This window comes from Gossypium hirsutum, chromosome D02, assembly GCF_007990345.1.
Source record: "Gossypium hirsutum isolate 1008001.06 chromosome D02, Gossypium_hirsutum_v2.1, whole genome shotgun sequence".
In the NCBI taxonomy this organism is placed as follows: Eukaryota; Viridiplantae; Streptophyta; class Magnoliopsida; order Malvales; family Malvaceae; genus Gossypium; species Gossypium hirsutum.
In genome coordinates, this window is record NC_053438.1 from 17,307,120 (window position 1) to 17,378,030 (window position 70,911).

General features: G+C 34.1%; 7 protein-coding genes across 13 annotated transcripts in view; 2 read left to right on the top strand and 5 right to left on the bottom strand.

The window, feature by feature from the left end:
• Nucleotides 1-7,963: 7,963 nt before the first annotated feature.
• Nucleotides 7,964-10,598, top strand: LOC107910312 (subtilisin-like protease SBT1.7). The gene has a single exon (XM_041088517.1). It carries the CDS (start codon nucleotides 8,150-8,152, stop codon nucleotides 10,448-10,450), a length of 2,301 nt encoding a protein of 766 aa, XP_040944451.1. The 5' UTR covers nucleotides 7,964-8,149; the 3' UTR covers nucleotides 10,451-10,598.
• Nucleotides 10,599-10,897: 299 nt separating this feature from the next.
• LOC107910309 (uncharacterized) lies at nucleotides 10,898-13,782 on the top strand. Of its 2 annotated transcripts, XM_016838123.2 has the most exons (5): nucleotides 10,898-11,260; nucleotides 11,397-11,511; nucleotides 11,599-12,231; nucleotides 12,325-12,496; nucleotides 12,960-13,782. In XM_016838123.2, exons 1-5 carry the CDS (start codon nucleotides 11,184-11,186, stop codon nucleotides 12,983-12,985), a joined length of 1,023 nt encoding a protein of 340 aa, XP_016693612.1. In that variant the 5' UTR covers nucleotides 10,898-11,183; the 3' UTR covers nucleotides 12,986-13,782. The 2 variants fall into 2 exon arrangements, with proteins under 2 accessions (XP_016693612.1, XP_040944452.1); XM_041088518.1 differs by lacking the exon at nucleotides 10,898-11,260 and having other exon boundaries at nucleotides 11,397-11,507.
• On the bottom strand, nucleotides 13,723-14,714 carry LOC107910311 (cytochrome b5). The gene is made up of 2 exons (XM_016838125.2): nucleotides 14,323-14,714; nucleotides 13,723-14,233 (listed from the first exon to the last, which is right to left on the bottom strand). Exons 1-2 carry the CDS (start codon nucleotides 14,404-14,406, stop codon nucleotides 13,895-13,897), a joined length of 423 nt encoding a protein of 140 aa, XP_016693614.1. The 5' UTR covers nucleotides 14,407-14,714; the 3' UTR covers nucleotides 13,723-13,894.
• Nucleotides 14,715-15,359: 645 nt separating this feature from the next.
• LOC107910310 (3-oxo-Delta(4,5)-steroid 5-beta-reductase) lies at nucleotides 15,360-16,841 on the bottom strand. The gene is made up of 2 exons (XM_016838124.2): nucleotides 16,695-16,841; nucleotides 15,360-16,597 (listed from the first exon to the last, which is right to left on the bottom strand). Exons 1-2 carry the CDS (start codon nucleotides 16,731-16,733, stop codon nucleotides 15,452-15,454), a joined length of 1,185 nt encoding a protein of 394 aa, XP_016693613.2. The 5' UTR covers nucleotides 16,734-16,841; the 3' UTR covers nucleotides 15,360-15,451.
• A 10,134-nt stretch (nucleotides 16,842-26,975) lies between these two features.
• Nucleotides 26,976-30,103, bottom strand: LOC107910308 (pumilio homolog 12). Of its 2 annotated transcripts, none has more exons than XM_041088520.1 (6): nucleotides 28,970-30,103; nucleotides 28,734-28,896; nucleotides 28,406-28,569; nucleotides 28,019-28,277; nucleotides 27,560-27,713; nucleotides 26,976-27,173 (listed from the first exon to the last, which is right to left on the bottom strand). In XM_041088520.1, exons 1-5 carry the CDS (start codon nucleotides 29,797-29,799, stop codon nucleotides 27,594-27,596), a joined length of 1,536 nt encoding a protein of 511 aa, XP_040944454.1. In that variant the 5' UTR covers nucleotides 29,800-30,103; the 3' UTR covers nucleotides 26,976-27,173; nucleotides 27,560-27,593. The 2 variants fall into 2 exon arrangements, with proteins under 2 accessions (XP_040944454.1, XP_016693611.1); XM_016838122.2 differs by lacking the exon at nucleotides 26,976-27,173 and adding an exon at nucleotides 27,210-27,425 and having other exon boundaries at nucleotides 28,970-30,102.
• Nucleotides 30,104-65,420: 35,317 nt separating this feature from the next.
• Nucleotides 65,421-67,681, bottom strand: LOC107910306 (cytochrome P450 81Q32). The gene is made up of 2 exons (XM_016838116.2): nucleotides 66,218-67,681; nucleotides 65,421-66,126 (listed from the first exon to the last, which is right to left on the bottom strand). The coding sequence occupies exons 1-2, from the start codon at nucleotides 67,121-67,123 to the stop codon at nucleotides 65,506-65,508; spliced, it is 1,527 nt and encodes a 508-aa protein (XP_016693605.2). The 5' UTR covers nucleotides 67,124-67,681; the 3' UTR covers nucleotides 65,421-65,505.
• A 1,349-nt stretch (nucleotides 67,682-69,030) lies between these two features.
• LOC107910307 (E3 ubiquitin-protein ligase APD2) overlaps nucleotides 69,031-70,911 on the bottom strand; it is a 2,201-nt gene continuing 320 nt past the window's right edge. For 2 of the 5 annotated variants that reach the window (XM_041088521.1, XM_041088522.1), the window contains 6 exons: nucleotides 70,910-70,911; nucleotides 70,593-70,819; nucleotides 70,410-70,506; nucleotides 69,977-70,275; nucleotides 69,813-69,882; nucleotides 69,031-69,709 (listed from right to left, as the gene is read on the bottom strand). The exon at nucleotides 70,910-70,911 is cut by the window's right edge. In XM_041088521.1, the coding sequence (XP_040944455.1) occupies nucleotides 69,243-69,709; nucleotides 69,813-69,882; nucleotides 69,977-70,275; nucleotides 70,410-70,506; nucleotides 70,593-70,819; nucleotides 70,910-70,911 (1,162 nt within the window). In that variant the 3' untranslated portion in view covers nucleotides 69,031-69,242. Of the gene's footprint in view, nucleotides 69,710-69,812; nucleotides 69,883-69,976; nucleotides 70,276-70,409; nucleotides 70,507-70,592; nucleotides 70,820-70,905 lie in introns of all 5 variants that reach the window. The other 3 variants (XM_041088523.1, XM_041088524.1, XM_041088525.1) reach the window with 3 other exon arrangements.

Here is a 70,911-nt window from a genome sequence, read left to right on the forward strand (position 1 = left end):
TTGGGCTCTTTTCTCTATTCGATCCAATCGATTATGCAATTTATCAAATTTTGATTTCACCATTCTACGCACTTCTTGCATCAAATATTGGAATTCTGACTCGAAAAATTCTTCTTGAGACATTTTTTTTTGCTAAAAAGAATAAGTGTTTAAAATAGAAAGTAAATACCTCACCACAAAACTTCGCAAGACACTCGGAAAGAAAATTTTCACTCCACTCACGTTTACGCTCGCTTTTGGCTTTTCTCCTCTCGAATGAACTCACACCAATCACTCTTGCCTTTTTCCACTCGATTTTTTTTACCTCTCGAAGTTCTTCGCAAACTAAATAGACGAATCAATACCGTTTGTCGTCGGCTTACAAAATTGAGTTGGCTTGGTGGGCAATGATGTCGGAAATGGTAGGCTATCAAACAAAACTTAAAATGAATTTCAATCACTTTTTTTTTAATTCCGAATTTTTTTTTGAATTTCTCTTTTTTTAATACCGAATACAAAGAAGAAAGAAAGAAAAAATAATAAATTGGATAATTTTTTTTTTGAAAACGTGAAAATTCACTCAAAGGAGTATAAAGGAGTGTAGATTATGATTCAAAAAAAATTGTTGAAGGGTTTCCAGACTCTTTTTTTTTTTACGGATCTTTCACGTTCTTTTCGTCCGCGCCTAGACCGTAGGCAAATTTTTTTTTTTTACGGATCTTTCACGTTCTTTTCGTCCGCGCCTAGACCGTAGGCAATTTTTTTTTTACAAAACCATAATATCAAATATGATGATTCTTACTCCGATTCGACTAGCTCTGATACCAGATGGTACGCCCGGCCTCGGTGATGAGAGTCGAGTCGTTGATGTACCCGATCGTGAATTGGAGTAATATCAAGGTTTGTCGAAGATAGGTTAAGAAAGAAGGGATAAAGGCTCAAATTTAGTTCAAAAGGGGTTATGAAGTGTATTGAGGATGATAGGTGAATGAAAACCAAGTATTCAAGTTGAACCAACACAATATAAGTGTGTTAAACCGGGACTTATACGAATACTTAGGAAAGGTTAAATGTTGTATAGATGGAAAACGAATAAAATGGAACCTTGACCCACTATCAAAGATGATAGGAACCTCGGTATAACTTGAACGCCACACTTTGGATGCAAAGTGATAAGTTCGGATAAGAAGAATGGGTTGACGCCACAAGGGTTACTTGATAAGTCAAACGAGTCTTTGGAGAACAATGAGAGTTGTAAACAATCTCACAAAATGTAAAAACATTAATTCAAGGTTCTTCTCCCCTTTTTACAATGAAATTTAACACATATTTATAGGCAAAACAAAAGGGTAGCCGAATGGGTAAAATTGGAAGCCAAATTCGGCCATGGTGCTTCCTCAATTTGTTCCTTAAATTATGCATGATGTTGGCCAAATGCTTCCTTAAATTCTTCCATAAATTATGCATGATGTTGGTCAAATGCTTCCTCAAATTCTTCCATGAATTATGCATGATGTTGGTCAAGTGCTTCCTTAATTTGTTCCATAAATTATGCATGATGTTGGTCGAATGCTTCCTTAATTTCATGCCGTTCACCTCCACATTAATTCGGCTTTTATGCTTGTTGCAGTCCACCTCTTCTTTGCCGTCCATGTACATTGTCCTAGCAAATTCAACAAATTTACTTAGCTTAAATCGCACACATTAAATAATTGTAATAAGGCAAACACATTTATGCTAGGTAATAATTAAAACAATTTAAACATGCAATAAACAAACATAATTAAAATGTCCAGATTTCTTAATTAAACACTTAGTAATTATTTGAGCTAAAATAACTAACTCAACTAATTAATTTATTCCGGCAAATTAAATTAAAAGAGCTAAAGAGCTAATAACGAGCTCAACGAGTTAAACTGAGCTTGAATGAGCTGACTTGAGCACGAATGAGCTAACTTGAGCTCGAATGAGTTGAACCACACGAAAAGAAATTCAAATGAGCTAAAAATTAGCTTCATCTTGCACTTGGGGCCCTCGTGTTTAGGCCAATCTCGACGGCGTTGGGTTGTGACATTACATGATGCGATCAGGATCACATCACCTAGAGCTCAGGCTTCAATGTGGGAACAATTTTCAAGTTCAGACTCTAATATGGGAATAATTGTCAATGTTCAGAGATTAACTTGAATAAAAAAAAGTTCAAACCCAATGTGAGAAAAAATTTTCAAATTCAAGCCCTCATGTAGGAACAATTGCCAAATTTATAACCAAACTTGGACAAAAAAAAATTCAAACCCAATGTGAAAAAAATTGTCAAGTTCAGATTCTAAATAGTGATTTAATCCATAAACAAATAATAACTGTATTATATAAATTCGAGTTAATTAAATGTTGAATAGGGATATATTTTTAGGAAGATTCCACATCCAAATAACAAAGTAACCAATTTGGAAATAGAAGGTTGGATGATATGAAGGCAAACCAATGAAAATGGTAAGGAAATAAAGTTAAGAGAAGAGAGAGAAAATGGGGTTGGGTTTAGTAAGGCTTTGGTTGTGATTCGGTCACCATCTCGTTAATCTTTGTTAAATCACGAGGTCCACCATGATTGGCTTCCATCCATATTTTTCGCTCTGTGCTTGTGATGGTTGCCTTAACAGCTCAAAGCCCAGGCAAAGTGGCAAGCAACCTAACACATATCGCTAGTCAATATGTTTTAGACATTGCCTTTTAAGTAACACATTCACTAATATAGTGAGGAGTTGATGGGGAAAAGTCTTCCCAGTGTTATTTTAACCTTAATTCACTTTATTTTTGTTCAAGTTTAATTCAAGATATGAGATTAAAATTTTGTTTAAACCAAATCATATTTGTAAAGTTAAACTTAAACTCATTTTAAGCCTGATCATATTATTTTTTAATTTTTTTTAAAATATTTATATTATTATTAATTTAATATTTAATAATTCTATATATTTTCTCATTTATTAAAATTTTATATATAGACATCTTAGCATTTTGTAATATTTACATTATAATATTATATATTATTATAGATTTAATTTTTATGTGCTATAATACAATCTTAGGAAGTGGGGCAAGCATAGACCTTTTATGTTCGAGCCTGAGTTTGGTCATTACTTAAAATGGGTCTAATTTTTTTTTGTCTACTCTATTTTTTGGATATAATATTTTTGCCCAAATCTTTCTATATTTTGGATGAGTCTTAAAGCTGGTGAGTAGTCTGACCCATGACTAGGTTTAGTTAGGAGTTGGTAGTGGCTTCATTTTCAAAATTTTCAAATTTTCACTTTAACTTTCTACAATTAGTATAGGGTCAATGTCATAATTGGCCTCTAAGCTTTTATCTAATGTGTAATGTGGTATCTATACAAATAAAATGCTCAATTTGTTGTCATGTGCAATTTGATACATGAACTTTTATTTGATGCAATTATACACATGAAACTTGTATTTTTGTTCTTATGTATACATGAAAATCTGATTTTAATTCAATTATACAATTTAAAGAAATGAATACATATATTTATTTTCATATTGGATTAATATAATTATTTTGTATGTAATATTCAATGTAAAATGGTGATAATTCAACAATGTTGTTAGTGATTTGAAAATTGAATTGAATCAAAATCGATGTATAAAATCACACAAAATCAAAGTCCATATATAGCATTACACATTGAATCAAAATTCATATATAATTTTGATATTTATCCCTTTTTAATTTTTTTATATAATATAATATGATATGATATAAGCGATTGTGGAATTTTGTTGATAGGAACTGGATCAATGAAATGGTAGTCTTGGGCCTTGGCTCAATGAACGTGAATGTTGACGATCTTGGCGAAAGCTACTTTGCAGAGTAAATCCTATAAAATGACATAAAAAAAATATGTTACTTCAAACAAGTTTAATTAACAAATAATTAATTTCAAGTTTTTAAAATCAGTCCGTTCGATTGAATAAAATTTTTAAAAATTGTAAAAATTAAAATAAATAAAATTGATTTAAACTTTGATTCAATCAATTTTTTAATTTAATCCAACTAAATCTCTTATTTTAAATGAAATTTTTTAGTCCAACTAATCTTAACCGAAGGTTGAGTTGGATTGAATTAAGGTGATTTGGATAGACGGTGTATTTATTTACGGTTAGTGTAGAAATATCGATGACGGTAAAATTAAATTTTATAATAATATTGTAACCTGAGATAAAAAAAAAAGCTAAACATATTGTATCACACACATTACAACAGTTAAAAAAGGTTTAGTATTTGATTTGAAACAAGAATCATAATTAAAAAGGGGATCTCACATCACAAATTTTTACGGTTACGAGACATCTACCTTTCAAAATCATAACTAAACTAACCCATTCAATCACTGCAGTTCCTGATTGGTGCACCCCCCCCTAATTAATTTAAAAAGAAAAAACACACAGAAAATGAAAGAGACCCATCTTTTTATAAACCTCATCAATGTACCACCCACAAGATTAAAGAGCCTGGAGGAGAACATGGACATATATATAGTAGCTTATTACATAGAACCAGAGATAAAAGCATGGACATGACAGACGGTTGATATCTACAGATAACTGAGACATACATAACAGAAAAAAACACCAAAGGGAAGAAGAGGGGCAATCTCACAAACAAATCCCTCCATTCTCTCCCTTTTTTTATTTTTTTTTCTTTTATTATCAATGGATCGATGATATCCATAACAAACAAAGGTCTTAGATAGGATGATAAACTGAAAACCGTGAGTGGCAACAAGACACACTCTCTGACAGTTATTCAGAAGCTTCGACAAAGAAAAGGAGCTCGCTTTGCCCATTCAAAGCAATTCCACATTGGTCTCTTTCTGCATCTTCCTTTACTTGTTGTTGGGGATCGAATGGTTTCTGCTTCGTTTCTGCTCAGCATTTCCCACATCACTCGCACATCCTCGTATTCGCAAGTGCTTATATCTTTTCGAAGCTTCATATGAGCTGTTTCAACACATGATAATATTGGCTAAGAACAGAGTATGAATTTTAGCCTTTAATTTACATATGTCAATCATCCATTTCCCTCTAAATTATTTCTTTGATTCCCATTTATTTTCCAGAGATTCAAGAAAAAAAGCAAAAATTTCCTTTCGTCATTCCCCCCCTGTTAAGCATTCAAGATTAAGAATTCAACAAACCCATCAGATAGAAATAGCTGTTCCACAGTTTATAAATCATATACGAGCCAAAGAAGAACCATACCTCAAAAAAGGCTAGCAATTAAAGGTAAGGGAGCCCAAATCCATGTAATTCCCACATGCAAATTCTTGTTCTTTACAATTCAAGTTTATAAACTCATTTCTTTAAAACTTTAACACCAAAATCTTAATCCAAGTTGTCTGATAACGAAAACATTTAAATTGAAAAAGGAAAATAAAACTGCTCAGACAAGTTAAATGCAAAAGCAAAAAAAAAAAAAAAACAACTTTCTTTTGATCTGAACGGAAATTGAACATCAGCAAATCGGCGGCGAATGAACTGAGACTAACCACTTTTACGAACGCCGAAGCGGGTGGCGACACCGGTCCAAACTCTGCGAATTGGAATAGTCATTCTATCAAACACCTGCATTTTTATACCAACCGAAATTTCCTCTTTCTCGTCCAGCTGAGAGGAGAGAGAGAGAGAGAGAGATACAATTCCTCCCAGAAATTTTAAAGAATAAGAGATTTGATTTGAACTCCCCTGCAACACCCCCAAAAAATAAAGATGTAAAATACCAAAGGAAATTGTATATAAAAGAAAAAGGAACAAAATTCAAAAGTGTAATATTAACCTTCTCTTTCGTTCTCTGTCTTTATTCCTTTCTCACTTTTTTTTCCTCTCTCCTCTGGAAATGCCTGAGCTCTCCGTCCTGTATTTTAATGGCTTCTTTTAGGGGAATGGAAAAAAAAAGAAGACAAAAGTACGGGATGACGTCATCGTGTCTTCGTGTCACTTCCTACCCGTTGGGGTTGGGACCTGTTTTGGATCCAATGCCTCTAACGGAAATTCTGCTAATCGATACTGTTGTGCTTTCCTTTCTCTCACACGTGGGGATTTCCTATTGGTTTCTTCTTTTAATGTATCGTACAGTCACGTGGGTGTATCATGTTATTGGACCCTCCAAGGTTTTACCCGGAGAGTTTTGGCGAACGGTTTTAGAGTGGCGCGTGGAGTATTGCGCTGAACTCGGGACCTGAATGAATAGTCGCGTGGGGTTAAACGCATGAGTAAGCGATGGAGGGAAAGTAGATGGAAGGGCAGGCGAACGTCAGGGATTGTATGTGATGGAAGAGGAGCTACGTGTCGTTTGAACAATGGTTTGTTGGGGAATAGAGACGCGTGGTGCTATTTTGCTGGAAGTCTACGTTAATCGAAGTAAAATATCTAGCATTTCTTTGACCTAAATAGTAACACAAGCATTTGTTTAGTCGGAAAAAAACATTCAAAAGGTTTTTTTTTTAAATAGTTGCTAGGGTTTTGACTTTAAATATTTATGATAAAATATCTTTTCAGTGTATACTGTTATTTATGGTAGGGTTAATGAATTATTTGAAATATGAATTTGGTAATTATTTTGATTTTTTAGAGTTAGTTTTTGAATTTGATAATTATATTTTTATTTTTGTCTAAGTTAATTTTTAATATTTTTTAAAAAAGTTGGTTCAATTGACATAAACATTGTTTCCAATACAGGAGGATGTGAGTTCAAGTGTGCTGAAGTACATTATCCTTCAATTTATGAGTTGAAAAATACTATAAGCAGTTCAATACATTGTGTTAAAAACAACAGAAATGATCAAAATTTATAATACGATTGTTCAAAAAAAAGTTGGACCTAATTTCAAGTTTCAAGTTGGGAACAATTACAAAATTTAAGAATTAACTTGAACAAAAAATTTAAATCTTATATGATAACAATTGCTAAGTTTAAACCCCAAATAATACATTAACCGTTTAGGAAAAAGAAAACCATAAACATAAATTATTCTTTATGATTCCAAAAGCTGGGTATAATTTATACTAAATTCTTCTTAAATCAAATACCTAAGCAAAGGCCTTTTTACTTGAATGTAGTGAAATATGTAATTATTTATTAAAATAGGTATTTGTTAATTTTGATTTATTTATAATGTTTTTGAGTTAAGTTAAAATATCTAAGAATTAAGGTGTGATTTATTGTCATGCATTCTACTTAATAGTAGTTAATACTATCTTCATATTGGACTCAACTTTTTCAAATTAAATCTTTACTTTATTGGTGATAGAAATAGTCTTCAGGTTGATTGCCGGTCACAACTTCTTCAACAATATTTTTTTAATTTTAGTCTATTTTAGTGTCTTTTAGAACGACTTAACTTACAGAAGAAAATAAAGGTAGTTTAAGTACCGCTTGTACTAAAAAAAATTTAAATATATAAAAAAGAATTATTATAAAGTGGGAGAAACAAACCTTTAGAACAAAAAGGAGTTGTGATGAAAATTTTCCAATAATACCATCTCTCTTTGTGATTACTTTTGTGTGATAGTGATGACATTACATGTTTGTTATCTTGCACCAAATTTGTTCTAAATTCTCTTTTTCAGCTAATCACTATGCCACGCCACCCGCATACTCCTGCAATATTGCTTGGATTAAATAATGAAACTCGCTTTCATATTAAAAAGATCATAAATCTTAACTGACAGCACGATGAAGAAATGTATGAATTCGTAAAATAGGAGTTAGCCATTGAGTACACCAACCTCCTTCCCTGCAATTCTGAGCCTTTACAAGGAATTTATGAGGTGGTTTGCTCATTACTCAAATGCTAGACGGAACTAAATCAACTTTAGTGACAACCTTTCTTAATAAGAAACTATAAACCCCCTGTTTTCAGGCCTTTAGAATTAAGCAAATTCCCATTTTGGCAGCCATTAACAGAGAAGACTATATTTAATGTAAGGCAATATTGAAGTATCCATAACCATACAAGTAGTGGGCATCATTTTCCATTTACTTTCTGTTCATCAAGCATGTGTGTGTATATATATATGTAAAAGTAAACATCAATCACTGAAACAAGAAATGACCTAATCATCATCATATAGTAACCTCCCTTGGTGAAATATGCAATCAGTTAATTACTCGACTAAAGAGATGAAGCCATTGAAGATCAAAGTAGCAGCAATCGTTGTAGTTCTGAGTTTGTGTTACGCATGCGTCATAGCAGAGCAAGCCAAAAGGACTTACATAGTTCACATGGACAAGTCCAACATGCCAGAATGTTTCACCCATCACTCCCTATGGTATGATTCATCTTTAAAATCTGTCTCAAAATCAGCATCTATGCTTTACAGATACGAAAACGTAATCCATGGCTACTCCGCGAGGCTCACACCTGAAGAAGCTGAATCTCTTGGAAAACAGTCTGGAGTTCTCTCAGTCCTACCTGACGTTAGATATGAACTGCATACAACTCGAACACCGGAGTTCCTTGGATTAGGAAACAACAGCGCTCTCATCCCCACCACTGCTTCAACGAGTGAAGTGATTGTTGGCATATTGGATACTGGAGTTTGGCCCGAGCTGAAAAGTTTCGACGATTCTGAGCTTGGACCGGTGCCATCAGGGTGGAAAGGCAAGTGTGAGGTGGGGCAAAACTTCAGTTCATCAAGCTGCAATAAGAAACTAATTGGTGCCAGGTATTATTTACAAGGGTACGAAGCTGCGTTGGGACCTATTGATGAAACCATGGAATCAAAGTCTCCAAGAGATGATGATGGACATGGTACTCACACAGCAACTACGGCTGCCGGGTCAGTTGTGCCTAATGCCAACTTACTAGGATATGCTTCCGGGACAGCACGCGGGATGGCTTCACATGCCCGAGTGGCCATCTACAAGGTGTGTTGGCTTAATGGGTGTTTTATCTCTGATATTACGGCAGGCATGGATAGAGCTATTGCGGATGGTGTCGATATTATGTCAATGTCAATTGGTGGTCATATAACAGAGTACTATCTTGACATTATCGCCATTGGAGCATTCACAGCAGCTGCACATGGAATTTTTGTATCTTGTTCAGCAGGAAATGAAGGACCTGAAGCAGGCAGCTTGTTAAATGTTGCGCCATGGATAACAACCGTTGGTGCTGGAACATTAGACCGTGATTTCCCAGCCTCTATTACTCTCGGAAACAACATGAGATACACCGGGGTGACACTTTATAATGGAAAACAGTTATCTAATTCCACGGTGCCACTAGTTTATGGTGGTAGTGTGAGTAATTCCAGTAATGGAAGTCTTTGCATAGATGGAAGTTTGATTCCAGAAAAGGTTAGGGGGAAAATTGTGGTATGCGATCGAGGGGGGAGTGACAGGGTTGAAAAAGGAGTGGTGGTGAAGGCTGCTGGTGGTGTAGGGATGATTTTGGCAAACACTTTAACTTTTGGTGAAGAGCTACTTGCCGATGCACATCTCTTACCTTCAGCAGCCGTTGGTCAGATAGCTGGGGATTCAATCAAGAAATATATATCTTTTGATCCCAATCCAACAGCCACAATTGGTCCTGGAACCACAATGTTAGGTGTTCAACCATCTCCCATGGTTGCAGCATTTAGTTCTAGAGGTCCGAATCCGGTCACTCCAGCAATATTTAAACCAGACATTATCGCACCAGGAGTCAATATCCTTGCAGGATGGACTGGTGAGGTTGGCCCGACCGGGTTGGCCATCGACCAAAGGCATGTAAAGTTCAATATCGTTTCAGGCACATCAATGTCTTGTCCCCATGTTAGTGGTTTAGCTGCAATTCTCAAAGCTGCTCATCCTGAATGGAGTCCAGCAGCCATTAAATCTGCCCTCATGACCACAGCCTACTCAACTTACCCAAATGGTGAAAAGATTAAAGATGTTGCCACAGGGGGACCAGCAACACCGTTTGATTATGGTGCCGGGCATGTGGATCCAATCGCAGCCCTCGACCCTGGCCTTGTCTATGACACCACCATCGATGACTATCTTGGTTTTCTTTGTGCCCTGAACTACACACCTAGTCAAATTAAATCCACCACGCAAACAAATTTCACTTGTCAGAAAAGCAAAAAGTACACCCTGGGAGATTTTAACTATCCATCCTTCTCTGTTCCCTTCCAAACTGGGTTGCGCAGCACCGTGAAATATACAAGGACCATTACAAATGTGGGTGTACCAGCAACATACAAGATTTCACTGTATTCGCAGACACAAGCAGTGAAAATGTCGGTTGTGCCAGCAATATTAAGTTTCAGTGCACAATACGAGAAGAAGAGCTATACAGTGACATTCAGAGCTATTTCTATGCCACCTGGTTCAACTGGCTTTGCCCGTCTGGAATGGTCCGATGGTAAGCACATTGTTAGTAGTCCAATAGCTTACATCTGGACATAACAGGGCTGTCCACTGCTGTCTCTTGCAGTATAATGAACCCATCTTATACTAATATTATAGCAATGTAAGGACAAGGTGGGTGAATAATTGTACAGTGACCTTCCTGTATGAGGAACTGGCATATGAAATTATACTAGATTCCTAGTTACAATTTGCCTTCTATGAATCTTATGATGCAGTATTAGGGATCATCCTTCGATCCAACGAGTCATATTTTATTATCTAACTCAATTTTATAGTATAATTAATTGCATATGATAGCACATAATAATAAACTTGAATTATTTAAAATTATTTTGAATTTTTTGTTGTATACGAATCGAGTTCTGCGCACCAAATAAAGTAAGGGTATAATTCGTGAGATGGCCCCTGAATTTTGAAAATTTTATAATTATGTCCTCGTAATGAAGCATGATAAATGCTTGGCATTTATATTTAGGCCAAACTTCAATCCCCAAAATCTGCTATTCCTATGCCTATGCTTATGACCGTCCTTTCTTTCCTGACGTTTTAAATATAAAGGTCTCCGTCTCTCGCGCTTTTTAATTTCCTCTTCCTTCCAAATTCAAATCTTAATAGATTTCTTTGATCTGCGCCTTCGGTTCCGGAATTTTTATAGGAACTTAAGATTTTTTTTTTCAAGAAAAAAACTCGGATAATGCTGATTGGTTTCATTTAATTGTTATTAATTGATTAATTAATTGAAGCCGAGGTTTCTCCTTCTTCTTTTGAAATGGCTTCGACTCTTGATCGGTGGGAAAAAGATCCCTTCTTCGCTGTTGCTGAAGAAGTCCAGCAATCTGCTGACAGGTAAATAACTTCCTTTTCTTATTTAGGGTTCTCTTACTTTGAATCATGAATTGGATTCCTAGATTATAAAATTAAGATTTAGAATTTCAATTAGTCAATAACCGGTTGAAATTTTGGTTTTTTTCGCGTTTCATAGGATGGAAACGACATATAGGACATGGATACATGCGATAAAAGATGGTTCTTCTACATGGAATTTAGAGGAACTTGGCAGGGATCTACATACTGCTCTTAGCACTACCAAATGGCAGGTCATCTTATGCATTCTTTCATTTTTCTTACCACCGATTGGTTCATGAATTGGTTCAGGATTTAGAGAAATTGAATCTGTTTTGCAGTTAGAGGAGTTTGAAAAAGCTGTTCAATCGAGTTACTATGGGAATTCAAGTGAGGAAGCAAGAGATCGGCATCGTGAATTTATAGTAGCAATTAAGAACCAGAATTTAAAGATTGAAAAATATTTACAGGAATCAGCTAGTTCTGAGGGTAAGACACCAGTGCCTTGGGTGCATTTGGATGAAGGTGAATGCAATGAACTCGCATTATTTTTGTCCGCACCGCCTCTACCCAGAGACAAGAAGCTTCCTCCTAAGGTTCATGGTAGAGCTAGTGATCTTCGGCGAGGAATCAATAGAGAATCAGCGCCAGATTTCTTGAAGAATGCAAGTCAGTCTATTGAGTTCAGCTCATCTGAGGTTAACAACGAGAAGTCATATGGGCATAGGAGGACAGCTAGTGCTAGTCCTGACATTGGTGCTTGGAAGATTGCAATTGTTGATGACGTTTTACAGCAAAACTCTTCCAATGGTCAACGCTTTATTCCACCACGAAGGGTGCCAAGCTCCGGTGCCCTGAGTTCCACGGAATCTGCAGTCAAGGGGCAGTGGTCAAAGAATGGCATCAGGAAGTCGGCAACGGCTCGTCATCAAGAGTCTGATGCAGAGTTTTCGAGACCTCCTGAGTTGGCTAGGGTGAATGTCAATCCGACTTCTGTACTAAACTAAATATAGTTTTTGATATTTATTAGTTTCGTCCCATTAGTGTTTATAAGTTTCATCCCACAGGGCAATGATGAATGCTGTGAAAAGGGTAGCGGTTGTGTAGATTGCAATGATAAGCAACCTATTGGCTGGTATGGGGCTATTAAAAGACGGCTTCAAAGGTCTAAGCATCAATTAAAAAATAGTCGCCCCACTCAAATAGCAATTTGGGCTTTCCTCGTTATTTGCTTGATTGGTGAGCTTTCCTGAAATTCTCATTAATTTTTTCTTCCTTTTTTGGGTTTGTTGATCGATATTTTCTGTTTATCTGTTTATGGAAAAAGTTTATATGCTCTTCCTCATTAATGCATTTTTTTTATATATTTTCTTTATTAGTAGAGGCATTTCATTCTTTGGCTGTTTATCTGTGCTTTGTTCTACTTAACTTGAATTGTGAATTCTCATCGCTATGGAGCATAAGAGCAATATATTGTGCGGAGTGACTGCAAGTGAAGAACATGTTCCCCCTAAGACCAGTAACAAATAGAAATGCATATCTTAGCCCATAGGACCTTAGATTCCTTATTTCATGATATTAGAACCAAGATTAAGTGCGTTGATGCATTGCTGCAATAAAGTTAGTTGTTTGCTTCGCCTTTTTGCAGTATCATTTGAAATTTAGTTCACCAAGTCTGAACCTGATTTTATCCTATATGCAGTTTTGATTGTATTGCAGACAATATGAAAAGGACACGCATAATCCTGGACCGGCAATTTACAGTCGGCGGCAAATTATTTGGTTGAAAGTGGTTTGAGGAGTATATGTTGTGCATATTATGCTTTCAACGGAATCTATGCCCGGCTACATCTTGGGTGAAGGTAGCATGATGGAAAGCAAGAGCACCTTTTCTTCCTGCTCTTTCCCTCCACTGCTTCTTGCCTCTTCCTTCCAACTTCAATTTTTCCAATGAAGGGCAGGGCCCTTTGTTCAGTAAGGATCAGAGGGATTCTAGAGTTGAACTGAGGCTGTCGGATCATTTAATAATATGTCATAAGTCCCTGTACCCTTCGTAAGTTTGAAATTTAGTCCATGTACTTTTATTTTTAAGAATTTAGTCTCTCTACTTTACCGGTTTAAAAATTCAGGTCCAATTATTGGAATTATTTTGTTAAATTTAGATTCATTACAACATTTTTTTTAGTTATATTGGTACCAAGTGAGTATTTTAAATAAAAATATATGGATTAAATTTTAAATTTATGAAGAATACAGGGACTTATGGCATATTTTATTTTAAGTCCTTTTTCCTTTTTGGATAGTACATTGTATTAATACAACGCTTGTATTTTTCATTCTCCCTTTAACCAGCTTCTTCATTTATATATATAGATATATATTCTTTCTTTCAATTCAAGTTGTAACATAGTAGGATTTTTTTTTCTTTTCTGCCAGATTGTTTTCCAGTTGTAATGATAATTGGATATGATAACTCTCATTCTTATATAATCATCAACAGCAATAACCAAAAGGACAAGTGAAGATAAAAAGAAAGGAACAACACACCATCATTGTAAACATTCTATGCCAACAATTATTTAAAGGGAAGAAGGGGCATGTTGAGGTTGAACTTGAAAACCAAATTGATTACAGCACTTATGAGCTTGGTGTGAGGTATCTGTAACAGAAATAGGAACCAGCAACCAGGAGTGGGGCGGCGAACTCGACGACTGCAGCATATTTAGGCGTCAGGTCATCCTTGATAACGAATGCACTCATCTCTTTCTTTTTGGGCTCCTCGGTTGAACCAACCTGTTCATTATTCTTTAAAGTGTGACCCTGGAGAACACCAATCTGATACTTGAGGAGCAAATTCTGAGCCGACTTGCTATGTCCGATATCGTTGAATTCTTTCGTCGCATCCTTCCCTGCTGATTCCAACAACACCTCTTCTCCTCCTGGATGTTCTTCCAGGAACTTTGTTACGTTCAGAACCTGAAAGAATCAGTCAAGTCTCTGATTATTTATCTACATAAATAAGTAAAGATAATTGGGTGAGTAAAGACTAAAGAGAGCCGGGTTACTCGGCCATCGATGACAAGCCAACAGTCGTTCTTGGATTTGTATCGAGACACTTCTGAGAGGGTGTAAACTGTGTGTCCAGCCATTGTTGTTGTAAACAAAAAACAAAAAAAAGACTGAAAATGGAATGGCTTGTGCTTACACAAGGGGGAACGTGGTTTATATTAGAGAAGTGAGGATGGATAAAAGACAGATGGGGTTGAAATTAGGGTAGCAAAGGGTTTGTCTCTGCAAGCCACCTGCCAAACTTGGTGATGGAGAAGAGGAGGATATGCACGTGATGAGTGAAACACCAACTAAGATTCCTCGGCTGTGTATCTTGTGAGTTAATAATATATGTTGTTGTTAAGTGAGGTGTAGCTACAAGTTGATGAAGAAAACAACTTGGAAGGGTAGGCTGGTTAGGTAACCCACTTAATTATTTCAAATAGGACTTATAAATTTAAGGCAAAAACACCTTTCTAGTCCTTACCAATTTCAGAATTGAGCAAACTGGTCCCTCTCATAAAAATTGGAATAATTTAATCCCTATTAATTTCGAAAGTGAGCAAATAAAAACAATTAATGTTTTCTATCAATTGTACCTAATTTTGATTGGTATATTAATAAATTTAGCCTTTGATGTTTATATATTTTGTGTAAATGTTGACAAAATGTGTACATTTTGTAGGTTAAATTTGTTAAATCATAACCAATTTGACAGAATATGTAAATATTGTGGGCTAAATTTGTTATTAAATCAATACAATGTGTGAATTTTGAAAGTTAAATGTGTTATTATATCAATAAAAAATATGAACAAATGACGAAAACATTACTTTTTCGATTAACTATGGAAAGTTTATTAAATATTAAACAATAGTTAATTACTACTTTGTAACGCACCACCTCAATCTCTTAAATTGTTTTTAAGATTTATATACTTTTTAAGTTGGGGGTTTCATATTCAAGCTTTTAATGTAAATGTTAAAACCTAGCAGAAGCTCTTTGACTTTTTTTTTTTTGAATTTTTGAAATTTAAAATATAAAAAAGGTTTTGTTTTGTCTAATCAAGAAGCTTTATTGTGAGGCTTAGAAGGTAAAATATGGATAAATTTGAGTAAATCCACGGGGAAAAAGAAAGGGAAGCATTCAAGGCACAATCTTGAAAGCCTTCATCTTATCAATCCAAGTGATTAAAGAACTCTTGGAATTCCGGAAACCCAAAAACCCATGCTCCTTACTCTTATTCATACACAATATCGGCGACTCCATCGGCATCATCGACAACAGGATATCCACGAACCACCAAAACCCAACCTCCTCCAACCTCGTCTTCTGCAACCCCTTCTCATTGACTATCTTTTCCCACACACTTTCCTTCCCTTTCATCATCTCCTTCAACCCTACATTCTTCCCTTCCTCCAACCCATATTTCTCTATCCCAAACTGCTCCGCTAACACTTTCCACAAATGCTTCCACTTGAAAATATCCCCATTGTTCACGTTAAATGCTTCGTTCTTGGCGTACGGATCCACCGCCGCCCATATCTGATGCTCCGCGATCAAATCCGCATCCGAAACTTCCGAATAACATTCCCATGTGACTTTGTTTCCTGGGAACAGTAATGGTTTCCCTTCGTATTTACAAATGGCGGCGTAAACGCAAAGGGTTCCGACGATGTTCATCAAACTGTAAGGCGAAAACCCAAATATAGTATTGGGTCGGTGTACCGACCATGTTAATCCTTGTTTTTTCTCGATTTCTTGTAAGAGGATGTCTTCTTGGACGTAGTAAAAGTTGGGAGTATTTAAGCGTGGCAAATCTTCGGTAAAAGGTGGATCATGCGGTTCGATTTTCCCCGACGTTATGTACTCGAACGATCCCACGTAATGCTTGGCTCCGGTTTGGAGGCAGATATGGCGGAGATTGGGTGCGTTCAGGATCAAGGTATGCAACACGTTGCGGAACATCGAACCGTTGATTTCACAGTTATCGGTCTCAGTGGTTCGATTGACCCAGCTGACGTAGAAGATGTGTGTGACATCGGTGAGTTGGGAGAGCTTGGATTCGGTGTCATTGGGATCGGAGACGTCACACTGAATGTACTCGATCCGATGCTCGGCGTGCCAATGAGGCCTTGGGCGACGAGCCACCCCGTAAACTTTCCATGGACCGCCAGGGGTGTCGGATAATGGAAGGATTTCAGCCAAGCTGTTGCCAACAATGCCGGTCACTCCGACTACCAACGCAACGCTCTGGAAACTTTTGGGTGTTTCATCTTCCCCGAGTTTCTTCTGTAAAAGTTAGAAAAGAATAAAACAAAAAATAAATCAGCAATTTTGTAAAGCCTTTTGCGCAAACTATTTAAGGCATGAGAGAAGGAAAGCTTGCCTTAGCAGCGCCAATGGCACCAGCCCACCACCAGCTCATTTTTCAGATTGAAATATATTAATCTATTTTGTTTTCTTAAAATGATAAAGTGTGTGTGAAGAATGGTTTTCTATGGCGCGCATTTCTTGCAATGTTCTTTAGATGCGCTATAAATTAGGAAAATTAATGCAAGAAGGAAAATGTCAAATTTTATCATTTCTTCATGTCTTTGAAATTTTCAATTCAATCTGAGACAGTCGGCCTTTTTAACCCCTTTTTAGTTTTTATCACTTACTTAAAAAATTTCTAATTTGAAAAATTTTATTTTAATTTATTGATTTATTCAAAAGTTTTTTTATTTAAGTTATTAGGTTGTTAAGTTTCTTTTTCTTAAAAAAAAAGTTAACGATTTGACAGTCAGCATAGTAGATTAGTATCCATCAACGAGTAAAAGAACATAACTTAAATCCAAATTGATTTGACAATAAATGTCGAAGATCAAAGAAAAAACTTGTTTGAATTTGGTTTACAATTACGTGATCTCCAAAGTTTTTGATGAAAAAATAAATTGTAGGATAGGGAGGGAAAAAGAGTTTTCAATTGGTGCAGACAGTACGATCAAATAAATACATATAGCATTGATTTTAACAATTCAATTATAGGTGCCGAGTGCACCAAAAAAAATATTCCTACGCCTAAAAAAGTAAATAAATAGTAGTTATCGTGTTGCACTCCAGGTAGCTATGGTGCCCACAATGTGTGACCATCTATGAAAAATAAAAAGGGGAAATTAAATATGATTAAAATAAAAATAATAGAAATAGCTGTAAAAATAAATAGAAATTAAATTAAATCGAATAAACATATGTGATGATATTCTAGTTTAGGCTTGATTTTGGTTTCAATTTCAAACGGATAATTGATAGTAAGTATTTTCCTTCAACTGATACATCATTTATAGTGGTCGAAGACGTCTCAGAGCACCAACTCTTCCGTATGCAAATTAATTGCGGGAATGTCCAACAACTAATCATTATTGAACGAAGAACCACAAAATATGCGTCTACGATTTAGTTCTTCGGTAGTCTTACGAATTAAAAAGGCCCAACTTAAACCAACGGCCTCAACTGTATGGATCGTTTAAATTCGATTGCTATTTTCCTCGACAGATCCAACCAACCACTTAATTGGACATGTCAATGTATTCTTCTAACTATATGATTTCAGATCTCATGGGTCTTTTACGGATAAATGATTGGGAATTTAGTTACTCATGAAAATAAACAGTTTTAATGATAAGATAAGATAATAAATAAATGAAGGAAAAAGGGTTGCGCAAAAACAATGGAGAAACAGATTAGTGAAAGTTGGAATGTCAAATTGATTTCAGGCGTCTCTTTCCCCTCCTGCGCAATGTAATAATATAAAATAAAACCAGTCCTACTTTGAACTCTAATGTTAAAGAGTTATCCAACAATATCTTTAAGATAACATAATAGAAAATTAAAATATTATCCTAATGATAAATTAAAATTATTATTTTTATAAATAAGTCTCCAAAATAAAAGTTTTTTTAAAATAAATCATTGTCCATCAATTTGATTCTCAGCTTAAAATTTTTACAACACCCTGATTCTCGACTCTTTTATTTTCTGAGTTTGCTTTTGCACTTAATCAAAAATCAAATAATAAACTCAAAATTAGTGTCATTTCATTCAAAAATTTATAAAATAACATGTATTATCAAATTCTCCCCTACTTAGTCTATGTTTGCCTACAAATTTTTCTTGCATTTATCAATCTAACTATGCCACAATCATCCAAGTCAGTTCAATTACCATAATTCTCAATTCAATCAAACAAATGGACATTAGTAAAATTTCGATCTTACAACTATCTTCCTCAAGCAAACACGTCGATTCACAATTTAATTAAGCACACAATTATTAAATATTCTCATAATTAGGCTCCACTACATCAATTCATGCTAAATTTCCAAGATATAAACTTAACAAAAATTGCAACCATAAACAACCAATTGTCCCATTTCTTGTGTTTTTTTTTTCGAAAATTAAAAAACTTATCTAGAACTTCACTAAATATTTTAAAGCAATGAAGGATGACAACCCAAGCACTTGATCACGCCTCGAAGCGCGTGCTCCAAAGCTATGGAATCAACACAAATACAATAAAAAGTATAGTGGTGTACTGCAAGTGTGACAGGTCAGCTGTAATATTTATAAGCGTTACAATGGAACATTTCGAGTATTTTAATGATCGAACCCAAGAGAATTTGGGTGGTAATATCATCAACAATGAATATGCATGCAAACAAGAAGTCTGGCTACTTATTCACTAAGTATCATATTATGACAAAACGTTACCAAGGGTTAATTATGCTATCTAACACTTAGAAGTACAAAATTGCTAAACAATCAAAAGTGTGCAAAGAAATCAATCCAAATAGCTAAAGGTTGACTTCCATGTTGCTAAGTAATTCTTAGATTAGGGATCTGGAGGGCTCAAACTCCTAATTGATTAAATTTTACCTCTCGGTCACTATTTTACCTAATTAGACAATTTAGTTTGTTTTATCTTTCGATCTTACCAAATTAAATCAAGATAATCGAATTGGTTCTCAATAGGCTCTCCTCTTGATCTCACCTATCTAAATGTTCACATAGAGGCGTTAATTCTAAGTTTTGAAGTTTATTCGATTTAGTCTAATTTTTACGATTTAGTCTCTAACCCAAAACTAAATATGAAACATTTTCATCAACCAACCACCATAAAATTTAGTTACTAGCTATCATCAGCACAACAATATCAGCTAAATACATCCTTAAAGGATTCATTAAAGAAAACATAAAAGCAAGGTTAAAGAAATCTTAGGGGCTTTTGGTGGGTTCTTTGGAAAAGATGATAGCAACAACAATGGAGAAGAAAGCACCGCCAAAGTTAGGATTTTTACACTTTTAAAGGTGAACAAAGTTGAAATATATTAAAGGACTTGAAGAGAAATCAAAATACAAAGGACTGTTTGAGTATCTAATTGTAAATAGAAGAAAAACTATAGTAAAAACTGATAAAACTACCACTAAAACAACTAAGCTTAGAAAAGTAAAGAACCTAAACCTAAAAAAGGAGAAGAAATTAACAACTGAGCTAAAAAGATGATAGAAAATGTGTCTACTTTAAGTTGACAACCAATATATCTTTTATACAGACAAAATTTGAATCCTAACATTGACAAAATTTCCCTTAAAATATGTAGGTTGACTTGGGTTGGTGTTGGACAAAAGACTACCCCTATAGTATTTTTCATCTCGCCAAGCTTTAGTGTCAAGACACCCTCAATAGTGGCACACTCGTAGCTCTAGGGGTCTTCAATGTTGCAACATTGACTAGATGGTATTGCGACATCCTCGGCAATGACCATGGTTTCTTCACTTCAACAACCTTCAGTGATATCGTGACCTTGGAGACTTGGTTTCATGACTTTTGGCTCAATGTCACAACACAACACCTTTGGTGTCGCAAAACTCTCGATAGTCTACTCCAAGTTGATTTCTTGTTGGAGTCTTGCACTCTCGAGGTAGTGGAGGCTCAAATTTGCAACATCCTAGCATTAGTGTCGAGACACCCATGTCAAATGTAGTTCTCCACAAGGTTTGGCCATTGTTGTACCAACTCAAACACACCATTAGATTTTCAATGACATCATTTTGCCACTTTTGGGTCTTAAAAGTGTTGGAAAAATCTGGTTTGAAACGATTTTCTTACATAGTGAAAAATTAAAATTTTGAAAACCAAGCTGATTTGTGATATTTATAGCAAAAAACCCTTTACCGAAATCGAACATGTGCTTTTGGCTAGACGAATCATTTTGGTTCCCAATTTTCAACAAAATGACCTTCTTTGTTATTTTCGTACCACGAACTACCTTGAGTGTGAGCTTGAGTGAATTCGAATCAAACACAAAACCGGAAATAGTTTACTTTACTTTTAATGGGAAAGCAAATTCTCTCTCAATAGAAACAGGTAGAATTGTTATTCCGAAAAATAAAATTTATAGTTAGAGAATAAACTTTCACTATTTTCGAGCATAGTAACAATATCTCAAAGTTATGTAACACTTATTGTGTATTTAGCCTTACCCGTACCATCTATTTATAGTGAGAAGAAGTGAAACTCTTGTTGAATTAGTAGAAATCTATTTTGATAAAAAAATAACTTCCTAGTTGAACTAAGAGAGATGGGGCTAATAGGGTGTGATTCCCCTCATATGTATTATGATGAGAATTCAGGCCTCTCATGTATTGAGTCAAATTATTTGTATTTCCTGAACTTTTAACTAGACCTGTCAATGGGCCAGGTTCAGGCCGGGCCCACAAAAAAATTTCAACCCACTTCCCAGGCTCGGGCCCGGCCCGACCCGAAATATGGGCCTGAGATTTTGCCCAGGCCCGGCCCGGGGAAAAAATATGAAGCCCGAGCCCGGCTCAGCCCGGCCCGTTTTTAATTAAAATTAAAATTATATTTTTAATAAAATTAAAACTAATTATTATTAAAATTAATTGTTAGTAAAATCATCAAATTATTAATTATTAATTGCATTAATTGTTGTAACAAAATTTAACATTTGATTAGTAAAATTATTAAATTATTAATTGAGAAGACGGGGAGATTGGCATTGGAAATGCAAAAACAAAATTTTCCTTGATCTTCAGAAGAATAAATCAAACATTACAAATTTTATTTTTGGAAATCCTACCTAAGTTGACCAAAATAATAAAATGCACTTGGGCTGGTTTTTGGATGTTAATGATTAACAAGCATTTACTAAAATCAGATGCTTTATCACCTGTGTTTTGTTCCATATTGTATTTAAAAAATATATATATAACTTTTTGCCTTTGTAAAAAAATATTATATATATATGAATACTAAATATGGTTTATAAATTAATTTGATTAGTAAAATTATCAAATTATTAATTGTTAATTGTATTAATTGTTGTAACAAAATCTAACATTTAATTAGTAAAATTATCAAATTATTAATTGTATAAAACTAAAACTATTATATTTTAAAAATAAAAAATATATATTTAATATATTTTTGGGCCGGGCCGGGCCGGCCTGAGCCCGGGCCAAAAAAGTTTTGCCCGAGGCCCGGCTCGTTTTCTAAACGAATTTTTTTAATTTTTATGAGAAAATATATTTAATTTTTTTGTATTCAACGGATTCACAATGATCAATTAATTTAATTCAATTTTCAAACTTCAATTATTTAATTAATCAATTAAATAATAATTTGAAAAACCTTAAATTAATTCTCAGATCATTTTCATACTTAATGAGAAAATCACATTCATTTTTAAATGTTTCCCACTTTTCTAACTTCACGATTTCTATTAATTTATGTTGATTTAATTTAACATACAATTCATGTAACTTGAAATTACATAGGAATTGAAAGATTAAAGTTGAAAAGTATCAAACTCTTTTCTTTATTCAAGTTTCGTCCATGGAGAAAAAGATGAAGAAATATCAATGTGACATTTTAACTTTTAGCTTATATACTTTTAATTAAATCATAATTATTTAATTAACCTTTTATTAAGTAAAAGTTAATTACAATTAGTCAGTTAGTGGATATTAACGTCATTCCACTACCATTTGACATTTTAAAATGGGTCTAATGGTTTAATTAGTCTTTGGGTTAATTAAAAATTTATAATGATTAATTTTTACCTCTTTTATAATTTAGTTCTTATATCACAATTAACTATCCAATTAACAAAATTAAGAGATCAAACTTCAATTAAACTTTATACTAACCTTGTAAATATTAAATAATAATATTTATGGGCTCGAACATTGAAAATGGAGTTCCAAAACTGCCATTTCCGACAATATTAAAAAATAGGTTGTTACAACTTAGTTAATCCACTATTAACATCACCAGCCACTAACACTCACCTTGGCATGATCTAATTTCTATATCAAACCTTAATCCATTTTCTAATTTAAAATCTATATCGATTGAACTTTACAATTTAGTCCCTAAACTTTAAGTAATCACTAAATTATCTTTCCAAAATTTAATTCACCTATATAATAAGTGTGCAATTACCTTTGTTTAATTTTTTACGGAAATAGGGTCTCGAACCCGTAATTTTTGCCACCACTAAAAACCGGGTTGTTATAAATTTGATAACTTTTGTGTATTTTTTTTGTTTCATCGTTTTTTCACTTGAATCATTGATTTTTTTTTTAAATTTTTTGGGTTACCAAAATAAAAGTAAACCTAAAAATTGGGTAACCAAAATGAAGTGTAAATATAATGTGACGTGTACAATTAACCGTCATTAAAGATTTAATGTTTGAGTGATTAAAATGAAAGTTCCCTAAAAATTAACTAACCAAATTGTTAGGCTTTCATTTTGAGTGACAAAAATGAAAACACACTAAAAATATTTAATGTAAAAATATATATAAAAAAAATAGTCGCAAAACAATAATCAAAATCCAAGCCATCCTCACAATTTCTTTCACTGTCTGCATAGGTTTTGTTGAATTTTTTTCAACATTAATTTTATATTTGTTCAATTCTTTGTCCGTGATATATTATATTATTTAGATTTTATTTTATAGTTGATCCAACATATATTTCGCCATCTAAAAGAAATTCTCGAAATCTTTAATCACAAGCCAGTTTTATGTATATATTCTATTTATCATTATCCTAATATTGCTAATATTATAAATTTATAATTATAATATAAAATTATTGTAAAAGCCCATTTTTGCCCGGGCCCAATATGGCTCAACAAAGCTTAATAACCCAAAATAATGGATCAAAAAAACCCTTGACCCAAATCAAGCCCAAAATCAAACAAATCAGAAAAACCTAGGGTTCCTTAACCCTCTTTGCGCCGCATGTCTCCCTAGCCTCAAGAGCCGCTGCTTTTGCCCAATGCCCCCTCGCGCATGCCTTCTGGCACCACCGTCGGCCTCGTCTGACACCTGCAGAGGGAAATAAATACAAAGCAACAGGAGAATTCGGCGAAATAATGGCAAAAAGACAAAAGATTAGAAATAGAGAGACTTGTAATTCGGGTTATAAAAGCCCCAAGCACTGTTTGCACTTTTTCTTCTTGGATTTTCTTTGTAAAAACGCACATCAGAAATCAAAAAAACCGAATAGATTTTTTAAAAAAAAGGTTGAATCTCTGCTATTTCCTCTGCGTTTATTTATTTATTTTTGTGTTTATCTTATTTTTTCTCTTTCTTTTGTAAATCTATTTTAAATAACTAATAAAAAAATCAAAAGCGAAAGAGGGGGAAGAGAAACTCATCGGAGTTGGCCGTGACCGCGCCGCCAGTGGGTCTCTCCTCCGTCGCCCGATTCGGGTCCAAGGGGGTCGACGGTCTCCCCTTCATTTCACTTCTCGCGGGTTGAGAGAGCTTGGCTCTCAAGGACGCCGTAACAGGGGCCGAAGGGCCCATCGTTTTCCGTCGTCGGCCGTTGGCCAAGGCGGCGGCGCGACCATTTCGTTACCAGAGACCATAAGTCAGAGGTGTGGGGAGTGTTGAGAGATTGTGAGGTTTTTTTTTACTTTGAATGGCTGAAGGAGTAAAAAAAAAAACTTTAGTTTTTATAGAGAAAGTGGAACGGTTGTGCATTCTATGCCCTAATGGGTAATTTATGAATTTAGTCCCTCCATCTTGCGCTGAAGTGCAATCTAACCCTTTTATTCTTTTAATTGCGGCCATAGAATTTCGCGTCTTTTCCAATCTGGTCCCGCGCAATTCAATGCGCATACGGGACGGGGAATATTTCGCAATCGATCCCCCATGTCCTCAGCACCTTTTATTTCAGCCCCCTAGCCACCTGTTATATTTATTTACAATTTCAATCCCCAGATTCTGTTCCGTTTCCATTTTCATCCTTGGTTCTTTATTTTATATATATATATATTTACTTTCCTTTTAAATTATTTTGTTTATTATTATTAGTCTCCTTGTTCATTTTGATTTCATCTTATTTTCTTTTTTAAATTGTGTAGATTTTTATATCATTTCATTTAAGCAGTTTTATTATTTTATTTTATTTTTTTTCTTTCTCGTATCATTTATATTAGATCATTTTATTTATATATATATTATTTTAAGTTTACTGACATTTCAAAATTTTTTTATATATGTATATCGATTTGATTTTATTATTGTTTGTTTTATTTTATGTTTAAGATGTATTATATATGTTAAATATTATAAACTGCTTTCTATTGTTTCCTTTTAAATTGTCATTTTTATCTTCATTTTGAACCCGTTTTATGTATTATTTAGTTAAAATTGTTTTATTATTTACACTTGTTTTACATATCTTTTAAACGCAACTTATTTATTTAAAAATGTTTTATTTGTTCTTCGTTTCAAAGATTTTTCTTTTCCTTCATATTACTTATTTTATACTTTTATATATACATTATTTGTTTTATCTTATATATATATACCATTTTTTTTGTGTACATTATTAACCTTAAATCTCTTGTTTTGCATTATCTATTTTAAACTCATCACTATCATTTTAACATCGTTTTTACATCTTATTTGATTTTATTTTGCCTTTACATTTTCTTAATTGTTTGTCTAATTAATGGGTCTTTATTTATTAATGTTTGTATTTGAATGATGAATGTTGTGAGATCATTGCCATTGTGTGTACTATGAATTGTTTATTCGTATTTTAATATTATTGTCATTCATCAACGTAATCATTTATTCGTACATCAAATTTAACATTACATCAATTTTTACCCAAATTCGTAAAAAAGAAAAAAGTTTGGAAATAAAGGCAATACTCGATACTTGGGATCTTCGAAAGAATTGGGCCCTAACGTGCTAGGTTCTAATTTTTTCGTCGAATCTAAATAATCGAGAATGCTTTTTAAAAAAAACATAAATAAAAGCTCATTATCGGGATTTTAATAAGTTGTGTCCTAACGCATTGGATATGACACGTGGTTTTCTCGATACGAGAATTTTTCGAAAATAAAGGCAATATTCCGCATTTAGAAAATTGGAGAAATCGTACCCTAACTTACTGAGTTTCGATATCCTTTTAAAATTGAAATAAATGAGGTTTAAATAAAAAATAAAGGCGAGCTTACTCTCGAAAATACGATGTGTTGTGTCCTAACTTACTGGACGTGACATCTTGTTACTTCGAGATAAGGATGCATTTTCCATTTTGATTTATTCGAGTAATTTTAAAATAACAATATAAAGAAGTATCATATTTTTAAATTCTTTTCGAGTTTTTAATTTTCGACACCAAGACATTAAGTAATCAACTAAGTACCAATTTTGGGCGTATCGAGGGTGCTAACCCTTCCTCGTACGTAACCGACTCCCGAACCCATTTTTCTGAATTTCGTAGACCAAAATCGTTGTTTAATAAAAATTAAATTGTTTATTAAAAGCAACCACTTTTCGGTGACCCAATCACACCTCATCAAAAAAATGTTGGTGGCGACTTCCGTTTTCGTTTTTATTTTCAAAATCCAAGTCGACCCCGTTTTCCTCAAAAAAAAATGGTGTCAACAATTATGATTAGGGAAGAAAATTTAAATTAATTTATATTTTTGTATTTCTTTTCGAGATAAAAGTTGTTAGATCTTAATCTAAACTACGAGCTAATTTACGGATGACAAAACACAAATCGTTCAATGGATTTCGAACCAATTCGTTCCGAATGGAGCAAGTTTTTTCTTTTGAAAGATAGATGTAAGGCGGGGTGGATTTTTTTTTCTTTTGGACAATGGGTCATGGTAATGTTTATCCCACCCTGACCCACTCCACTATATGAAATTACTATTTTATCCTTGTATATATAAACTATTAAAAGAATAAAAATGCAATAATATAATATATATAAAAAATCATATATTTTATGTTTAAATATTTATTTGAAAAATTATGTTTAAATATTTACTCGGCTTTAAAAAAATTGAAAATATTAAAGATAAATAGTAAAATTAAATTGAAGTGGAGTAGGATGGTGAAGGATGTGTCCAACATCCATAGTAGAGCAGAACAGGTAATGGAGCAAAGAATGACAAGTGTGGAGCAGTGATGGATTTAACAATATTCGTCTTCTCCTTGCTTCATTGTCATCCCTAATCTAAACAATTAAATTTGTATTTTTTTTTGTTAAAATTTGATTAAACCCTATAGCAACATAAAAATGATTAAGTTGTATTAAATGATTTGTTGATTGCTTCTATTGAGTTTGATTCGAAAATCTGTCGAGTGGCTAGAATTATGAACACACTTGTTCTTCTTTTAAAAAATTATATGGATACAAACCATAACGTCTTAGCATGAGTAAACCTCAGCCACCTGCCTCCGCCGTGTTTGGATAGGATGTACCACCTGCTACAACAAAATCACCTTCTATATGACATTTCAGAAGCAAATCTTCTGAAACCTGTTGTACAAAAGTATACAGTATTCAAATGTTCCATTCTTAAAGGATTATTCGCTACATTTAATAATATAATTACAAGAACATTTTAACAAAACGAAGCTAAATAATCCAAAAGTAAATTAGTGCCCTACAACAAAGAAATACAGTGTTTGACCAACAAAAACCAACAAACCACAAGCTTTTCATGCATGTTAATCTTGTATCCAATTGCACAGCCATCCACGATCACTGCTATCAATATCTCCACATCAACTGAAACAAAAAAACTACATACTAAACTACAAACACTGTAACGACCCTACATTATGACGCATTGACTCGACACTCAAACAAAATCATAATTGTATCTTACTGAGATGCCTAAGATCTCAAATCTCTCTTCTTACCACATCTCTTCATGTAATCATGTTTGTGCTTTTCTTAGTTGCATGGTGGCTTTCTCTTGTTGAACCACGCAAGTATCCATCTTCCGTAAACATGGTTGCGCATCATTGGAAAGTTTACCCAAACCAGATTCAGCAAAGCATTGTAAACAAAGCCCTGCTCATGCAATTAAAAGAAACATCACAACCAACAATAAGCTCGAGCCAAACAATGGTCTCCGATATAAGCTGTTATTAGTATCTAAGGAATCATGAAATCATTTCATGTTCCGTGATACAAATATTCACTCAAACAATTAAATACGAGTTTAAGGAATCATGTAAACCTGAATATATAGAAGGTTTAGTGAAAGAATTCGTTAAAATCTAAGTATATATATAGTTGAACCATACATAATGCATGTGCGCACCAAATAACCATGAAGATGCATGAAAGCAGCACAATGTGTGGAGTATGTAAACCTTAGATACTGATAAAGCTGATTGGATAACATAGTTTCCAAATCGATCCACAAGAAGCCTTGACCCGATGGGACTTCTAAGCAACTCCTTTATAATTCTTGTAGATTGTTCTTCTCCCGATTCCGACAAGCACTTCTCAACAACATTGCTTCCATACCTGTTGCAGGAAAGGGATGCGTAATTCCCTTCAAGCTGCCTTAGAAGACTTTCTGTTGTTTGTCGCTCTTTCAGTCCCAGTACATGTTGCACTACATAGTTGCTAAAAAGATAAAACAGAGCATATCAAGCTCAAATAAACTGCAATTCATCGGTTACAAGTTTCACATCAACACACAGACGCTAACTTTTTGGAAACTAAAACAAGTGGTTTCAAGAAAAAAAATGCACCCATATCGATCTTGAGCTAGGTGAAGCGCGTTTGCTATAATCTCTCGAACTAGATTGGCTTTTGCCTCTCCCTTAGAGTGGTCAATACAATGCTGCATTGCACAACATCCACTTTTGTCTGTTGCAATTTGATAACAGTTATCCGCCACCTCTTTCAGAAGATACTGTCAATGAAAATTAATGGTCAACAACTATGTTCCAACATCATCAAACATACAAAACTGATCTTGTATGAACAATTGAGAAAGTAAGTATCATAACAACCTCTCCAATCAAGAAGAACAAATACATAGAAACAATTAAACTTAAATCATCAAATGATAACAACCTTATTATCTTGATCAGAGAAAATTTTCAAGCAACACTGGATCACACGATGACCATTTATGTCTTTAGTCAATGCAACAACGCAAGTGGTTAAGGCGGACATAATTAAAGAGATTTGCTGTTGAGAAGTAAGGTTCTCCAACAGTTTCTGTACAGCACGGGTCCTGTAACCAAAATGAAAATGCTGTTTGAAACAAACTCTTGATTCAAAGAAAATAAAATAAAGCAAAGACATACCCACGAACATTGAGACAAATGTTAACAAGTCGAAAACCATCCTTGACGATCATTAAAATAATTTGACTCTTTTGTTCCTCATTACACATGACAACTAGTTTTTGAACAACATAATTGGCAAAAGGGTCCAACATCAACTCATCAACATGCCCAATAACCTCCATTAAAATCATATCAATTTCCTCTCTTGAAGCTTCATCAATAGCCCTTTCTAAAAACCAACAGCCATGCTGATCTTTTGCTAAAGACAAGAACCTGCCTCTCAAATCCCCCATACTCAAACAATTCAGAGGTTCATGTGACCAACGAGACCTCCTAAAACCATTACTAATCTGATCATTATTATGACTGTTAAAGCTAGATCTCATTACATTCTTGTTTCTTGAACAGCCGGCACCAGCAGCAGTGAGAGGAGGAGCCAATCGATTTTGATAGGAAAAGGGTAAGATTGAGATTTCATTGAAAACATGCTCCCTTCTTGAATCAAACAAATACCCATTTTCATTTAAATTGGGGAGCTGATACGACCTAGGCACTAAACTATTCCAAGAGTCACTATATGGTCCCACTCTCATCACCCCATCAAAACCCACATGCAATCCCTCATTCTTTCTCTCTTTTTCTCCTCTTGAAAACCCATAATCTAGTTCTGGATTCTTTTGAGTTGATAAATTGAGGCCAAAAAAGGCTGATTCTAGGCTTTGATCAAAAGGGTTATTGTCAAGAAGATTTTGGGGTGATGTTAGGCTATGATGAGGGACATAACTTCCTAGTGACCGTGAAGGAGGAACCAACGGTGTCTCCCACACGGATCGGTTTCCAGACTCCATTACAATCAATAGAAATTCTTAAAAGGAAAAGGGAACAACTCGGGAAGAAATAAAAGGAAGATTTTTTATTTTTTATTTTTTTGGGGGGGAGGGTTTTAGAAACAATAGAGATGAAGTTAGGATTTGATTGGTTATCTATTTAGTATATTTTTGATATTTTGAAAAAGAAAAGATTTTATTTGTTTTCGTGCAAATTATATAATCTTTTTTTCAGACTGGAAAGCCTCTCAAGAATAAAAAGTAGCTTATACAAACACAGGCAGACACCATCGCTGCCACTTAATTCCCCACCATTTCGTCCTACTTCCGGGTTCTGCTGCTGACAAGATCCAAGCTTCCTGAATATATTGATTCCAGTATTCGATTTTTTTTTAATTTTAAAATTTATTATGAATTAATTTGAATTAAGTGGTTAAACTTGAAAAAAGAATGTTAGACTTGCATAGCAAATAATATATTAAACTTAAAATTAAAAATTCTAAATAAATATTTTTGAGAGTTTTAATTTAAAATGAAATATTAAAATTGAATTATCTCCTTTGTTATCAAGATCAGATGTTGATATATTAACGAATAGTGTAGTTTACCACCTACACTCACTTAACTTAATTCTTTTTGGACTAAATACCATGTTTTAAGTTTATGCATTCTTTATATATATATATTTGAAATTTAGTTTTTCGAATTTAAAAATTTAAATCAAATTGTTAACACCATTAAATTTCTTTTATTAAATTTGTTGGTATAATATTCTAAAATTAAAGAAGTACTCACTCGATAAACATGTCACAGAGAACGGTATTGTAATGGATTTGAATTTAACAAGAACTTTAACGATGTTAATAATTTTTTTAATTTAGATCAATATGTTATTTAGACTAATTACATTAAAGTATCAAATTATGTCAAAAATTAAAACATAAATATCAAATCTTAAATTTAAGAATAAAATTAAAATTTTATATTATTAAAAAAATAAAAGCATCAAAATTGAAATTTAACTATTATGATTAATAATGTTAAAATAGCCATGATAGATGTCAAAGAAGGAAGGCCTTAACACCTTCCTTCTATATATTATAGTGCCGATATGACGAAGATTTCTATTTTATTTTTAATGGGGTTATTGGGGTTTTTTAAATCAGTGTTTTAGGGTTTTTTTTAAATTAGGAAAATAAATCATTTTTAAAAAGAGAAATGGAAAGTGCATCTAGCTGCGCTTTCCCTCAACGGTCAATTCCAGCGGCTCTTTGAACATTGGTCGGGCAACGATAAAAAAAATTAAATGCCCAACGGTCCAAAATTTTTCCCTATAAATACCACCCTATTTTACTTTCTTTTTTCACTCACAACCTACTCTCTCAAATCTTTCTTTTCTCTCAAGTCTCTTAACTCTCTCAATTTTCTTAAGCTCTTGTTTTGAACTTTTTGATATTCTCGTTTAAAAATTTTAGTTATTTTAATTATTTTGTATATTCATTCGAATTAAGTTTTCACGAATGACAACCTCTCTAATTCGTCTCGACGAGAAGCACATTTCCACCACTTAAGTAGTAACGGTAAGACGAAATTTTAAATTTCGTTATTTTCAATTAAATTAAATTTAAACCTTTTTTATTTTAAAATAAATTATTTTTTTCATTATAAATAGGTGAGATTATCGTGTTTTGGAGGGGATCATAAATAATTTGGCAATGCCTTAGATCACTAAAAATCGTGATTACTTGCAAGAAGTGAGATTCTTGCATACGTCTCGTATGCTCGGGGATGCAAACTCAATCCTACACTCATTAGTGCATTGGCTGAAAGATAAAGGCCCGAAACACACACTTTCCATCTTCCATGCGACGAGTGTACAATCACACTTTAGAACGTAGCGTTACAACTCGATCTGCCGGTGAATTGGGGAAGGTCCCGAATTCGTTCGAATGTGGCCAAATAGGGATGAAGTGGTTGGGGACCAATTTCAAGAAGCTTCCTCCGCACGTGACCAACATCGTCAAATAACAATACACCTGAGCATTCATTCTAAGGTTAATCGAGGGCATTTTAATGCCCGATAAATCTTAAAATTTGGTGCACGTAAGGTGGCTACTACACCTAGTGGACTTCAAAGAATGCTGACAACTGAGTTGGGGATCAACCATGTTGGCTTTGTTTTACTAGGAGTTGTGTCGGGCGAAAAAACTGAATACAATATTAATCGGTGGTTGTCTACTCCTGCTACAGTTGTGGGCCTGGTGGCGACTATTGTTTCTACGTCCCCGAGTAAGCAACCCATACATGTTCTTGTTGGTGACAAGGTAAAAATTATTTGTTAATAAATACGTAGTTTGCATAGTAATTATTTTTATTTATTATACGTTTGAACTAACATATTACTTGTACAAGTGGAGCCATGGGCTAAGTTACATGAGACTACCCAACCAGTTGGAAGATATTAGGCTACTGTTAGATTAACACTCGGAAGCCGAGGTTAGTTACTTATTCTTTCAAACATATATTAATTATGCAATGATTTGTAAAATAAAATTTCGTACATAATGAAATTTACAATTATACACTTCAGTTTGAATGATTGTCATATGCCGATACCGATATCATATCTTACATCCCACCAGAATTGTTGGTCAATCGAATTATGTGGGACGTGAAGGTGCCATTGATAGTGTACACAACGGTAGAAATGCACGAATTGGATCGGTGATGCTACAGTTTGGTGGAGGTAAAAAATCTCACTGCCATTGCGACACATGGATGAGCTGTACAACGTGGACTTGCGGCGGAAGAACGAAGAGGACTAGAAAAATATTCATAAGGAATACATCGATGCTTGGGATTGTAAGATGGAATTCTTACCCATCCACGAACCATTTTTCTCATCGGCCATGGCGGCTTGTCTGGAGTACACGCCATTGTTCAAAGTTGTCAGCAAGTTGTATCTACTATAGGCGAAGGCGAGGAGTAGGCAACTTTGTCAGAAGAGGCAACGGTGACAACTCTAGTAGCGTAAGGCTGAACGCGGTCGCACGACGGGTTTGTCATCGGCTCTGACTGAAGAAGCGCCTCTTATATGTACCCAATATTCCAATCAATTAACTCCACTTATTCCTATTCATTTCACTAACCCCATATTTTTTTCACAAGCACCGCACTACTGTAACACTCCAAACCCAGTCTAAACGTTATGACCGAATCTGACGATGTCACATTGTAATACCCCTTACCCATATTCGACGCCGGAATAGGGTACGAGGCATTACTAGAAGACATACATTTGCATACATATTAAACCGAGTTACAAAATTTCATCCGAATTAAAAATTTCAAATTATTAACGTGATTTTATAATTCTTTACAACATATCCTTGAAATATTATATTCATAACAAATAGGGCATACGAGACCCGATATTTACTCATGTAATTCAAAGCTTCATTTCCATTTCATTCAATTCACAATTTCTCATGTTTACAATTCAAATCAATTTCTCAATCCAATATATATAATTCAAGTTACACGAACATACCAGGCTAAATTGCAGAAATACCAAAATTCAGGGACATTTTGGTAATTTTCTATTTTCTTTGAATTTCCACCCAATCTTGATATAAATTAATATTTCATTCAATTTATTAATTTAAATAATAAAATAATTCATTTCATGCAATTTGGTCACTTTTTGACATTTTTACAAATTTACCCTTAAAATATTACTTTTATTCAATTTGGTCCCTAAACCTAAAAAATGCAAATTAGTCATTTTTAATGAAAACTCATGCTAATTGAATAATCATATATTTTCCTCCTCCTCCTCTCCATTCCACATCCTTAATGTATATAACATGCTTATATGTAACATTATCTATAATTTCACTATTTATTTATTTGTTCATTCAAAGCTGTCCACTTGAGTCATTGTCACAAAATTATTTATATCTTGAGCTATGTAACTCCGAATTGAGATCCGCTAATTTTATATGAAACTAGACTCGCATATATTCTTACTATAAAATTTTCAGAATTTTTGGTTCAGTCAATAAGTATAGTTTATTCTTTAAAGTCATCCCTATTCTACTGTCTGATAGTTCCGACCCTTCTTCACTAAAAATTAATTATCTCCTCGTACAGGATTTGGATGATGTTCCCGTTTGTTTCTATTGAAAATAGACTCATTAAGTATTTTAAAAATATAAATTTAAGCCCATAATTATTTTTCTTAAATTTTTTATAATTTTCCAAAGTCAGAACAGGGGAACCCGAATTCATTCTGACCTTGTCTCACATAATTTATTATATCTCATGATTTACAATTCCATTACTTACACCGTTTCTTCTATGAGAAACTAGACTTAATAAGATTTAATTCCATATTTTTTTCATCCTCTAATTCGAAGTTAGCCTACTGCTGCTGTCCAAAACTGTTTTAGTGCAAAATGTTGATTACTAAGTTTATAACTTCCTTATTCATTTTCTCTATAATATTTTCCATCACTTTCTCTTATTTCCCTTCACTAATATATCAAGAACATAAGAATTTATTTAAGAAAACTCTACTATAACATCATTTCCATGCTTTTTCGATAATAACAAACTTAAAAATATATTGAAATCTTGATGTTCTTACCTTGTCCTATTGATTTCAATCTTTAACTTGATTTTCTCTCTCCTCCAGCTTCTATTTCTTGAATATAACTTGATATTCAATCTCCCCATTGTCTCCTTGTTATCTTTCTCTCTTGATGGATATGAAAATTCTTTTGATTTCTAAGTGAAAATGGTGAATTTTTTGTGAAAGGACCAAATTGTAAAGAAAAGAAAGTTTCATTCTTTCTTTTCTCTTCATATGTTGGATGCATGGGAAGAAGACGAAGGTTCTTCATCTTTCCTTCCATATATATACTAAATAGAATAATAATTAAATAATAAAATATCATTTAAAAATCAAATTAAAATATTAATAAACTAATATTTATTTAATTAATTAATCTAAAATATCACCAACATCATCATTGCCTTCTAGATTTCTCTCTCTTCTAATTGACCATTTTGCCCTTTATAATCTTTAAAAATTCCATCCTTGAGTCATCACTTAATTTGGTAAAATTGTGATTTAGTCCCTCAAAATTCTTCACCTTTTCAATTTGGTCCTAATTCATCCATTTTCCTTAGTTTCTAGATTATTCCACCCTTAAAATATTTACACTATTGGTCCTTCAAATTTTTTGTATTTACACTTTAATCCCTCAAATTTCGAGTATTTACTCTTGGGCAACAAAACTTTTCTCACTTTTGCGATTTAATCATTTCTTGAATTAATATGTCATAATATAATTCCAATGTCGCCATAACTCAAAATTTCCCTTTTTGTCACTTTATTTCCTTATTTTACTATCAAAGATACCTACTTTCTTACTGTAGTAATTTTCGGGGTATTACAGTAGTAATTTTTGAGATATTACAACTACACAACATCGCACGTCCCAGCTTGTTTTGTTTTCACAGGTACATATTTCAAGGCATCGATGTTCCTCGCATTCTACACCCCTATGCCGACTTCCATTATGTCACATATGCTGAGCCAGATATCGCCGCATGTACCTTCAACGATGACGACACTGATGCTGTCACCAATCCAGCAATTGATGCCAGTTTCGATGCCCGGGTCAATGCCAACGTATACGAGTTTTGGGACACTATACACTTACATGCCAATAGTGTCTCAAACACCTACCGCATCATTATTCTATCGAGGTAGGTCATTGGCACAACCATTTTCTACTGGAGTGGAGGATACACGATGGAAGGCTAGGATGAAACCACACTCGAGCATGGAGGATGGCAATAGAGACTAAGGAAAAGACGAAGACAAACACGAAGACGAAGAAGAAGTTGATAGCGACGAGGGTGGGGGTGAAGATAAACATAATGAGGACGATGGAATTTATGAGCCCTCATCAATAGTTATGCGTAGAAATCCTCCTCGTGACCGTCACCCACTGTTGTAAGTCACACATTCTCCCCAACAACGCTGATGATGTATTTTTTAACTTATCTATCGCGATGTAAATATATATGAAACCAATAAAGAAATAAAATTTTTTTATTATAACTCAAATTTGTCTTTGTTACATTCTAACATAAGTTGTACGTAAGTTAATAAGTCCCTATTTAAGAGTATATCTAACATAATTGAGTGGAGGTGCATGCAATCCTAGAAATAGGACAACATAAATCTACTGGATTAAAGTCAAATCTAATAGGGGAATTCATAGATCAAGTTAATGTGATAATAGGGGTTTTAATTAGAAAGAAATTTTAATTAATTAACCTAAAGTCAGTTACTTTAAGTCTTGAAAGGGATATTAGCATAATTTAGGGATTTTTACTGATCAAGATACTAAGTGAATAAATCGTTTAATTCAGATTCATAATGATAAATGAAGTCTAGGTGGATTCTTTCCTGGGTATTGTTTAGCTTCTTGGTTATTATTCAATTAAATTCTTGATTTATTCTTTGCTGAGTTCTTTAGTTAATTAATTTAGTAGATTTTAGTTTAAATCAATCACTCCAATTTGTTGATTAAATAATAGGAAAACGGTAATTACTAGTACTTTAGTCCTCATGGATATGATATCTTTAATCACCGTAACTATACTATTTATCGATAGGTACACTTACCTTTGTCATGTTTTTAGTTAGTTTCGTGACTATCAGTGCTCTACCATTAGAGTTTTGAAAGATTGATTTGTTGGATTAAGGTTTATTGGTGATATGGGTTGTGGTTAATGATTACATTTTTTGGCATAAGGATATATATATTGTTAAGACTCTTTGAAAATGTTGTTGAAACAAAGTGGGATGTGATTGCATTTTTTATTATTGAGTCAAACTTTTGTGTTGTTATTAATTGGGTTATTTATGTTCTACTCAACCTTGGACTGTATAAGAAACTAATGAAGACAACGATGGTTTGGTTAAGAGTCAACGATGGTGTTTGCTTTGTTAAAATGCCTAGGAGCTTAATTGTATGGTCGATGCCTTAGCCAAGCTAGTATTGACAAATCCAACATGTTTAAAATTGGAGTTGACTAAGTTGCAGCAAGGTTGTTTCTTAGATGATCAAAGTTTCTTGTTTTATAGTTCTATTATTCAATTTGCCAAATGTTTAATTGAGCTATGGTGGCATGGTCACTGTTTTGGCATTTTAGTTGTTGCCATACTAATTGATTTTGTTATGGTGCTTGGATTATCTCTTGTAAATTCAGGCTACAAAGCTTAATAAAATTTGATTTGATAGAAGTGCAATATATGATTCATTGGTTTACTCATTTAATTTTCCATTCCATTTGCTTGTTGTTGGATGGAAGTGGTAAATATACACGAAATCAATCAAATGCTTCTCGACGATGTGTCATGGAAATAAGCAAGTAAAGATTATACTAATACCATACCATTCATGTATAATTCTCAGATCTTAAGCGATTGAGCACATTTGTGTTTTCGTATAGATTTCTATTTTAAAAACATCAACTTCCAAGTAGTTTTTAGTTTCAACTTTTAACTGTTGTTTCCAACTAATATGTATTTTTATATCATAAACCTTGGTGTAATAATAATTGAATCAGTAGTCAGCCTCATTTTACCACCATAAATAATAAACTATTCTAGACCTCTTGAATTTAAATATAATTACCTCAACTTCACATTCATCCACTAAATCTCCTATTCCTATATTTGAGTTCAATTTTTTAATGGTAGGTAATGTAAGATACTGATAAAAATACTAATTTGATTAAGCTAAGTCATGTAAGGTCAATCTAATATCATTAACTTCATAAGTTTAATCTGTCAAAAATGAAATAGCTTCCAACCAATTAAGAATTCAACCATGCCTATACTTCGTTATTAGTTTCAAACCACAATTGTTCCACAACTGATATTAAATCCAACAAAACTATTTTGTGATGAATAAAATTAAGCAAACGATAAAATTGATCTAAACCTTCTTGAACATTCTCAAGAAATTTTGATTGGAAGTCGAGCATGGAACCAAACTGGTTTGGGTAAAGTTGAGGGTAAGTTTCGTATGGCGGTCGTTTTAGTCATTGAGAGTGTAGAGCTCATTTGAAGAATCCGTGAGACAACGTAATTTTGAGAGGGCAAGAATGTTATAGGTAAGATAGATAATGTGGTCGTGGAGTTGGTTAGGAGGTTAAGGGAATGGGCTCGGAAAAATTTCTTGAGGGTGGACTGACATAAGTCACGATTGGCAAGGTCTTTTAGTGAGGCGAGCTTGTGGACTAGGGCTTAGTTTGGATGTGCGGTGTGTTTAGCTCCGGTGAGATTAAAAACAGCGGTGGCGGTGAGATTAGTTACTATAGCGGTGAGATTGGATACTGTAGCGGTGAGATTAGAAACAGCGGTGGAGTGTGTTTGGATTCAAATGCAGCTGTAGTGGTGAGGTGAAAATAGAAAATGGCTTTTAAGGACATTAGATTAAAAATGATATATAATAGAAGTTTTTAAAATTATTTAACAATTACAAAATTAATAAATGATTAAAAATTATTACAATTATATTTATTTTTAATAATAAATAATTAAAAATGAATTAAAACTAGAGAAAAATTCAAAAATTATTACTATTCATTCTTCTTTCAAATCTCTTTAATGAAATATTTACAATACCCTTTTTCTCAATGTCTGTGCGTCTTAATGCATGTTATTTCAAATGTTTGTCATCAGTAACTCAATGCAAGACATTGCTAGCACCAAATAACTTCAAAACTAAAACCAACCGTTGGCTAGTAACTGAAATAGCTTTGTTGGCTGTTTGATTAAAATAAATTAACTTATGTAGGTGAAGAAGTTAAATGAGGCCATTTAAAATTCACTGCGTGGCTGAAAAAATAGGTTGCCTAGACTCATCAAATGAGAGTACCACATCTAACATAGTCATGCTCAATATTTTTCATATATTTGAAAGAATATATCCCCATACCTATTCCAAATATATGCCGAAACATGTAATTTACAGTAAAACAAGAGTCCAGGTAGCATTTATTACAGTTCTTAATACAATATATGATTACTATCAGTGTGTTGTGCCCATACCTATTCCTAATATATGCCGAAACATGTAATTTACGGTAAAACAAGAGTCTAGGTAGCATATATTACAGTTTTTAATACAATATATGATTACTATCAGTATGTTGTGCCATGATTGAAGCTTCATTCCATATCCCTCCAAAGCTTTTATTTTATTGCTACATTACAAATGAAGCCAATAAATATAAGAGGGCAATCTTTTAAGATAAAAAAGAAACTGAAGCTTGAATACACAAAGGAAATAATTTCTCGGCCTTCTGAATCCATATGTTTGATGCGGTTCAACTTTGTGGTTTAGTTGTCTTGGAAGATGCTAACTGCAATTGGAGTGATAGACCTAACTACAGTTTTCGACCAGCTTGTTTAACTATCCGCTCACCTTCAAAACAAGTACTTGAAATTGTCCTACTATATATCATCATAGTAGAGCCCAATATATCATCTCTAAATCCACATGCTTTGAAGAAGAACAATTAATACATATCATGTTTTTCAAGAACAATTAATACAAATCATTTCATCAATGACCCTGCCAAAGTAACCTCATATATATGTGTGTATATATATAAATATTTCAATCCCAACTTTCCATGTAACCAAGCCACCGGTGTAGTAGCAACTGAGAAATGACTTATGTTGCTTTCAAGTCTTGGTTGACATTAGGTCGAGGATTCAAACCTCGACAACCCCCTTTCCCTTGATTATCTCAAGTTTTTACATAACTTGTTTGCAACTAGTCTATATGATGATGTTTATTGAATGAGATAAACTATGTAGTTCAATGAAAGAATGAAAGCACCTATCTAATAAAATTTAAGGCCCTTTTAGATTTGGTGTGAAGGTAGCAGAAGAAAGCCATTGAGCCAGATATCATAAAAACCAATCAGTAAGATGACAGCCAATTGTAATACACTTGGCTAGCCTTTGTTAGGACTTTGCAGCACGTTTCAAAGCAAGAAAGAGAGGCAGCATACTGGTAAAACCAATAAAACTAAGGGGGATATGAAACAGACTTACTGAGGAAAACATATAAGTTATGACATTTCAACACAATGACAAGAATTACCTCTCCTTTCTGGAACAAAGAGCAGCTATGTCATAAATATCAATAGTTGCAAAGATAGATCACAACCCAAACAGAAGATCAACTCTTCAGTCTTCTGGTTTACTAATGCTTTCGGTTCATGCATTCAACAGTCAAATAAAAAACTAGAAAGTATATGCAGCTATGATGTAGTATAATAACTAAATGCGCTAAATGGATTCCATAGCATCTCAAAGTTTACCACCCATAAGTGCATGAATCAATGACCACTCACTAAAGATAGTCCTTATTTACAACACAAGTACCTAACTCAAAGTCTAATAATTCCATGGGAACCTTTAGCAAGTAAAATCCTATAAAAATTAAAGCATTAACATATTTCAGAAGGTCACTCTTCTAAAGAAAGTGAAGTGTTTTATTATAATAAAAGCAAAGCATAAAAGCAGCTTTTGAAACCATTTCTAGGCCTCAGCTTCTTAGAAACACATCTTCAGCAAATAAATCATATACAAGCTGAGCATAGTAAAGAAAATGCAGAAATTGAAACTTAGGAAGCAGCTACAAACTTAAATTCAATTGTCTTTTCATTAACAAGAATTCAATAGCAAAATTAAGTAAACTAGAGGACTTTTCAATGAACAGAGCAAATATATACAAGAGGCTAAACTTACATTAAAATTCTCTCTTAAAAGAACATAAACCACTGAACTAAGCTCCGAATTCTAGGGTTCTTATTTTTACTTTTGTATGGATGAATTTGAGAAAATCTTATCTGGAAAAACAATGCATATAAAAACACTGTCAAATCATTTTAACATTAAGTTGATGCTGAGTTGGAATGGGAAACTGAAACCATAAAATTTGAGCCAAAGCTTCATTTTATAAACAGAGTGAAAGAAAACTACAGCCAATTCTTTACTGGTTTTTCATTTCAACAGAAAGGAACAGGAAAAATAAATGAAATATAAAAAATAAAATTCAACAGAAAGGAAGATTACCAGTCTTGAATTTGCGGTAGAATCTCTAACGCTTTCAGCCGAAGAGGAACGGAAGAAGGAGAAGGAGCCTTACCTGGATGAAGGAGGAACCGGAAGAGGTCTTTGACCAAACTGATTTGCAACCCAAGGGGAAGGGGAAGGGGAAAGGAGAGAAGAAGGGTAACCAAACATCAAAAAATCCTGAAGAATGCAACTGAAGAATATATGGGTAAAAGAGGAAAAGAAAAAGCAACTGAAGTTGCTAAAGTTTTCTTGGAGCAAAAGGCTCCAGTCTGGATTTAAACCTCCAGTAAGGTGAAATGCATTTTCAATGTACTAAAGGATGCTTTCCAAACAGCCTTGTGTTTACTAACATTTCAGTTGTAATTTTTTTTAGCCTAAAAAAATCAACACACTGAGAACCAGTTGCATCCAAAGGAAGCCTAGGTCATTGAGAGATACAAATTGGTTTGTTAAAGCGATGATGGATGATGAGGGTTTGTAATTGTGGGGTGAGAATATGCGAAATAAGTTTTATTTTGGTTTCAACTTTCGCCTTTTCTTTTTTCATAAATATAAAAAAGCTTTAACAGAAGGAAAATATAGAAAAGCTACGTTAAAAGAGACAAAGAAATGAGGAAAATAAAGGGAGAAGTAAAAGAGAATGAAAAAAAAAAAGAAAAAAAGGAAAAATTAAAAGAACATAAAAGAAAAAAAAATTAAATTGTTCAAAACGAAAAAATATGGGAATCAATTGTATAATTTAACCTAAATCTTTTATTTGAAATAATGATTTAACATGTCACGTCAGCTTACTGTTACATCATTAGCTCATTGACGAAAATGTTACAACACGTTAACGTAAATGACTAAAATGTAACCTGAGGTAAACAAAAGTGACTATTTTAATAGTTTACCTAATAATTAATTTATAAAATGAATACATAAAAGAAATATTTTCTAAGATTTTGTCAATATTCATAGGATAAATCATACCAAAGTTAAAAAAATTCCCGTAAAATTAGTTGGATGAGATTTTAAAGATATGTTTCCTTGGCTTTGAACCACATTAGAATCCTATATACACAAAAATATTTTAAGTGATATCTTGACAACTTTTTTTTTAATAATAATGTTAACAATAGAAATAAAATGTTTTAACAAAAAATAATAATTATTTATAACATTTAAATATTACCTTGTCTATTTAAGCGAAACAAAATGTATTAGTAGCATTGAGATTTGACACTATTTTTTTTTTTAAAAATTTTTGTAATCACACTATTGACACCATTTTTTTTTGAAAAACGGGGTCGACTTGGATTTTAAAAATGAAAAACGAAAACGGGAGTCGCCACCAATCTTTTTTTGTGAAGTGTGATCGGATCACCTCGAAAAGAGGTTGTTTTTAATAAACGATTTGATTTTATTAAAACAACAATTTTGGTCTACGAAATTCCGAAAAATGAGTTCGGGAGTCGGTTATGCACAAGGAAGGATTAGCACCCTCGATACGCACAAAATTGGTACCTAGCTTAATGTCTTGGTGTCGAAAATTAAAAAACTCGAAAAGAATTTAAAAATACGATCCCTCTTTATATTGTGTTACTTTATATTGTGTTATTTTAAAATTACTCGAATAAATAAAAATGGAAAATGCCTCCTTATCTCAAGTAATAAGATGTCACATCCAGTAAGTTAGGACCCGACATCTCATATTTTGAGAATAAGTTTGCCTTTCATTTTTTACTTAAACCTCATTTGTTTTAATTTTAAAAGGATATTCAGTTATTTAGGATCAACGCGAGAAAAATCGAAGCTCAGTAAGTTAGGGCACGATTTCTCGAATTTTCTAAATACAGAATATTGCCTTTATTTTCGAAATTTTCTTTTTACAAATTTGGGTAAAAAATAATGCAACGTTTAAAAATAATGTGCGAATGCAGGGTTCATGTTGATGGAATGACAATTTACAATATGGTGAAGTAATTTTCAAACAACATGATATACGAATGAATCACCATAGCAAGGAAATACGAGTAAACGAAATAATACACATAATGGCAATAATTATACGACACATCGAATGCAAATACCAATAATCAACGTAAACAAAACGAACAATACATATAAGTCAATTTAAAAAATAATAGCTCAAATGAATGATTGGTAAAGGCCTTTTCAAAATAAACGATACAAATGAACAGAACATGTAAAAAAACACACACTAAAAAAAGCAATGTATACAATCAAAAATAGATGACATACATAAATATAAAATAGTTTTTCAAATATATACATACATAGATTTTGAAGGATATAATAAATAATATATAAAAATTTAGATGAATTTAGCAGTTTCAAATGGATTATAAACATAAAAAATAAAAGAAAAATAATAATGATAAAAGGCATTTTTGATAAATAAATAAATTAAAAGGACCAAGGATGAGGTTGAAATGGAATTAAAATTAGGGGCTTTAATTGCAAAAATATAAACAGGTCGCAAGGGATTAAAATGACGCATGCGCGAAGGACGAATGACTAATCGGTTATATGCCCCAGTCCTAGAGCGCAACGTTTCAGCGCAAAGGACCGTACATAGTCAAAGGACCTGATTGAAGTAGGAACAAAACTCGCAGCCCAAATAAAAAAGAAGAGAAGATCAGATAGCATGACGTTATAAAAGCGGAGGGGCTGAACATGAAATTAGCCCCTCCAAGCAAAACACGCGGATCCTTTGCGTTAATGGGTCGGGTCGTGGGTCACACATCAAAACGGCGTCGTTTTTGGCCACTAATGCTAAAGTCCAAAACGACGCCGTTTTACACCTTATATAAATGCTAAAAACAACAAATAAAATAGTTTTTCTTTCATTTTTCAGAAGGAAAGAAAAAAAACCAGAGAGCACTTGGACTCTCTCTCTCTCGACACCCCCCAAAATCCGGCATAGGTTTTGGGCCGTGGCTGCCACCATGATACCGCCCTGGACGGTGGCCGGCGTTGCACGGAGGGGCTATTTTAAGCCCTGTTTCGAGTTATGCACGAATGCCACGCTCTTCTATCCAACGGCCGTGAGAAAAAGGCCCTTCACTCCGCCTTTTAAAGTCAATTTCAGCGACGGAAAAGCCTCCGACGACACGACTGAGGGGCAGTCCAGGTAATTCCAAATTATTTTCTTTTTTTATTCTATATTATTTATTAAAATAAATTTGTAAAAGAGATTACTAAATAAATAAAATAGAAAAAAGAGTAAGAACAAAGAGATTTCAGTCAACCTTTAACTGTTGTTATATTTTGATTATTTGGTGCGCGTAAAAAAATTTACAAGAGGGTACTTTGGCTTTTATAGCCATATTACAACTGTTAATTTCTATTCTTTGTTTATTTTCGTTGTTGCGTGTTTATTGGTCTCTGCAGGTGTCAGACGAGGCCGATGGTGGTGGCAGAGGCGTGCACAAGGAGTGGCAGAGGCGCAGGAGGCATACGACGGCCATGGGCAGACCTAGGTGTGGTGCACCTAGGGTTTCCTTTAGCTTAAAAAATTTTAAGTTTTTTGGGCTAGGGTTTTTCTAATTTTTGGGCCTATTGGGTTTGGGCTTGTAATTGAACTGTTTTTATTTTTTGTTTTGCTGGTATGGGCCCGGGCAAAAATGAGCTCTTACAGCTGCCCCTCTTTGCTCATTCTCGTGTAACAAGAATAGAGCAAAGACTAAGAAAGACCAATTTTGCCCGGTTTTGCCGAGTCTTGACTTCTTGGTGCCTTTCTTCTTCAAGTAGCCTCACTCTAGTCCACCGCGTCTTATTACTTTGATCCACTTTACGGCATATTTAGAGAGATATGACTTCATTGTACTCTACTGCAACTCTATGGGGACGAGATTTGTGGTTTTAGTCTGTTCCACTGCAACTTCAGGGCGATAAGACTTGATAAGATCTAATTCGACATACGGCAACTTTAGAGGTATATGATTCATCGTTTTAATCCGCTCCACTGCAACTTCAGGGAGATAGGATTAGTAGCTTCAGTCTGCTCCACTGCAACTTCAAGGAGATAGGATTAGTAGCTTCAGTCTACTCCACTGCAACTTCAAGGAGATAAGAATGGATGTGATTTACTCTACTACAACTTTAGAGAGATAAGATCTGTGGTTTTAATCCGCTCCACTGCAACTTCAGGGAGATAGGATTCGCCATTGCGGTCTCAATTGCAATGTCAGGGAACACGATTCGCAGTCGTAGCTTTAATCTTTTCCACTGCACTGCCAGGGAAGTAAGATTCACCGTTGTGGCTTTAATCTTTTTAATTGCAATGTCAGGGAACAAGATTCGCAGTTGTAGCTTCAGTCTGATCCACTACATCGCCAGGAAAGTAAGATTCGTCGTTGCGGCTTCAATCTTTTTAATTGCAATGTCGGGGAACAAGATTCGCCATTTGAGCTTTAATCTGTTCCACTGCAACACCAGGGAAGTAAGATTCGCCGTTGCGGCTTCAATCTTTTAAATTGCAATATTAGGGAAGCAAGATTCACCGTTGCGGCTTCAATATTTTAAATTGCAATATCAGGGAAGCAAGATTCACCGTCATAGCTTTAATCTGCTCCATTGTACTGCCAGGGAAGTGAGATTCACCGTTGTGGCTTCAATATTTTTAATTGCAATGTCGGGGAACAAGATTCGCTGTTGTAGCTTCAATCTGATCCACTGCATCGCCAGGAAAGTAAGACTTGCCGTTGTGGCTTCAATCTTTTTAATTGCAATGTCGGGGAAGCAAGATTCGCCGTCGTAGCTTTAATCTGCTCCACTGCACTGTCAGGGAAGGTAACTTCATTGATCTGTTCTCTGGGGAACATGACCCGTAGAATCCATTTTATGGACCTACTTATGCCTAGTGATTAGGATATCATTGTTCAAAATGAATCAAATGCTCCTAACTAGATGTGTATGTATGATATTTGCATGAATGCAGAAATGTTTATGAGAATGATCCATTTTTAATGTTTGAGTTGTGATGGCTCATTATTCACTAAGGCTCTATTACCAACATGTCAGAACGCTATCTCATTAAGCTAGTAACACTCATCTCTTGCTTAATTGGATTGCCCCCACTGTAATCTTCAAAGCTCAATCTGCTGTAATCTTCAAGGTTCAGTCCACTGTAATTTTGGGACATAAAATTTGAACCATTTTCCTCCAACTGTAGTATAAGATCTGGCTCTTTCTCAATCCTCTCCCACTACAATTCGGGGATATAGGATCTGAATCTCTTTGGCCTTACACCATTCTCATGGTGTCGTACCAAATGTTTATGTACAATTGCAAAATTTTTTCGAGAAACCTCTTTTTATCACTCGGTGATCATTGCTCATTTGTTCATTGAAACTCTGTCACGAACACGACGTTTTGTCGTTTTGTTCAATCCATGTTTGGACAACAAAATCCAAAATGATAGTCTTAATTTAGACTCCCTTCTTAGACATTTCAACCTTTAAACCTGGTGTGTTCTAAACAATAGTCCTGTTTAAGGTTCTTGTATTATTTAGAAACTTTTAGAGTAATATGCAAAACTCATTTCGCTTGAATATTTAGTTCATTAATCGTTATTTCAATGAAAAATGCTCAAACAAGATTATCAAACTGGACAAGATGAAATTTCGTTAAGAGCAAAGCACGAGATGAATGTATCAATCAGGATAACAAATTTTGCTAGAATACAAAATGAGCATAAATTAATCAAGATGATGTATTTTGTCAAAAATACAAAAAATGAATAAAATAGAAATAGGTGCCCCAAATATCATAGTATGAGCTTCTCTGCCCCAAACTTCTTGAGAACCCTTTTGAACTTGATATGTGTTTAGAAGTCCTAGAAGACTTTGTTGATGCCCCAAGATGTAGCATCCCTCTTTCTTGTCAATTCGAAGAAGACAAGACTACCACATGCCCCACCTTTGATCAAACTTTGAACTGCCCATTCCTGGGATTTCAATTCAAAACCCCTTTGGTCTCAAAGCGCCCTTTGTGGGTTTTTACATTGGCCTCTCATTTTCTTTTCTTTTCTTTTCGTTTCTTTTTTCAAGTGAAGTATTTATTGCCTGAATCAAAATTCTCAAGATTAGGCAGGTTCTTGCCATCCATCTTGGTCAATACTGAAGCTCTCCTAGATAAGGCATTCCATATAAGATCCTTCCCAATTTGGCATCCACTTTTTTTTGAAGTCTTTCTGTATGGGAAGGATTTTTTCGATACCAGGTGCTCCTCATAGAATTGTCTGGGGTGAACCTTTTGGTGAGCTTGCATCATTTATTTTTTGGTACATTTGATTATGACGAATGACTTTGAAACTTTCTCTTCAACCGAGATTAGATCCAAAGACTCAAAAAGAAGGAATCTTAGCTTAAATGGGCAAAACCACCATAAGCCAAAGCGAAAGGCGTTGCCCGGTAGAGTTTTTTTTTGCCTCCACTGAACTGTTCATTTTGGGGCAACATAGTGTTAATCTTGAACATACTGCAAACTTTTGATGTTGTGCTGTTGTTCAAATTCAATGCATCGTCTGATATGAGCCTTTTGGCATTCCATACTGACATATGATTTCTTTTTCGGGAATTTGATGACCGTCGACTTTGTGACATCGGCATATGAAGCAGCTTTTGCCCACTTAGTGAAATAATCGACGACCATAGATGAATTGATGATCGCCAAAAACCTTAGGAGAGATTGGCTCAATGACATCTGTGCCCCACATAGAGAAAGGCCATGGCTTCCATTGATTCTTTGTAAGGTAGGATCTTGTTCTGCCATCATTGACAAATCAGGGGATAAGTTACAGTCTCAGTTACCTTCAAAGTCCTGAGGCTCATCTAGACACATATCTTGCTCAAAAGGAAACTCTGAGTCAATAGCAGTGTCGTTCATGTCTTTGATATCTGGAGACCTGTTGTAGGGATGAAGGCAGATCCAAAGAATAAAAGAATCTAAGAATATTTATCTGTACAGTATGATTATGAATGAAATGTAAACAATGAAAGAATATTTGCTCGAAGTGAGAAACAAAGATGCATTTTTATTGAAAAAAAAATATTGAACATAAGCCTATCTCACAAAAGGATTCTTATTGCTCCTAGGCTTAGAGCAATAAGCGTGTTTTGGGCATTACTTTGAATTAGGTCTAAAAAAATACAGGGATCTATCCTACAGTCCCATTGTTCAAAACACTCCCAAGTGTGTTAAGGGCAGATGCCTCATAAATTATCTTCCCCAGCTCTCTCTTCAGATACGGCGTTAACATTCAAATTTCCCAACATTTCTTCCGGGCCATTGACTTTTTCAAAGAATTCCAACTCTTTATTATCCATTAGACTTTGCACCAAGGCTTTGAATTCAGCGCACTCCTGAACTTCATGGCCTTTTTTAGCGTGGAACTCACAGTAGCTCCTCATCCATTCTGGTCTCTTCTCCAAATTTTGAATGGTTAATCTCATGCCCATCATTTGTTTCAAAACCCATTTCAGTGGGGTTTTTACTTCTATAACATTGGTTTTGGTTCTCTTTCCTCCACTCTCAGCTATCGCATTTACTCTTGGGTCTGGATGACTGGGTAATGGATTTCCTACCACAATAGGTCCCGATGGATCGTCAAACTTCACGATGCCTATATTAATAAACCTTTCAACTAAATTTTTAAATGTAGTTCAATTTTCAATCGAGTGCCCCGTAGTTCCTGCGTGATACTCGCATTTGGCATTCACATCGTGCCATTGGGGTGTGGAGGTTGCATGGGTTTTGAGTAGAACGGAGGTACAACATGCGCATCAAATAGTTTCTGATATAACTCCTTATACGTTACCAGGATAGGTGTGAACTAGAGTCTTTCTGTGTTTGGCCTCGAGTTGGATTCTTGCTTTGAGTGGTCTTAATAGCTAGCTGCTATCGTCCTTGGCTGGCCTACAGTGACTGATTTTGAATACCCTTTATTATACAAGCTCAGGCTGCTCACTTCATTTTCTTTGTGCTTTGGGGTTGATCTTTTGGCACTTCCCCCGCATCTATCTTCCCATTTCTTATGGCGTTTTCAATCATCTCGCCAAACATTACCATATCTGAGAAGCTCATAGTAGCTGTTCTCAACATGTGGTTTATGAATGGGGCTTTCAGAGTGTTGATGAAAAGTATTGTTGTTTCTTTCTCTAGAAGAGGTGGTTGGACTTGTGCCACTACCTCTCTCAATCTTTGGGCATATTACCTAAAACTCTCACTTTGCTTCTTTTCCATGTTCTGTAATGTGATTCTATCGGGTGTCATATCTGTCACATGACTGTATTGCTTCATAAAAGCTTGCGCCAAGTCTCTCCATGAACTAAATTTAGCATGACTCAGCTGGTTGTACCACTTGGCTACAGACCCGATTAAACTGTCTTGGAAGCAGTGGATTAACAGTTGATCGTTATTGACGTATCCTGTCATCCTTCGATAGAACATAGTGATGTGAGCTTCAGGACAACTAGTCCCGTTGTATTTTTCGAACTCCGGCATCTTGAACTTAGGCGGGAGCACTAAATCAGGGACCAAACTCAGGTTCTTGGCGTCAGCTCCATAATGGTAGTCGGTGTTCTCCATGGCTCTAAATTTTTCCTCTAGCCATCTACATCGGTCCTCCAGTTGTTTTGGTAGTTCCATTCTTGCCTTTTCTATTTCTGCCACGTCATCGAGATCCGAGACCACAGGATTGGTGGGGTTATCCTCGGGATTAGAACTCGAGCCCATTTGAAAATGCACTGGTACTGAGGCACTAGCCAGATATTGAGGTCTAATGGTAACAGGTACCCTCTGTGGGTACACCTCTGGTTGTGCTTGGATGTTAGTTGGGGTGAAACCTGGAGGATAAGCAGGGTCATCATGATCATCCCCCGCATTAACTACATGGCTTTTTCCTTTATCATTCCTTCCAGCCAATAACTGTTTCAATTGGTTCATCATAGTGTTTTGTTACTCTTGCATGTCTTGTTGAATTTTATATAGTCATTCCTGCATCTGATCTTGCATCTCTTTTTGCAGTTGTTCCAATCTTTCTAACCTCAGATCCATTACCTTTGTTTGACGACGGGTACCGTAGTGATATTTGGTTGGTGGATTCTTGTTGGTTTCCAGGGTAACTAAAATAATTTTACCTAATTTGGGTCCTTTTATGAAAATATAATGCATATGACGTAATGCAAATGCATGGATGCAATGAATGCCATGAATGCGAACGAAGAGAAGCGTTGATTCTGATTCGATTCTATTAGAACAAATTTTCTAGAAAATAAATCTCTTTACGTAAAATGGATATTTATACGGCCTTGCCCTCATACTCCAGGTGAAGACATCGATCTTTTCCTCATCCGGGTGCTAAGATCAAATCTCGCGAACTCTTCAAAAGGGACGTCTCTTCTATTTCCTTTTGCTTAATCCGGGTCACGACTTGTTACTCACTCATCCTCGCAGTGCTCGTTGGCTTCTCTTTAAGAAAGTTCAGCAGCTCTCGAATAACTTTTTCATCTTGAATCCTTGGGTAACAGAGCAATAGTCATGTAGACCTCCTTCATCCTTCTCTTATCACGTTTTCTTGGACTATATTCGGACAACCGTATTGACGTCCACTTTATCAAGAAACTCGTTTTCTTATGACAAGCTCTCTATTTACATACCGAACATGAATTAACACCTCTTTTCTATGATGAAAATGTAATGCAATCATAACAAAGAAGAAACAGGTTAGTACAAAGCAAAAGCAAGCAAGAATAAATAGAACATATATTTGGGTAACCACTAGGGGCTTGAAGTGGTTCTACCTAGGGTAGGCTCTTAGGTTCACTACGTGTAGTTCAGCTCTAAAGGTACCCGGACCAGAAGATTCCTCGATCCTCACCCATTATAGGCTCATACGGACAGAGTTCAGTTTAGGGGAATACATTTCCCTATGGCTGCACGGAGATGAAAATCTCACTAAGACATAGGTACGGATGTATCCCGAAAGTGGTCCGTTATCCTGCACGGAGGTGAAAACCTCACGAAGGAGTAGCTTCTCACTCCCACTTAAAAAAGGGTATGACCGAGTGGTCATACAATGTAATGTACAGAAATATATCCGAAATTAAACTAACACAGCGATTATAAATGACAATGAAGATCGTAATAAAGACGAATGAGAATGTAACGAAAGGATCGTATATTTAAACCAAGTTTTTAATTTTCGACGAAAATAAAAAAAATAATCTATACGTGGCTTGACTCTCTTATTTTGTCCCCAGCGGAGTCGCCAAGATGTTGACACCATTTTTTTGTGAAAACGGGGTCAACTTGGATTTTAAAAATGAAAAACGAAAACGGGAGTCGCCACCAATCTTTTTTTGTGAGGTGTGATTGGATCACCTCGAAAAGAGGTTGTTTTTAATAAACGATTTGATTCTATTAAAACAACAATTTTGGTCTACGAAATTCAGAAAAATGGATTCGGGAGTCGGTTACGCACAAGGAAGGATTAGCACCCTCGATACGCCTAAAATTGGTACCTAGTTGATTACTTAATGTCTTGGAGTCGAAAATTAAAAAACTCGAAAAGAATTTAAAAATACGATCCCTCTTTATATTGTGTTATTTTAAAATTACTCGAATAAATAAAAATAGAAAATGCCTCCTCATCTCGAAGTAACAAGATGTCGCATCCAGTAAGTTAGGACCCGACATCTCATATTTTGAGAATAAGTTTGCCTTTCATTTTTTATTTAAACCTCATTTGTTTTAATTTTAAAAGGATATTCAGTTATTTAGGATCAACGAGAGAAAAATCGAAGCTTAGTAAGTTAGGGCACGATTTCTCGAATTTTCTAAATACGAAATATTGCCTTTATTTTCGAAATTTTCTTTTTACAAATTTGGGTAAAAAATAATGTAACGTTTAAAAATAATGTACGAATGAAGGGTTCATGTTGATGGAATGACAATTTACAATATGGTGAAATAATTTTCAAACAACATGATATACGAATGAATCACCATAGCAAGGAAATACGAGTAAACGAAATAATACACATAATTGCTATAATTATACGACACATCGAATGCAAATACCAATAATCAACGCAAACAAAACGAACAATACATATAAGTCAATTTAAAAAATAATAGCTCAAAATGAATGATTGGTAAAGGCCTTTTCAAAATAAACGATACAACTGAACAGAACATGTAAAAAAACACACATTAAAAAAAGCAATGTATACAATCAAAAATAGATGACATACATAAATATAAAATAGTTTTTCAAATATATACATATATAGATTTTGAAGGATATAATAAATAATATATAAAAATTTAGATGAACTTAGCAGTTTCAAATAGATTATAAACATAAGAAATAATAAAATAATAATAATGATAAAAGGCATTTTTGATAAATAAATAAATTAAAAGGACCAAGGATGAGGTTGAAATGGAATTAAAATTAGGGGCTTTAATTGAAAAAATATAAACAGGTCGCAAGGGATTAAAATGGCGCATGCACGAAGGACGAAGGACTAATCGGGCAATATGCCCCAGTCCTAGAGCGCAATGTTTCAGCGCAAAGGACCGTACATAGTCAAAGGACCTGATTGAAGCAAGAACAAAACTCGCAACCCAAATAAAAAAGAAGAGAAGATCAGATTGCATGACGTTATAAAAGCGGAGGGACTGAACATGAAATTAGCCCCTCTAAGCAAAACACGCGGATCCTTTGCGTTACTGGGTCGGGTCGCGGGTCAAACATCAAAACGGAGTCGTTTTTGGCCACTGATGCTAAGGTCCAAAACGACGTCGTTTTACACCTTATATAAATGCTAAAAACAACAAAAAAATAGTTTTCCTTTCATTTTTCAGAAGGAAAGAAAAAAAACCAGAGAGCACTTGGACTCTCTCTCTCTCGGCACCCCCCTAAAATCCGGCCTAGGTTTTGGGCTGTGGCCACCGCCATGATACCACCTTGGACGGTGGCCGGCGTTGCGCGGAGGGGCTATTTTAAGCATTGTTTTGAGTTATGCTCGAAGGCCACGCTCTTCTATCCAACGGCCGCGAGAGAAGACCCTTCACCCCGCCTTTTAGAGTCGATTTTGGCGACGGAAAAGCCTCCGACGACACGACCGATGGGCGGTCCAAGTAATTCCAAATTCTTTTCTTTTTTTATTCTATATTATTTATTAAAATAAATTTGTAAAAGAGATAACTAAATAAATAAAAGAGAAAAAAGAGAAAGAACAAAGAGATTTCAGTCAACCTTTAACTGTTGTAATATTTTGATTGTTTGGTGCGTGAAAAAAAATTTACAAGAGAGTACTTTGGCTTTTATAGCCATATTACAACTATTAATTTCTATTCTTTGTTTATTTCTGTTGTTGCGTGTTTATTTGTCTCTGCAGGTGTCAGACGAGGCCGATGGTGGTGGCAGAGGCGTGCATGACGAGCGGCAAAGGCGCAGGAGGCATGCGACGGCCATGGGCAGACCTAGGTGCGACACACCTAGGGTTTCCTTTGGCTGAAAAATTTTTAAGTTTTGTGGGCTAGGGTGTTTCTAATTTTTGGGCCTATTAGGTTTGGGCTTGTAACTGAACTGTTTTTATTTTTTGTTTTGCTGGTATGGGCCCGGGCAAAATGGGCTCTTACACACACCTTCAAGAAAGAAAATAAATAAATAAATTTGTGCATATATATATTATAAAAAAAGCTTGGTAGTTTGAAATCGTAAAAATTAAAAGTATTAAACTTTAAATATCATATAATACTTGTATTACTTTTGGAGTCGACAAGTGCGCTTTGTATGCCTCTTTTGCTTACAACATGAAGAGGTTTTTGAGTTACCCTTTCGCTTTAAAGCTCTTTTCATCCTTAGAGATCGAGGACACCTTTTGGTAGTTACATGTGAAGGATCATGTAATATAATATTCTGTGAGTCAATATCTTTAAGAGAATTCTTGCTTCTCAAAATGTCAATGCTACTAGTCTTCTCATCTTCAATTTTCAAGGCATCAAGCTCTTCAAATAATCGTTTTAAAGCTCCAATTGCCACATCTTCATGTTTTTGAGCTCTTGAAGATTTTTCTGAAAGCTACAAAGAATGACCCATTGCACTGTTAAACAATATTGTTGAAGACATTATTTGATTATCAAATTGTTCATTGCATATGCTCTCAACTTCTCACTTTTTAGCATTTCTTATCCACCGATTTAAAATATAATGTTTAGGTAATGAATGTACCTCCTTTTTAATTAAAATGGTCAATTCATGCCTACACATAATGCCTACAAAATCAAACATATGACATGAATAAGTTATGGTTGTTGACCAGCATCAAATGTCATAATATATTCTACATTTTGTTTGTTAAACTCATGCACCCTGTACTTGTATATTTTCTCATTTACAACTACCTTTTCTGTCGAGAATGAATTAATTCATTTTGAAATTTTTTTCAACATTTTTCTTGTGTACACCTTTGAAGCTTCTTTCTCTATTGGGTATAATGCATTTTTAATTGGCTTCGAATTCATTGTTATTCTCCCTTTCTTTGTTGTATCTTGCATCAAAGGTCTTGTCATACTAAATCACAAACTTACCTATGGATGTGCTCGAGTTGACAAAACCTTTGAAATATTTGTTTAGACTTTCATTTCTCTAAGTAGTCGACATTCCGACACAAAAGTTGAATCTCACATAAGCAAGGATCCATTTTTCTCCAAATGTGATACAACTTTTTTCAATAACCTATTATCTTGTAAACCGTAATTTTCAATCATCTTTCTCCATTATGATTCAAACTCGTCTGAAACTAATATATAATGGATGCACCTAAAAATTGGTTTTTAAAATCATCGAATTGATGGTAAATATGACTGAGATACTTTGGAAATTTTTTTTCAATTTGCCACATGCAAAAATGATGTGTAGTATGTGGCTATACCATTGCAACTGCATTAATTATGCCCCCATCTGTTTTTGGATGAAATCTAAGCATTGCTTCCAACCAAGTGTTCAATAACCACACAAATGTTTCTCTAATCTCGTCCCACAACAAAACACAACCAAATAAGATGGAGTGATGATGATTAACTATAGTGAAAGGAACAAAAGGAATTTTATACCCATTTGTCAAATAGATTGGATCAAAAGCCACATCACCAAAATACTTATATGCCATCTGGATTTAGCATCAACCCAAAAACAATTAGCTAGTTGACCTTTAAGATCCACTTGTATTGCATAAAAAAAATATCAGATTCTTTGATTGACATTCCTTGAAGTAACTAAGCATTAATTTGTGCATCTTCTTCTTTAAGTTATTTCTACCTTCTACTACTCAAAAAAAATTGAATATTCCTCTTATTTAAGCCAACCATATCAATGCCTCTTGTTTCATTAGCTAAAACTGACATGATTTTACTAAGGCAAATACCCGAATCATCAAGTGCATCAATCAAATTCCTTTGAGCTCTTGTCCTTTTCTATGAACTCGTAAATATAGAGCACTTTTTGGAGTCGCGAGCTTGTGGTTGTGATATTTAACAAATCTAGAAACTAACCATTTGTTGTCATCTTTCTTGGAGACATAAATCAGTGCTTTGTATCCCACTCGTGTCTCATCCAAAGGTTCTTGAACCTTGTCTTCTTTTTCAAGATACTTTTTGTCTCGATAACCTTCCTTTGAACAAACAAATACTTGTCCAATAATCTCTTGATTTTTTTGATATTCCGTAATACAATTCTTACGTATCCCAAAATCTTCTTGCTTTGCATACTTAGTATTGTATTTTAAAGCATCTTCCAATGACTAAAACTCCATTCCTATAAATGGTTCTAGACATTCTTGATTCACATCTTTATTTAGTTTGCCCTATTCAATTATTGAGAAACATGATCTTGATCAATTCCATCAACATCCAATTTATTAACAAACATTGTTTTCATTGTGAACCTACAATCAAAATTAACTTTTTTATCGATAACTAAAATAAGAAATAAATTATCTTCACAATATTTAAAAATATACAAAAATTATAGTCACTATCACAACTATTTAATTAAAATATTGATTCAATTACAACATCTTAATTATCAAAAAACCATTCAAAATTTAGTATTTGAATCTAAAGATCCCACTCCTTTAATAACTCAATCAAGAAAATTCAATATATAATTTCATCCAAATACTTAATTTCTATGAGATAATGTAAAAATAGAATATCGATAATGACAATTTATCGCAAAGAAAAAGAGAGAGAAAAATAAAGAACACACATATTTTACGTGGAAACCCTTTCAAGAAAAAACCATGGGCAGAAGAGAAGATAATTCACTATGTCGAATTTGAATTATTACAAGAGGAGTAGACTATGTCTATTTATAAGCTTGTAAAACCATATTCTAATAGGAGTGTAGTAAGATTAAAACACCTTATTCTAATCAATATCAAATAGATGGAGTTTAATAAGGTTTAAAAAACCTTATTCTAAAATAAAATAAGAGAAGTACAATTTTATAGGGATTTTACTTTTATTTTATTTTACCACAAAATTTGATTTAAATAAGGATTTGGGTCACTTAATTCTAACAATCTCCACCTTGACACAAATTTTTAATGAACAAGTTCTTCATCGCGATCTCTCAACGAACAAGTTCTCTACCTCTTCCATAAAACCCCTTAAGGGTTTAACTTCAACAATGAACACCAACCAAGTCTAAGCAATGCTCAAACTTGATTATAGGAAGTGACTTAGTCATCATATCTGCAGGATTTTCATGAGTACTAATTTTGCTCACAACAATATCACCACGAGCAATAATATCACGAACAAAATGATACCGAACATTAATGTGTTTTGTTCTCTCATGAAACATTTGATCTTTTGTAAGGAAGATAGCATTCTGACTGTCACAAAATACTGTATTGATTTGAAGGTCTTCATTGAGTTCACTAAAGAGTCCCTTCAACCAAATAGCTTCTTTACAAGCCTCAGTAATCGCCATGTACTCAGTTTCAGTGGTAGATAAAGCAACTGTAGTTTGCAAAGGGGCTTTCCAACCGATTGCACAAACTCCGATTGTAAAGACATAACCTGTGAGAGATCTTCTTCTACCAAGGTCTCCAGCAAAATCAACATCAACATACCCTATGACTCCATCTCTAGTTCTTCCAAACTGTAAGCAAACATCAGTAGTACATCATAAGTATCTTAAAATCCATTGAACTGTTTTCCAATGTTCTTTATCAGGAATCACCATGTATCTGCTAACTGCACTGACTATATATGATAAATCTGGACATGAACAAGCCATAGCATACATGAGAGATCCCACTGCACTAGAGTATGGAACGTGTGACATGCACTCAATCTCATCATCTGATTGTGGAGACAAAGCCAATGAAAATCTGAAATGAGTTGCTAAAGGAGTACTAACAGGCTTAGCATTCTGCATATTGAATCTGCAAAGAACTTTCTCAATGTACCCTTTTTGACTTAGGTACAATTTACTTGCTTTTCTATCTCTGAGAATCTCCACACCAAGTATCTTCTTTGCTGGTTCCAAATCTTTCATCTCAAATTCTTCACTTAGTTGGGCTTTGACCTTTCTTATCTCTCATTTATCTTTCACTGCTATCAACATGTCATCAACATAAAGGAGTAGATACACAAAAGAACCATCACTGTTTTTCTTAAAGTAAACACAACTGTCAAAGCTACTTCTTTTGAAATCATGAGAAGTCATAAAGGAATCAAACCTCTTGTACCACTGTCTTTGTGACTGTTTCAAACCGTAAAGGGACTTTTTCAGCAAGCAAACATAGTCCTCTTTTTTGAGACTTAAAACCCTCTGGTTGTTGCATGTAAATATCATCCTCAAGTTCTCCATGCAAAAATACAGTTTTTACATCTAACTACTCAAGCTCTAAATTATGCATGGCCACAATACCAAGCAAGCAAAACTTGAATCGAACTATGCTTCACAACTGAGGAGAACACATCTGTGAAGTCTACTCTTGGAATTTGACTGTAACCCTTTGCAACAAGCCTTACTTTATAACTGGGTTCTTCAATTCCTAGAGTCCCTTATTTCCTTTTAAACACCCATTTACTATGAACAACCTTTTTACCTTTAGGAAGTTTCACAAGATCCCATGTTTTGTTTTTGTGGAGTGATTCCATCTCCTCTTGCATAACAAACATTCACTTCTCTGAGTCTTCACAGCTAACCGCTTCAGAATAATTAGATGGCTCTTGGTTTGCATCTATATATTCAACCACATTTAAAGCATAAGCAACTAGATCAGCCTCGACATACTTCTTTGGAGGTTTAATTTCTCTTCTAGTTCTGTTTTTGGCGATAGAGTATTATGGTGAAGAAACAACTCTATTCTAAATTTTTGTATTGGCTTGATGAGTCGACTCTGTTGTAGATTTTGGATTAATCTGATGCTCCACCTACTTTTGATTTTCTTTATTGGAAGAGTCTTTAAGAGAAAAGTTAGGTAGCATAGCAATTTCATTAAAAACAACATCTCTGCTAATCATAACTTTTCTATTTTCAGGACACCATAACTTATACCCTTTTACACCAACTTTATAACCAAGAAAAACACATTTAATGGATCTCAGTTCCAATTTTCCATTATCAACATGAGCATATGCAAGATACTCAAAGATTTTTAAATCAGAATAGTCAGCAGGATTACCATACCATACCTCTTGTGGAGTTTTTTTCTCAATGGCAATGGATGGAGATCGGTTGATTAAAAAACATGCAGTTGAGGCTGCTTCGGCCCAAAATGACTTTGGTAAGTTGGCATTTGACAATATACATTGAACCTTCTCCATGATCATTCTATTCATTCGTTCTGCAACTGTGATAGCCCGAAATAGGGCCTAATTTGAATAGTGGTTTCGTAACCACAAATCCGAAGTGAAATAGTTTAATTTTATAAAGTTTTATTAATTTCCGATTTATTGAAATATTGTGTGAAAATATGGATAGGAAATTTTAATGATTTAGTGCCTAATTGAATTTTTAGGACTAAATTGAGAAAAATGCAAAGTGTGTCTAATTAGTGATTAAATGACTTAATTGAATTATTGCATGAAATTGGAAGTGTTTATGTGGCAATTAGACCATAAATTAGTGATATGGACACAAAAAGGTAATTCTAGAAAAATATCTAAGTAATGGGTCAAGGGTATTTTTGTCCAAATTGAGAAAAAGACAAAATAAAGTGAAAATAAGTGTCCATCTTCTTCAAAATCAGACGTTTGCTGCCAAAAAAAAATTCATGTCACCATAGCTAGGGTTCTTGATTTTTCTAAGCTCAATTGTAAGTGATTTCTTGCCCCGTTTTTAATTATTTTCGTATTTTTATGCTTATTGAAGCTTGAATTTCATGTTTCTACCATTTAATTTAAATGAAATTAAAGTTTAAAAATTGACCCATTCATGATATAATTGTAAATTGATTAGTGATGTTAGATAATGAATGTTTGAAGTGTTAATTACAAGTTTTACTAGATGAATTTCAATGAAAATGTTGAAAAAGGACTAAATTGTGAAAGATGGTAAAGTGTGCATGAAGTTATGATTTTGTGAAATTGGGGGCTGTTATGAGCATGAAATATGATTTAGTGAAGTTTGAAATTTAAGAATTTAGTGAATTTTATTTTTACGAGCTTTGGGACAAAAGTAGAATTTTTGAAAAGTTATGGGAAAAAAATGTAAGTTCATCAAAATATTGTGTATGAGTTGTATTTGAATGGAATATTGATAAAATGCATTAAATTGTGTTAATATAGATCAAGAAAGAAGAAATAGTGGAAGTGATCGGGGAAAAGAGAAGGTTATCGACTAATTTACAAAAATAGTCGTTTTGCATCCGAGGTAAGTTACGTGTAAATAATAGTTATATTTTTATAAATTGTGAATTATATTTGATATATGAATTAATATTGAATGTGGAAGGAAAATTGTTCATGAATTATTCAAGTGATAAAGTGTTGAAAATAAAGTGTTAAGTGTAAATTCCCGGTTGAACTTAGGAATAGAAGTGGATACAAGTGACATGTCACTAAAGATTAGTGTTACAGTGTTACAGTGAGTCCCGGGTGCTGGGTGATCTAGCATGTGTTGCAGACACCTGACAGCTTGTGTGAGCAGGCCCGTGGACATTTCCAGTGTTATTGATCAGTGGTAGCTTCGGCTACATTTCAGTGGTAACTTCGGCTACATATCAGTGGTAGCTTCAGCTACATATCAGTGGTAGCTTCGGCTACATATTAGTGTGGCACTTATGTGCTAAATCTCTACGTATCTGTGTATATTCTGAGTGTTCAACGGGATTAATAATGAGTTAAAGTGAATATGAAAATGAAGTGTATATGCAGGTACAATTGAAAGAATTGAGCATGTGATAAATGTTAAATGTTAAGTGTGAAAATGTATATGCAAGTGAATTGGTAAGATTGTGCATGTGTAAGTAATTGAAATTGCTAAGAAATGTTTTGATTAGTTATATGTTAAAAGTGTTAATTATTAAATGAGTAATTATTGTTTACATGTAACTTACTAAGCTATTTGTAGCTTACACATTTTCTCATTTCCTTTGTTTTATAGTGATTTAAGCTTGCTCGAATTGGGGATCGTCGGAGCTCGTATCACACTATCATAACTATCTCGGTATTATGTGTTTTTCAGAATGTTTAAAACTATGGTATGTATAGAGTCTTAATCATTTTGAGTTTGTTCATATGATATGGCTAAGATTAGCTATTGAAATGGTTAGTGAAGATTATGTTTTGGTGTTATATATGTGAAAATGGTAGTTAATACAAAGAAGCAGTTTCTTTGACAGCAGCAGTGACGTGAATGTGAAAAATCACCATAAATAGTAGAAATGGAATTAGAGAGTGAATGATATATATAATTAAATATTATCAAGTCTATTTTTACATAAAAGAAATGGTGTAGGCAAAGGAATTTTATATTTTGAGATAATTGAATTTTAGTGTGACAGGGTCAGAATGGTTTTTGAAGTCCCCTGTTCTGACTTTAGAAAATCATTATAAATTGCACAGAAAGAATTATAGGTCATAATTTATATGTATAGATTCCTTAGTGAGTCTATTTTCAAAATAAATACATTATAACCTTATATGAATTCTGTACAATTATATAATTGATTTTTAGTTCCAAGAGGTCAGAACTGTCAAGTAGTGAAACATGGGAGAATTTAATGAATAAACTGTACTAATTTGCTAAACCAAAAATTCTAAAAATTTTATGGTAAGAAGATATATGTGTCTAGTTTTAGGGAAAATTTACAGATTTAAATTTTGATTTTCTTAACTCAAGATATAATTAAATTAGTGACAGTCGCGCAGGTGGATAGTTTTGTTGTGAACAGTGAATTTAATTTTAAAAGCAAATTTTTTATGCTCCGAATTGGTAAGTTAAGTTGGATAACATCTCGTACTCGATTCCGGCGATGGCCTCGGGTAAGGGGTGTTACAGCAACGCTATTTTGCTGTAGAGTATGATGAACTATCAAGTGTCTCATGATCCTTTCTGACTCGCACAGTTTATTAAACTCATCAGAACAGAACTTTAAGTCATTGTTTGTACAGAGGTATTTTATTTGTTTTTTGTTTGTTTTTCAATCATTGTTTTTCAAGACTTAAATGCGGAAAACACATTACTTTTCTGTTTTAGGAAGAACGCCCACACTTTTTTGGAAAAATCATCAATAAAAGTTAGCATATAATTAGCTCCACCTCTCGAAGACACTCTGGATGGCCCCCACAGATCAGAATGAATATACTCCAGTGTTCCCTTCGTGTTATAGATTCCTCTAGTAAATCGAACTCTCTTTTGCTTCCCAAAAACGCATTGCTCACAGAATTTCAATTTGTAAATTCCTTGCCCATCAAGAAGTCCTCTTTTGCTCAATTCTGCCATGTCATTCTCACTCTTATGCCCTAAGCGCGTATGCCAAAGTTTAGTAATATCATCATCTAACAAGGAAGAGGATGCGACAGCTGCATTACTAGTAGCAGTAGAACCCTACAAAACATATAACTTGGCAGTCTTTCTCTGCCCTTTCATCACAACGAGGGAACCTTTGGAAATCTTCAAAACCCCACTTTTAGCTGTGTATTTGTACCCTTTTAAATCAAAATTACTCAACGAAATTAAATTTCTCTTCAATTCTGGACACTGTTTCGTAAGTTGTAAACCAATCCCGATTGGGACTCATGTAAAAGGTGTAGCCCGAATCAAGGATTCGCTTCTCGCTCACTCTAGAATTGTTGACAGAAGCGACTAGAACTTCACCATCGCTGTAGTCTTCTACAATATCATCTTTACTGGAATTTTCTGGTTGTTTTCTATTTTGATTCGCAGCCTCCCTTTTGATATTGTTCTGTAGCTTATAGCACTCAAATTTAATGTGCCATTTCTTCTTGCAGAAGTTACAAGTTTTACCTCTGTTTGAAGACTTCGATCTACCCTTAGATTTACTGCGAGGATTCCGTTCCTGTATCCTTTCACGATCATCATCAGCATTCTGATCTTGTCTCCCACGAACAATGAGGCCCTCTCCCTGAGAGTCAGTTTTAACCACAAGATGATTCATCTTATCATACGAGGTTAAAGAATCATAAACCTCATCAACTGTGAGAGACTCGCGGCTATATAAAATCGTATCTCTAAAGGTTGAATAAAAACGGGGGCAACGAACAAAGTAGAATCAACCCTATATCTTCTTTATCATATTGAACCTCTATGGCCTCCAAGTTTGAGAGAATTTCTTTAAACACATTTAAGTGTTCGTGCATAGACGCACCTTCCTCCAAACGATGAGCATAAACACGCTGCTTCATATGCAGCTTGCTAGTTAGAGTTTTCGACATACATATTTGTTCCAACCTCTTCCATAATCTAGAGGTGGTCTTCTCCTTCATCACATCCTATAAATTTTTTTAGACAAATACAGATGTAACTGTGTTAATGCCTTTCGATCCTTGCGCTTCTTCTCTTCCTTCGTCAATGTTGAAGGCATCTTATCTACCCCTAGCAGGGTTTCCTCTAAGTCCATCTGTGCAAGAACTGCTTGCATCTTTATCTGCCACAACGCGAATCTGGTGTTGCGATCCAACAGTGAAATTTCATACTTCAAAGACGTCATTACCGTGATTGAGATGAAAAACCCAGAAGCTCTGATACTATTTTGTAAAAATAGAATGTCGGTAATGACAATTTATCGCAAATAAAAAGAGAGAAAAATAAAGAACATACAGATTTTACGTGGAAACCCTTTCGGGAAAAAAATCACGGGCAGAGGAGAAGATAATTCTCTATGTCGAATTCGAATTATTATAAGAGGAGTAGACTATGTCTATTGATAGGCTTGTAAAACCATATTCTAATAGGAGTGTAATAAGATTGAAACACCTTATTCTAATCAATATCAAACAGATGGAGTTTAATAAGGTTTAAAAAACCTTATTCTAAAATAAAATAAAAGAAGTATAATTCTATAGGGATTTTACTTTTATTTTATTTTACCACTGTATTTGATTTAAATAAGGATATGGGTCACTTAATTCTAACAGATAAGATAAGCGATGACAAAATGGAACTATACTATTAAGCTTGGTTAGTGAAATAAAATTAAACTAAACTTCCTTAAACATAGTATTTATTAGTATAATATATTTAGCATTTATTAGCATAGTTTATTTGACCTACTAATTTAGCCTATAAATAGGTTCTTTTACAACCTTAGAAAATACACCCATTAGAGATTAGAACTCATAATACATTTAGAGAATTTTGTGTTTACGTTTTGAGGGTTCTTTGTTATCGGGTTCTTCGGGGTTTAATTTTTTATCTCCAACTTTTGTACTCTTCGTTCTTTTGCCATTATAGTAAAATTATCTTTGCCCGTGGTTTTTTTTATCCTATTTGGAGGGATTTTTCCACGTTAAATTTGTGTGTTTAATTTCTTAATTTATTCTGCTATTTTTTGTTACTTGTTACTTAATCAGGTCGATCCTAACAACGAACTTATATATATTGAATTGAAATATATGCAAAAATGGTTGAGTTTTTATATATCGGGGGCTATATTTCCAATGGTGTAGTGGAGTAAAAACATACCTTTAAGTTGAATATCTTCCAACAATTGCACCCATAATGATAAACATTTATTTATTTTATCTACCTAAATTATTTTAGGATTTTAAACAATCCTAAATCCTAAATTAACAACATCTTTTCCTACGTTCAAAAAAGAATATGAAAAAAATAATTATTTATTTATAAGTTCTTTAATGGCTGTTTATTTGGTAATATGGTGATTTGGTTTATTGTGGTTAATTGATTGTATATCAATCCTATATACATAAAGAGAAATAATAAGAAAAAGAGGGATGGAGTATTGAGGTTAAATTTGTGAATCAAAATTCTCTATTTGAATTTTATGCTACTCTCCACACTTCAAGAAAAAATAAAAGTTTTAGGAAATTTAAAAAAAAACATATAAAGAAAATAAAATAACAATATTTAAATAAAAATCTCACTTACATTCTCTTTTTTCAATATTGAGAAATAAGATCATTCATCATTAAAAACACACACAATAAAAATGGGATGAACAAATATAAAATAAATAAAAACCTCTTCTGACCCTTATACTATAATTAAATTTTCACTTTAGTGCTTGTACTATTTTTTATCAATTTGGTCATGTATTTTCATTCTACATAACCTGTTACCCCAACCTGATTTTCTGTTAAAAATTAAACCAACCAATGATACGTTTCCAATTGTAAATTTTTTTAAAAAATTACTTAAAATTTTAAAAATATTTAAAAATCCAAAAAAATTATAAAAAATCTCAAAGAATTTTAAAAATATGTTTTGTTTTTTGAAATTTTAGGTTTTTAGAAACTTTTATAATTTTATAAAAAAATTAAAAATTTTATGGATTTTTTTAAAATTTTAGGGATTTCTTTGCATTTTTATGAATTTTTTTGATGTTTTTAATGAATTCTGATTTTTTAATTAAAAATAACATAAAATTATTAAAAAATTTTAAAAACCCTAAAATTTAAAAATAAAAACAAGTTTTTTTTAATATGAATTTTTTTAAAAAAATTGAAGCATACTTATAATTTTAATTTTTTATAATTTAATATATATTAAGATTTTTTATAATTTTCTAAGCTTTAATGTTTTTGGGTTTTTTTTAATTTTTATGATATTTTTTGGGAATTTTAATAATTTTTTTAGTTTTTTAAAATTTTTAAAATTTTTAAGTGAATTTGAAATTTGTTTTAATTTTTTAACAGAAATTTGGGTTGAGGTAACCGGATTACAAAATTAAAGTACAGGGAGCAAACTGATAAGATAAGTAGAGTACAAGGGCCAAACTGATGAAAATAGTATAGGTACCAAAATGATAATTTATCTCTAATATAGGGGCCAAAAGAAGTATTAAACCTACAAAAATAGAAAATTAAAGTTGAGAGAGTAAGTTCATCATGGCTGGGCGCGGCCTACACCTCGCAACCAAGGGCTGAGCTTTGGGCATGTTGAGCCCATTTCCTTCACTCATATCCACCATTTCCTCACCCATTCTCCCCCACTCAAAGCATTGAATCAAACATCCCACTGTCAATGGAATCAATCCCATCGCCAAACTCTCCCCTGGACACCCCCTTCTGCCTGTCCCGAACGGCAAAAATGTGAACCCATTCTTAACAAGTCCAGGTCCTAGGAACCTATCGGGCTTAAATTCAGTGGGATTCTCCCATAATACAGGGTCATTGTGCATTGCCCAAATGTTCACCAACAACATCGTGCCACGAGGGATTGAGAAACCTCTCACCATGCACTCCTCGGATGACTCGTGTGGTACTAGAAGTGGGCCAGGTGGGCACATCCTAAATGTCTCACTTATGACGGCATGGAGGTATGCAAGTCTCTCGTAATCTGATTCGTGGATAAGCCTGCTTTGTCCCACTTCCATGTCGATTTCTTCTCGGGCCTTTTCAAGAGTTTTTGGGTTGTTTAGCAAAAGTGATAGCCCCCATTCCATGGTCGCTGCAGAAGTATCAGTCCCTGCTGATAACAATACCTAAAAGGAGAGAGTTGACTTACTTGCACAAGAAAAACATGGTATAATTTCAATGGATAGAGAAAGTCTACTCTAAAGGGAGAGAGGTTACTTGCATAAAGCCTCTGATGGTATCATCTGTGTAATAATCAGGATCAGTTTCTTGAGCCGATAAAAGAACATCAACTATTGTCTTGCTGTTTTGCTCATAACAAGAATTACTGGAGGTTAGTTTTCTGCGTTCATCAATCAAGTTTTGCATGAATTCGTCTCTCTTCCTCTGTAATATTTCAAGCTTCTTCTCAATTTTATTTAATCCAACCCATTTCAAAATCGGCACAAAATCTACAATGTTTGTGGCTCCACTCACTTGAAAGGACTCTCTCACAATTTCTTTGAACTTTTTCTCTTCTTCCAATTCATCCTCTCCATTCCTACAATACCTCTTCCCAGCAATCATCCTCATCATTACATTAAGAGTCAACTCGAAGAACATCGATTTCATCTCCACGACCTGAAACTCACCACTCCCCTTTGAAGTACTCCTAAAAAGCCTAACAACCAAAGATTTAACTTCATCCATGCGTATCCCGAGATACTTTTGAACACGATTCGATGACAAGAGTTGGAGAGACGCCACACGCCTCAAGTTCCTCCAGTGATCGCCATATGGGGCCCAAACAAGTGTAGTATAATCATAACCAAGGTGTTTCCCGGCAAGCAGACGAGGCCGGTTTGCGAATACAGTGTCGTTTTTGGACAAACATTCTTCTGTAGCAGATGGAGAAGACACGACAAGGACCGGACGGGATCCAAAACGAAGGAATAGTATTGGCCCATGTTGCGTGGAAAGCTTGGCAAGGGTTCGATGGAGGGGCTTCTTTATGAGATGGAGATGGCCTATGATGGGAAGGGAAAGTGCAGGGGATGGTGGGAGTCCTCTGTTTTGGAGCAACCTTTGGGTAAGAAAGTAGAAGATGAGGAAGAAGAGAACGTAGTTGAAGATCCAGACTTCCATGGATGGCTAAACAGGAGACGGAGAAAGGAGGCGACAACTATGGTTTATATAAAAAGTACAAATTGCAAAGTGATGAAAATGATGCCGTGCCGGTTGTATTGGAATTTTTGTCGGGGGTACGGATACAACACACGACAACGCAACTCTTAGTTATATGAATCCACTGGTTCTAAATGCTTTAATTTAATCCGTCCAACAAACGTCTACCGGCCATAACTTTGTTTTCCTGCTTAGTCATGATTCCCAACAAGCGGTCCAGACTCATCAAATAATAGGAAACATGCAAGCAATGAGTTGGAAATGCAATAACATATTGATGGTAGAGGACAGGGAAGTCGAGGAAATGATATTTTGACGTTGGAATTGTCACAATCACATAACATATAAGCTCGGCTACATTTACAAATCAAAGAGGAGAAGCTGGCAATTTTATCCACCATTCAACCCATAGCCTTATCTAAGTACTTATATTTGATATCTCATTTTTAGTTTTAAGAATTTGATAATAATATATTTAAAATATGTTAAGATGTCATAATCTTACATGGACATATTCTAAGTTCGATCAAGGGATAACTTTTTATTGCTTGATCCATTAATTAACAAACTTGGATAGGAGTTCACACTAAATGTAATTTATTATTTTGTTTATATTGTTCTACAAAACCTATGCCCACATCACCTTTCACAACTTATAATTACAAGTAATTAAATTTCTTAAAAGTTGTTATGTTAAGAAATCTACTAAACCAATGTTGTTAAAATTAAGGTTTAGTCTCGAGTGAAAAAAATAAAGTTGATCACTCCTATTTTATCATATTAATTCGATTTGAATTTTTTCTGAACCAAGTTGAGTAAAATAAAATTTAAGTCGAGCCGAATCGAATCGAATTTAGTAAAATTAAAAAATTAATATTTTGTTACAACATAACTAATTTCATGTTAGAGCACATAAATTTGAAAATTTTTTTCAAAGCAAAATAAGAAGATAATCTTGAATCGTTAATTAACTTATATTTAAGTTCTCAAAGTTATTATTTTAAATAAGTTTAAATTTTTTAACTTTTTTATATATTCTTTATATTCTTTTTAAATATAAATTTTGCAACTTTTATAAAATATTTTGAATTTTAAAAATTTTAAAATTATTTTGATTTTTTTTTTGTAATTTCTGTTGAGAGAAATAGTAATTTGCTCATTTTTAAAATTGTCAAGGATCAAAGATGTACTAATGACAATTTGTTATTCGAATTGTAAAATTCAACCCGACTCGAACTCTAATTACTTATTTGAGTTAACTCGAAAAAATTGAATAACTCAAAATTCAAATATTTTTCTAAATTTTTAGAATCAAATCGAGTTTTATCCATCCATAATGAAAATTAAATTTGAGCGATTAATCTAATCAATATAGCGATCCGGAGTGATTCAACTGTAAACTGTCTTGGAATCATGAACTGGTGTTAAAATTACTAAAAACGAAAGGAGTTAAAAATAAATTAAAGCGAAAATAGAAATCCCTCACATTGCTTCATGATGATTTGAATGGGTTTAATTCCCTAAGATATGTTTCCTTCATCTTTTATAAAAAATAAATCACTCTTTGGTCTATTAATAGAACGGTGGAGTTAGGAACCAAAAATTTCGGTTTCCCATCCTCAGGCATCCATTATAAGGTTATTATTTTATTAATTTTTATTTTTACCCTTAGTTGGGGTCATTAAATTGGTTCAATCATTTTTAATACATATTAATTTATTATATGATCATTATTTTGGTTCAAAGAAGAACAAATATTGTAAGCAGAGCAAGAGAGAAAAACAGGATATCAATGAAAAAGTATGAACACCTAATCAGTTGAAGTGCCGAATCAACATCATTTTAGTGAAAGATGAAATCAGGATGGATAGTGCAATCATGAGATTAGATAAACACGGTGATCTTGTAAGCAAATCAACACATGATTTCACCATGGGGACAAACAATGACTCCCCACATGTTGCTTGCAACGGTTTCCCCCTCCGAACCCAGACTCGTACAAAAACCTAAACGAGGCACTCAGTTCGGTAGATAGCCACCATGCTGGCATGAATATACAATCTCATTTCATTACCTATTTCTATGGACTAAACAATCTTCTTACTTTGTGAATCAATCTTCGACATATTGGACACACCTTGTTATCTTCCTCCATAATCCTGCAATTTTTATTTGTTAGTGAAAGTAGAGAGAGAGGATTTCTTTTCTTTTCTTCTTGTTTGTACCTTTGAGCACAATCATAGCAAGTCGCACAGTGTCCACATGGGACGAAGAAGCAGTTGCGTTGATCATCATAGCATATTACACATAATTTCGCATCATATAAATCCTCCGACGAGCTACTTGAAGATCCGGTTTCGGCATCATCATTGTCGTCCTCTGCCGTTGTTCCGTAGGTCAACCGAACTGACTTCTCCGGTAAAATAGGGTCAGTCTCCGTCCTCCACGATATTTCCCTGAACGTTGTATTACTATTAATTACTGTTCTCTCATCATTGCATGCTCCTAGGTATTTCAGCACCAATAAAATGATAATGATGAAGAAACCTACAGATAACCAAAAAAAAAAAAGAAAGCATCAAACCATCATAACAATAAAAACTTAATTCTCTGGTCTGCACTTGAACATGTCCGCATGTATATATGGTACCTAAAATTGCAATGTAAGTAACAACTCGAGCGACAAAAGACAGCTCAACGTACCGTCCGGCAATATCACCCTGAAAAAGTTAAATTTTGTTGACTAATTTCAGGAGGAATTCATTAGAATATGAAAAAAAGTTAAATTGAATTACAAAAGGGTTGAGACCTTACATTATCAGGAGTTGAAACTATAACATACTGAGTGTGGGGAAACTGAAGTTGGAGCCGGCATGATCCATTTAGTGTTGAACACATATCGCTGGCTTTTGTTACATCATAAACTTTGGATGTAACATTTAAACTAAATGTAATAATTATGCTTCTAGGGTTCGAGTTAATTAGACCTACAGAGTACTTGTCATCTTCCTCAATGTTGTAGTCTGCTTCTTTACCAGTTACTGGTTCATTCAGGAAAAGGGCACCAAATGGCACTGTTTGTTCGGGCAGCAACGTTTCTCGTTTTTTTTCTCCTGCAGAAACACAGATTAATTGTGTGAGAGTCCCAATCCACATCCCAGAGGGACTAAACTAGATTTGGCAATCTGGGTATTTATGTTGGTATAAAGTATAAACTAAACAGAGAAGCTAAGATTAAGATGACTACCTTTTATGATAATGAGTTCAATTTTGTCTAATCTACTGGGTTGAGTTGCCCATCTTATGCTGATCCTAGAACCCTTGTTTAACCACAAAGAGTATCCCTGAAATTGAACCATAAGTGGAGTGGTAAAGTATTTGTGTTTAAATTTAAACAAATAAATAAAAATTAGATTATTAGATGTAATACCTTGCGAGCATATGCTCCAACAATCAAATAATTTGAAAAGTTCCAATTTACTTCGTTGCTTAACTCTGGCTTCTCTGAAAACACATAAACAAGAGCCCCTTTCCAATTTTCATCTCTTACTTGAACCTGTTGTACAAAAACAGAACTAGCCTTCATCAACCGAGAAGAGCTTGGTCCAAGCACCATACTGCAATTCCCATAGTAGCCATATCGGAGGATTACCGACACTGCAAAATCAGAAAAGCCAAACCAAAAACACTTTTAGCTTAAGATTGAAGAATGAATGAAACAGAAAACATAGTGAACGAATTACATGCCA

What these genes read in the sequence shown, in the direction of transcription:
- LOC107910310 (XM_016838124.2), bottom strand. Translation starts at nt 16,733, where the DNA reads ATGAGCTGGTGGTGGGCTGGTGCCATTGGCGCTGCTAAG. An exon ending in GTGCCATTGGCGCTGCTAAG is followed by an intron (nt 16,598 to 16,694) that starts GCAAGCTTTCCT and finishes TAACTTTTACAG; the next exon opens with AAGAAACTCGGGGAAGATGA.
- LOC107910306 (XM_016838116.2), bottom strand. Translation starts at nt 67,123, where the DNA reads ATGGAAGTCTGGATCTTCAACTACGTTCTCTTCTTCCTCATCTTCTAC. An exon ending in CCATCAGAGGCTTTATGCAA is followed by an intron (nt 66,127 to 66,217) that starts GTAACCTCTCTC and finishes CTCTCCTTTTAG; the next exon opens with GTATTGTTATCAGCAGGGAC.
- LOC107910311 (XM_016838125.2), bottom strand. Translation starts at nt 14,406, where the DNA reads ATGGCTGGACACACAGTTTACACCCTCTCAGAAGTGTCTCGATACAAA. An exon ending in GGCTTGTCATCGATGGCCGA is followed by an intron (nt 14,234 to 14,322) that starts GTAACCCGGCTC and finishes TGATTCTTTCAG; the next exon opens with GTTCTGAACGTAACAAAGTT.
- LOC107910309 (XM_016838123.2), top strand. Translation starts at nt 11,184, where the DNA reads ATGGCTTCGACTCTTGATCGGTGGGAAAAAGATCCCTTCTTCGCTGTT. An exon ending in GTCCAGCAATCTGCTGACAG is followed by an intron (nt 11,261 to 11,396) that starts GTAAATAACTTC and finishes CGCGTTTCATAG; the next exon opens with GATGGAAACGACATATAGGA. An exon ending in TTAGCACTACCAAATGGCAG is followed by an intron (nt 11,512 to 11,598) that starts GTCATCTTATGC and finishes TCTGTTTTGCAG; the next exon opens with TTAGAGGAGTTTGAAAAAGC.
- LOC107910312 (XM_041088517.1), top strand. Translation starts at nt 8,150, where the DNA reads ATGCAATCAGTTAATTACTCGACTAAAGAGATGAAGCCATTGAAGATC.
- LOC107910308 (XM_041088520.1), bottom strand. Translation starts at nt 29,799, where the DNA reads ATGGAGTCTGGAAACCGATCCGTGTGGGAGACACCGTTGGTTCCTCCT. An exon ending in ATTTGTCTCAATGTTCGTGG is followed by an intron (nt 28,897 to 28,969) that starts GTATGTCTTTGC and finishes TTTTGGTTACAG; the next exon opens with GACCCGTGCTGTACAGAAAC. An exon ending in CAGCTTTATCAGTATCTAAG is followed by an intron (nt 27,714 to 28,018) that starts GTTTACATACTC and finishes TTGCATGAGCAG; the next exon opens with GGCTTTGTTTACAATGCTTT.